Source organism: Zingiber officinale, unplaced genomic scaffold (genome assembly GCF_018446385.1).
Source record: "Zingiber officinale cultivar Zhangliang unplaced genomic scaffold, Zo_v1.1 ctg108, whole genome shotgun sequence".
Classification (NCBI taxonomy): domain Eukaryota; kingdom Viridiplantae; phylum Streptophyta; class Magnoliopsida; order Zingiberales; family Zingiberaceae; genus Zingiber; species Zingiber officinale.
Window position 1 is genome coordinate 72,090 of NW_024589810.1, and position 51,736 is coordinate 123,825.

The 51,736-nt window shown below is 34.8% G+C and overlaps 1 pseudogene; it reads left to right on the top strand.

Moving 5' to 3' along the window:
• Positions 1–12,419: 12,419 nt before the first annotated feature.
• On the top strand, positions 12,420–33,723 carry LOC122035787 (annotated as a pseudogene).
• Positions 33,724–51,736: the final 18,013 nt, after the last annotated feature.

Below are 51,736 nucleotides of genomic sequence, written 5' to 3' on the forward strand. Positions count from 1 at the left end.
ATTTATTGTTTGTGATTCTTGCATTTATATGGATGCATATGATTGACATGCATACTGGATTATGACTTCGGTCTGACGACCTGCTACCTTTGTACTTTGATCCGGTTAGTACAGTTATCTCCATTTCGTTTCAATTGCATTTATCCTTCTCGTATTCAGAAGCATGATTAGTGTTGTCTATTATTTGTTTTATTATGCATATCGGTTGTACTGAGTGTTGGACTCACCCGCCTCCATTGTTGATATATTTTCGGTTGAGGGAGCGATTCGATCATTGGTTCCCACAAAGACGTAGTGCTAGTCCTCTGCTAGTTTTTGGGTTGTTATTTTATTTTAGCTTTTCTCTATCAGACTTTGTTTTAGTCTTGTTTTGGATTTTACATATGGATATTGTATGGAATCCTTCCGTTTGATGGACTTTTGGTATGATTTGGATTTTATTCTACTACATGCCTGCCTGGACGGCAGAAGAGGTGAGTTCGTCGGATTTGAGCTTTACGAGTGTAGTTGAGTAGGGTGGATTTCGAGTCAGAGTACTATTGTTTGTGATTACTATTATTAACTGCGTGGTTGTGACAGCCAGAGGCTGAATATCTATATAAACCGCGTGGTGATTGTTTTTATTTATTGTTATAATTCCAGCCGCCTGTGACTGAGGTATATGTGTTATGTAGAAGTTTCAGATTGTCCGCTGTACAGGGGAGATGCTGTCGAAATTTCTTCGGACATGGACTCCTCTGGGGCGTGACATATGCAAGAAAAAAACAAGTAACAACATGCATTTATATGGTTATTAAGTTAGTTTATAAATTTGACATTTTGTTTCTCTAACTTAACCACCTATCCCTCCCCCTTTGGCATTCATCAAATAATGACATAAGCTAACTTGGGGGAGTTTTAAATTTTAACACATAGTAATTTTAACTTTTGTAACCGAACTAAGTTTTAAAAATTAGCAACATAACTTAGTATATTTTGAGTAACTTTTTTAAAGATAATTTTTGCAAGATTAAATGAATTTGCAAATTCAAAGAGAGAGTTTTTAAAAGTTAATTTTCAAGTATAAGTTTCAGGAAGTTAAGTTTAGATAGTCTAGTTTTCAAACATAAGTGTTTAAGTTCCAAGTTTCAAGAAATTAAATTCTCAAAATAAGTTTCAACTTGGAACGCTTTTCAAACCTAAGTTTTTAAAACCAAAATTTCAAAATCAAGGTTTAAATTTTCAGAATGAGTTTCAATTTTGAAATACTTTTCAAACATGAGTTTTCAAACTCAAAATTTCAAAACTAAGTTTGTAAAATTTACTTTTCAAAACTAATTAAAATTTGTTTTTCAAATCTAAGTTTACAAAAGATTCTATTTTCAAAACCTTAGTTTATAAAATCCAATTTACAAGCTTAGTTTTATAAAAGCTAGTTTTAAAAAAGATTTTATCAAATTAGATTTCCAAATATCAGATTTTTTAAAAGGAATTTTAAGAGAAGACATTATTTTTAAAACTGAGAGAATAATTTTGGTGCTAAATGTAAAAAAAATGATTTAATCCTCCCCCTAAATCTAATATTTAAAATAAAGCTTTTGAAAATATTTGCTAAGAATTTTTAATATAAGATTTTCAAAGTATTTTTTTTAAAATTAAATTGAGGTAGAATTTTTTAAAGAGACTTTAAAGAAAAAAAAAATACTTAAGGAGATTAAAAAAATAAACCTCCCCCTGAATTTGATACTCCTTTAATTTATTACTTTCCCTTAATTTATTAATCTTCCTTATTTTATTATCCCCTTAACATAATACTAAGGTTTGGGTGTGTTAAATTTTAAAGCCCTAACACATTTTTCTACCTAAGTGTTCTAGAGGATTTAGTAACACATAATTATCTCTGTATCCTTGGTATAATTGTTTATTTGAGTTTGATTAATAATTAATTTTAGATTTAGGCGTTTAAGTTTTAGTTTAAGGTTAAATAAGATAAGATTTTATTAATTCAATAAGAGTTAATCATTATCAATAATTTATTTATTAGTTTTTTACTTGATTTAATAATTTAATACTTAGTGAAATAATTTAAATTTCGTATTAATTGATTGAGTTGGTCACTGAAAGTATTAGTTATAATTATTATTTTTTTATTTACTTCCTTTTAAGTAGGATAAATTTAGTTTGAGGTTAGCATGAAGTTAAAGTTATTAAACACAGTTAAGTAAGGTTTAATTCAAGTCAATTTTAGTTCTCAACTTAGGTAAGACTTAAACAATTAAGTTATATATAATTAGGTTTACAGTTTAAGTTAATGGAATTTAAGTTTTTAAGATAGGTGCATAAGTTTTAAATGAATTTAGAAGATTATTATTGTTATTATTATTATTGTTATTATTATTTATTTATTTATTTATTATTATTATTATTATTATTATTATTTTAAAGGGATTTCTAATGGGATTTCTAAAACGGTATTTAAAAGGGATTTAAAATGATTTTTATAATATGTTTCATGACAATTAACATACGTTTGATTCAGTTTTAATTTTAGATTTAAATTAATATTAGTGGTTAATTTAAGTTTAAGATTAATTTTAAGTTTAAGTTAAAATTTTTAATTGTAATTTCAATATTAAGTTTTAATTTTCAGTTAAGTTAAATTAAGTTTAAATATAATTTTAAGATTAAAATAATGTTTAAGAATAAAAATAAATTTAAAGTCTAAATAATAATTTTTAAAGAGAAAATAATCTATCAAAATAAATTTATTATTATTATTATTATTGTTTTTAAAAAGTTAACAAAATTTTATTAAAGTGAAAAATAATATTTAAAAGAATTTTTTAAAATGATTTTAAAAAGTTTTTAAAAGAATTTTTAAAATGATTTTTTAAAAGTTTTAAAAGAATTTTTAAAATGATTTTTTAAAGTTTTTAATAGAATTTTTAAAAGAATTTTTAAAATGATTTTTTTTAAGTTTATAAAATAATTTCTAAAATGATTTTTTAAAGTTTTTAAAATAATTTTTTTAAAAAAAATTTAAATGATTTTTTAAAAGTTTTTAAAATAATTTTTAAAAGATTTTTTTAAAAAATAAATTTTTAAAAGATTTTTTAAAATGCTTTTTTTTTAAGTTTTTAACATAATTTTTAAAATAATTTTTAAAATGCAAAATGATTTTTTTTAAAAGTTTTTAAAATAATTTTTAAAAGAATTTTTAAAAGTTTTTATAGAATTTTTTAAAAAAAATTTAAAGAATTTTTAAAATAGTTTTTTTTAAATAATTCTTAAAATAATTTATTAAAGAATTTTTAATGTAATTTTTAAAATAAATTTTTAAAGAATTTTTAAAATCGTTTTTAAAGAGTTTTTAAAGTATTTTCAAAATAGTTTTTTAAAGAATTTTTAAAATAGTTTTTAAAGAATTTTTAAAATAGTTTTTTAAATAATTTTCAAAATTGTTTTTAAAGAATTTTTAAAATAGTTTTTTAAAGAATTTTTAAAATAGTTTTTTTAAAGAGTTTTTAAAATAGTTTTTAAAGAATTTTCAAAATTTTTTTAAAAGAATTTTTAAATTAGTTTTTTTAAAGAATTTTCAAAGTAGTTTTTAAAGAATTTTTAAAATAGTTTTTTTTAAAGAATTTTCAAAATAGTTTTTTTTAAAGAATTTTCAAAATAGTTTTTAAAGAATTTTCAAAATAGTTTTTTTTAAATAATTTTCAAAATAGTTTTTAAAGAATTTTCAAAATAGTTTTTTAAAAGAATTTTTAAAAGAGTTTTTAAGTTAAAAAAGATTTAAGTTTAATTTTTAAAATAAATTTTTAAGTTAAAAAAATTAAAGTAAAATTTTTAAGTTAAATTAATTTTAATGTAAAATTTTTAAGTTAAAAAGAATTTTAATTTTAATTTTAAAGTGTTAATTTAATTTAATTGATTTAATTTAATTTACTTTAATTTAATCAATTTAATTAATTTCATTTAGGTGCTTAGTCATCTCACCCGATCTTAGAGTCGTAAAACGGGCCAACCCGTGGCGGGGCGGGCCGACCCACCAAAAATCCAACATTTGGCGGGGCGGGGCGGGCCGACCCACCATCCCGGCAGACTACAAAATCTTCAACCCAACCCAATTCAAGGCGGGCTGCGGGTTAGGCGGGCCAACCCACGGGCCTGTAAAAAATAAAAATAATAAAAAAATAAATTAATCAATATGAAAAATCATCACTGATAAGTGATAATTATTCTCATCCAGCACTGTTTACTTCATTACAAAACTGCAGTGGCTATTTGAAGACTCCAAAATCCAAATCCATCAGACTAAAATACAAAACTACAGTGGTTACTTATTTTATATTTTCATATTCCATGGTGTAGACTACAAATTCTAAATTCTAATGCAGACTCCAAATTTCAATCCAAAAGACCAGAATTCCAAAATCTAGATTCTAATTTCCAACTATGGTCTACAACTTACAAAACTACAAATCTACAACATAAAATAATTAACTAACTAAGAGATACCACTTAAAGAGATTACACAACAACATTACATTTACAACAACTAAGCACTACTACACCACAACCACAGTCCGCAGGTCCACAAACCACAACAATCAGCAAGTCAACAATACTGCAAAAACATAACAGCATTACATTTTCAGCAACTCAGCAAGTAAGCACTACTCCACCACAACCACAGTCCGCAGGTCCACTGTCCACAGTCCACAGACCACAGCAAATCAGCAATCAGCAAGTCAACATACTGCCAAAACATAACAGCATTACATTTACTGATTTACAGCAACTCAGCAAGTAAGCACTACTACACCACAGTCACAGTCCGCAGGTCCACAGACCACAGCAATAAGCAAGTCCACAATACTGCCAAAACATAAAATAAAACTGAAACGAAAAATTCAATAACTCTAACACAATATTTTTTAAATTTTATCAATAACATCATCCACATCAATTTCTTCTGATCCTCCTTCACCTCCTTTCTCTTCATTGATATCCTCTTCTAGAGTATTTGATTCTTGCTTAGAGAATGTTGTTTTGATACTTGCATTATCTTCATTATCTTTATCTGCATATAAAATATACAAGGATGAAGATAATTAAAAAATAAAATAATAATAAAATAGTATATCAACTAAGTTAAAAACATAACTAAAATAAATAAAATTACCAATAGCATAACCATGTAACCAATTGCGAGTGCAAATAAGTGCTTGCACTTTTTCATGAAGGGTGCAACTTCTATACTTGGTAAGTACACGAGCACCAATGGAAAAAGCTGATTCTGATGCAACAGTAGTTATAGGAATAGCTAAAACATCACATGCCATTAGTGCAAGGGTTGGATATCAATGCTTTTGATTCTTCCAATATTCCAAAATATCCAAATCTTGATAATAAGCAAATTCAAGTTTTGGCTCCTCCAAATAGATATCCAATTAAGATTTTCCATCACTTGTAATTGCTTGGCTCTCATATGCCATCATTTCCTACATTAATTGAAATAGTAGTGAAAAAAATTACAAATCAATCAGAGAATACAAGGAAAAAAAATATTAGAGTACTTCCATAAAAGATTCTTTTGTTCTTTCCCTTAACTCCTCCTACACTTTGTGAAAGTGTATGTGTGGTAGAAGATTGTGATTGTGAAGAACTTGTATTGTTTGTATTAGAATACTGGTCAAAAAGCTTATACAATTTTATCTTCACAAGATCATCTTCTTTTGGCATTTAAGAGCATCACTTTCAACCTTTGAATAAAAAAACTCCAACATCGAAAGCTTTATTCGTGGGTCAAGAATAGCTCCAAATGCAAGCACCATGCTATATTGAGTCCAATACTTGTCAAACTTCTCCATCATTTTTTTACACATACAACTTATCACCTCATCTTCATTCGATAAGTTTTCCTTTAACAAAACTTCAATTTTCCAGACTTGCATAAAAAATAAATTTGATGTAGGATAAGAAGAACCAGAGATTAAATTAGTAGTGTCATAAAATGGCTCAAGGAACTCACATATTTTCTCTCCTCTTTTCCACTCTTCACTTGAAGGACAATATTTATAATTCTTGTCATTGAATTGAAGAGAAGCAAAAGCTTTTTTATATTTGATGACACTATCCAACATTAAATATGTTGAGTTCCAACGAGTAGACACATCCAATCGCAAGCCAATACTAGTATCAATGTTACCAACTGCTTGTACACACTCTCCAAATTTCTTCATCCTAGTCTCTGAACCTTTAACATACTTGACCGACTCTCTAATTTTATTCAAAGCCACAGTAGCCACTTTCAAACCTTCTTGGACAATGAGATTCAATATATGAGCAGAACAACTAACATGAAAAAATTCACTGTCACATAATAAACTATCATGCAAAGAGAGTTCCTCTTTCAAATGAACTTGCATGTTATCGTTACTAGATGCATTATCTAATGTCAAAGAGAAAACCTTTTTCTCAATTCCCCATTCATTCAAATATTCAAACAATTTTGCAGCTAATTCAACTCCTGAGTGTGGAGGGGCATATGAGAAAAACTAAATATTTTACTATTCAATTTCCAGTCATTATCAACAAAATGGACAGTCAAACAAATATAACCCTCACTAGTGCACGCTGTCCACAAATATGAAGTTAAACAAACTCTATTCTGAATAGTAGTCAAAACATACTTGAGTTTTTCTTTCTCCTTCAAATATATTCGGTTAATATCAGAAACAAGAGTATTTCTAGAAATGCAAGCAACATCAGGATTTATGTACTTTATCCAAGTTCTAATACCATCATACTCAACAAATGAAAATGGTAAATCATGTCTGATGATTGCACAAGCCAGTAACTCACGTGAAAGCTTTTGATTTATTTTCTTAGATCTCATCTTCCCATCTTGATCAAGAACCATTTGTCCTACATCATTAAACTTTAATTTGTCACAAGTTTTAAGATGACGCCACAACATAGAAGTTCCATATTGTTTACCCCCACACTTGTACTGTTTTTTACATCCAATACATTCAGCTTTATCTATACTATTAACCCCTTTGATTTTCTTAAAATACACCTAAATATCAGAAGTTTCTTTGGACCTTTTAATTGACCCCTTGTCATGCTTAGCACTTTCCAATTCATAATCTAAAATAACAGTTTGCTTTTGAGAAGTAGAGTCCATTACAAAATCAATCTGAAATACAATAAATAAATTTAGTTTCTAATAAAACCAATCAAACAAAACTCTAAATGTCAATAGCAGAATAGCATAAATTCATTTTTGTGTTAGCCCTCTGGACTACAGTCTAAAGAACAAATCAATCAAAAGAAATGTTTAAACAATCAGCAAATGCAGAACAACAGAACAAAAGAAATGTTATCAATACACCAGATAATGTTAAAACAATCAACAAATGTAGAACATCAGAACAAAAGAAATGTTATCAACACACCAGATATGTTGTGTATCAAAAGAGAGAACTAGTATTGCTATTGCAGAAGAACAATCAACAAATGCTAAAACATTAGAGAATACCATAATAGGGACTGCAGATTACTGGCAAATAGAAAGAAATTAGGAAAGGAAGCTAAAAATCTTACCTCAAAGTCTCAAACAAGAGCTTGGAGAGTTGGAGATTGCCGAACTTGGATTCAAGCTTATCGTCTATTGAAAATTTGAAATCAGACTACCTTCTTTAAGCACTCTGCTCTCTGCACTCTCACGCGGCTACGGGGAGATGTTGACACAGACGCGCACGAGGCGAAATGTCACTCGTTCTACTCCACGGAGGCACGGACCACAGACACGGCCCACGGGGAGGCGCTGGGAGGCGGGCGCTGATGAGTGATGCTTGCGACTGTGCTAGCACGAGGTAGGCGGCGATTCAACGGCAGGTGCTTGCAGGTTGCAGCGTGTGCGCCTGCGGCTACGACTTTGCAAGTGAAGCTGTGGAGGTAGGCGGCGAGCCAGCGACAGACGTGAGACGACAGTGGAGCTGTGGAGGTAGGCGGCGAGCCGACGACAGACGTGAGACGACAGTGGAGCTGTGGAGGTAGGCGGTGGTGATAGAGCTGTGGAGGTAGGCGGCGGCGATTCGATGAAGTCTCTCTAACAGTCGAAGGCTCGAATCGATCTCAAAGCGGTGCCGGTGAGAAATAGGGTTTAGGATTTTAGTTCTTTAGCTTTATGTTCACTGTAGCTACAGTAATGGTTGAAATCTCAACCGCTGGATATCTAGTTTTAATTTTTAAATATTGCTTGCTTTTTTTTATCCAGCCTGCGGGCCAACCCGAGCCCACCACAGGTTGGCCCGCCCGGACCCGCGACCCGCGCGGGCTGACCTATTTAGGCCCGCCAGATGATGGGTTGATAAATTTTCAACCCAATCCACTTAAATTATTTGGCAGGGCGGACCAACCCGACGGGCCTAACCCAAATTGACGGCTCTACCCGATCTATGTTTTCAATCAGAGAATCCTATAATTTTGTGAGATGAATTAGGTTTAATTTTAGGGTATGTTTTTAACTTGTGTTAGATTGAGGTTTAGCTTTGAGTTCAACAAATAGGCGTTCTTTGGATAAACTTCTGGGCTATGGTGTGTCACTTGGACATCATTAAAGTAACCATGCCTTCGAGGTTTTCCAAATAGTCCTATCCACTAGACTTAGTACAAAACCTTGGTCTAACTGGTTAGGATCCATAAAGGGTAGCTTCGGTCAATTCCACTTAGCCAAATGTACCAGGTCAAAGCTATATCTTCCTAGACATGCATAGACTAAGCTTCCCTAATGTACTATCATCCAAAATTTCACCAGTACCATTTTTCAAGTTAAACTTGAACCCTTTTTAACTAGTCATAATTACCCTGTCGGGTAGGTTGGTTAGGGTTATCCTATCGGGTAGGTTAGTTTTGGAGGTGCCAACTATTCTGGAGCCTCCCTCTAAATTATTGATTTTATGATTTTTTTTAATGCAATTTAGTCTTAATGTTTAATTTATAATTTAGATTTAAGTTTTTAATTTTGAATTAATTAAATTAGTTAAATTATCCTTCTTTGAGAGAGTGCATTTAATATTTGAATTTTCTTTCAATTTTAATTTTATTAAGTTAATTGAATTGTCTTTATTTAATAGATTATCGTTAATAATTGAGTTTTTATTAATTTTTGAGTTTGAATTAATCAAATTGTTTAAATTATATTTCTTTAAAGGTTTATCATTGTTTAATATGTTATCTTTAACATTTAATTTGAAGTTTGTTAAATTTATTTTTGATTTTATCATAGTGTTTGATTTTATCCTTATATTTTCTTTATCTTTTAAGTTGATATAATTAGTGGAATTTATTAAATAAGTCTTATCTTTAAAATTTATATTTTTGTTAATTAAATTATCTTGGGTTTGGATAGGATTTTCCAGATTGATACTGTCTAGATTATTAAACAATTTATTAATTGTGTTTAGATTAATATTGACCTTATCATCATTATTATTTGAACTTTCAGATTTGTTTAGATTTAAATTTGAATTTTTAGGGTTATTAATTATTTTCAGATTTTTTGAATTTTCTAAATTAATTAGATTTATTTTATCAGAAAATATCCTAGGGATATTTTTGCAAGTATTGTCAGCTACACTATTTTTACAGATATTTTCAGAAATATCCAAATTAACATGTATATTCTTTAAACTACTATTAGCAGGGGTATTTTGGTAAATATTACTCACCTTAACCGCATCCCCTAATTCAGTAGGCTTTTCAATTGAATCTGACTCGAGTCCGAATTCAATTTTTTCTTGATCCTCTAACTCCAACGGCTCCTCGTGAAGTTTGATCAATTGGGTCCAAAGCTCATATGCATTCTTGTACTTTTCTAGTCTGCATAAAACATTGTTAGGTAAAACACCACAAATAATTTTACTTACATTTTTGTTCAGTTCCGAGTCCTGAGAAGGTTTTCTCAATATTAGCACATTATCGAAATCTAGGCTTCCTAAGAAGCATTCCATTAATCGCTTCCAGTAGTTGAAATCTTGATCGTATAGTGGTGGTTCGTGAGGGTTCCGTCCTTCAAGAAGAGTCATTGAATGCTAAAGATAGAAAACTAAAAAGTGGTGCCAAGACTTGGTCTTGGATTAGTAGTGCGGAAGGAAATAGAAATAATAGAAAACGAGCTAAATTGGTGTTGCACCAATTTAGATTAATTACAACGAAAAATATTTCCAAAAAGGTAAGAGTACCAGTTTGGAATTATAAAAAAAAATTGAAAGCCTAAAAAAAATAAGAAAAATCACCCCCTTGTCTGATTGGTGGTTGCACCAAATCAGAGCGGTACCGGCTCTGATACCACTTGTTGGATCGTGAAGCGTCGATAGAGGGGCGGTGAATATCGATTCGAAAAACAACGAGTATAAACGCAGCGGAATAAAAAAATTGAACACAGTGGATTTACTTCGTTCGGAGCCTGTGACGACTCCTACTCGAAGGCCCGTACTCCGTGAGTACTTTCATTGGGCAATTCACTAGCAATTCGAAATATAGATTACAAGTTAAGTACAATATTGCTAATAAGGAAAAATTATCGACAATAAAAAGACTTAGAACAGAAAGGAAAAGCTTGTCGGAGATCGCAGCGCAGCAGGAGCACAAGGAAGCAGATTCTTCGTTCTGAGAGATGTGTCTTTGAAGCATGCTCACCCCTTCCTTTTATAGCCCTTTGGAGGGGTCTCCAGAGCTTATTAGATCCCAAAAATTCGGATCAGATGAGGAGAGTTCAAGTCTGGCTGATCCGAGTCGTCTCCAACTACTTGTTTGACACAGTCATCTTCCGAAGGTCATAACTTTTGACTCCGAACTCGGAATCAAGCTCTGTCAATTGCTACGCGTGCAAAATTTGAAGCTCTACATTTGTATCTACAAAATAGAGTTAGAAAAAATATATGATAGACATTTTATATAGATTTATGAGTTAGGTCCTGTCTTCCCGAGACCAGAACCTAGTCAGGGTCTCAATTTAGGGATCCAAAATGGAACTAAACTGGACCGACGCCTACTGTCCCTTAACTGGGATGCGTCCTCACAGTCACTCTCCTCCAGTGACTTACCTTTACTTACCTGCCAGACGTTCGGTCAGCCCTTCGACCCGTCTGGACTTTGTGCCAGCTATCCGGTCAGCCCGTCGACTTAGCTGGACTTCGTGCCAAGCGTCCGGTCAGCCCGTCGACCCGCTCATACTTTGTGTCAACTATCTGGTCAGCCCGTCGACCTAGCTGGACTTCTCGCCAAGCGTCTGGTCAGCCCGTCGACCCGCTTGGACTTCGTGCCAGACATCCGGTCAGCCCGTCGACCTGTCTGGACTTAGCCTGCATACTCGATCAAAGCATTAGATAACGACAAACTTAACTTAACCTATTTGTCATTCATCAAAAACTGGGTTAAATCGTTAGTGCTAACCGCACCAACACTCTGTTGGTGGGTATGCAAGTTCTAGCATCTAAACGCTGTTTCACTTCAGTTCTTCTTCTTCTTCCACCTTTGGAGAGAAACTAACTTGAGCGTTGGAGGGCCTAACCAGGGATCCTCACTTCGGTCTTAGGCCATTAATGCTTTGTTGGTTTATCTTGCTGTGCGTAGGATCGAGGACTAGGAGTTTCTGTTGGATCTCTCGAAGGTCTTCTTCATCCTGGAGCGTCATTCATTGGAGCCAGCGGTTATCTTCACAGATTTCAGACAGGATCAAAACAGATGCTCATATATATCAATTATTTAATAAATTATTTATGCATTGAATGTTTTTATGTTTTTTGCATGATAAATATAGTGTATAAAGAGTCCTTTACTAGATATATTGTGAAAAATGTCTTCAGCTTAATTTGGTTGGTGGTAATTAAATTAAACCACTAAGAGCGGTATCAGTCATTTAATTTCCAATTAATTTAGTGCTTAACAAACCTTTAAATGAGCGCATTGTTGCTTGGCCTTTACATATCCTCCGTTAGATAATTTATTTGGATGAGGCGTCTATACCGTTTATATGTCACAATTTTTTTTTTGAAATTTCAAGGGGCATAGATGTCCTTTTAATGTTGCCAGCAGATGGTGAGGGTCCACAATGAGGATTAATTCGATCTTATCCTTACCGGCACTGCCCTCACCCCTCACAAACAAACAAAAAAAAAAAAAAAAAAAAAAAAGGACCCCACAGACATGCAGGTGGATCCCACCCACTTGCATGTGTGAGGTGAGGGCAGTAGTAGAGGAACCAACGTTTAAGCACAGCCATCAATAACCCAGCTGTAATCTCCACCCCCAAGGAGTCTCGGCAGTAACCGTTGTCTCAGCAGTAGCCGTTGTCTCAGCAACACTCACCGATAGCCTCGGCAACAGTGCAGGCTTCAGCAGTAGCCTCGGGAATAAAGGCAATATACTCCAATAAATATCAATTTATTTTAAGCTGGAGCAAACTAAGCTTTGTTTCCTCTCGTTCACTCTAGCAATGAGGATGCCAAGCGTGTGCCGGAATGGAGGTTACGACGAGCGCTTCTCCATTAAAAGGGTTAGCATTGTGAGAGATTTAAGCTCCTTCGTTACTTTTCCTTGTATTTTTTATACTGTCTCCAGAGATTGACGAATGAGTGATTATTAGGTTTCCTGCGACCAGGAAACCATCAATCGGAACCTTATTGAAAGGGGATTCTTTTTTCTTTTTCTTTTTTAAATAAAAAAATCATTTTGGTTTTGAAGTTTGCAGGATTTATCTTTGGGATTGTGGAATGCTGTTAAATGTGTCTTTTTGTCGCACTTCTTCATCGAGCTACAGCTGCAAATCCTTCTACACAATGGCAGACCTTGAGTGGTATGATTAAGAGTTTTGTTATCAGTATTATGCTCTGAGGATGCGTGATATTATGCTCGATGGACGTATTGTACAAGAATTAAGGGAAAAAACGAACTTTCTTCCATCAAAGGCATTAAATTTATGTTGTTTCCTCTTTGTACGAGTTTAGTTGATTTCTTTTACAAGTTGAACCCTAAGTTTTCATTTCAAAATTTTGGTTTTCTATTATACTGCTTGATATTATGCTTGATCAAAATCATTAAAAAAAATATATATATACTCTTGAATTTGAGTGGTTGGAAAGTAGAGATTTTGTTCCATATAGATGAGAAATAATCCCTAAGAAATTCCTCAAGGGGCACAGCAATTTGCCTGCATAATTAGATGATACCGCTATCAAAGATGATCGAATTTTTTTCCATTGCTTTTCTTTGCCTAATACATCTTTTTATTACCTTACATGTTGTAATTTGCTAATAGTATCATATGTTACTAATGGATATTCGTTACAAGGTTACTCAAGAGCAATTCTGTATTCTAAATGACGATCTAACTAATATGGAAATTGCTAAATTTCACTTTGCAAGCTGCCATTGTATAATTTATGTGACTTATCATAGTATCTATTTACCTTTGCATCCATTTTGCAGGTAATGCTCCCATAGTTATAGCACCTGGAGGTTTCTCTGCAGTTTTCCCAGAGTATGACCAATATGTTTACCAATTTGCACCGGCAAATAGTGTAAAAAATGTAGTTTCATATTGTGACCTTCAATTAACAAAAGATGGAGCTGGAATCTGTCAGTCAGATTATAGATTTGATAATTCAACAACTATTTCATCTGTCTTGCCGGAAGGGCAAAAAACTTATCCTGTCAATAGAAAACAATTCAAGGATGGTTTTCTGTAGATTCACTTCAGATCAATTATATAACAACGTCTCATGTGAGTGTAGCTTTTTTTATGTTTACTATTATGTTGCGTTAACTTTTTTTTGCAGTCCGTTTAAGATTTAACCAGGAGTGACAACCAAGATTTAATGAATTGCAAATTCCATAGATTATTTTGATTAGGTATCTTCTCATAACGTTTCTCTTTTATTTAGTAAATGATACTTTTCCATGTTGAAGTTTATTGATGAATATCTGTCATATATAACATTGATTATATACTAAAAAGATAGAAACTTTCCATTTTACTAATCATGTAGGTTATTAAAAGGTTCCTTAATTGATTACTTGTCGTTTGCATTGGTTTTGTAGTGAGTTTAAATTTTTTGCAAAGTATTTCTATCCATGAATGGCATAAGGTGTTCTTGACCGGTGAGGATTCTTGTTTGGAAACAATCAATGTATTGAGTTATGAGTGAAATCATCAACTATTGTTTAATGGTTTTAAGTCATCCTCGACCTACTATGCCTCCTTATTGAGCATCAGTATCTAGTCAAGCATACATAAATTAACCATGTATTGAGAATTATTCCTTTTATGGTTATTGCCACATGGTTTATTACTTGTATATTGATGTATGACTCTAATGCACATCTATTGAAAGAAAGGCCAAGTTTGGATGCACAGAGTGTACAATAGCACCATTTTTGGTTTGCACATCTACTCTTAGCTGTTGCATTTTTGTACATGCATAGATAGAAGCTTCTACTATTCTTTTTAATGATGAAAAAGATTCTTCATAGTTATAATCTTAAAAACAAGATGCATTGACATTGATAGTGATTTTTTTTTTTTTACCATACGAATTGTAAAAATTTCAGATAATGACTAATTCCTTGTTTCGTATCAATATAATAAGTCATCTAAACTTTTCCTTTTTATGTTTAAAGTGATTCAAAGTGTCTTTGCTCGACCAAGCATATTTGATGCATGTCTGCCAATATCCATGGTGCAAGATGTTGTTGGGCTTCACCCTTCTCAATTTTGGATAAATGTTCATGTAAGAGGTTCAAAATTTTAGTTATTTCATCTTTATGATGTTCTTTGCAAAAATATCTTTATTTCATCTCATGTTTCTACATCTATCTTTTATTCGGTGAAATACTTGAGCTTAAAAGTATGGTAAATGAATCTTTAGAAATTTATATTAAGGAGTTATCACTAAGATGCCCCATCTATTTCTATGAACTTGATATTCCACAACTATCTAGAAATTTGATACCTGAGATACTAATTAACTTTATGATGTCTTTCAACTTGTAGTCCAATACATTTTTCAAGGATCACAATCTAGATGTTGTGGACTACATTACATCAGTTTCGTAGCAAATAGTTATTGATTTTATATCATATCCAGAAGTAGGATTCCTAAAAAGTATGAACAGGATGGTCAGAAGGGGGCCAAGACAAAGCTCATTTTCCAATCCTTAAATGTGGATGATGTTGAACCTTCCACAAATGAACTTATAGTGCTCTTCTCACTGATCTTTCTACCATCAAGTCATTTGATTCTGGAATCCTTGTTCCTAAGAGTTACATATGGCCGGTTAATGAAGATCAATATCTGCAGGCCCATACTTCTTTTGTGACTGATGCACATGTTCTTGGCCTTGAAGTTTATGCATCTGATTTTTCCAATGACAGTCCTGGGAGTTACAACTATAGTTTTGATCCAACAGTTGAATATTTGCAGTTTATTGACAATTCAAACTTCTCAGTAGATGGAGTGCTTATAGATTTCTCTTCGACGACATCAGAAGCTATATGTAAGAATATATTACTCATCTTCCAATTTTTTTTTATCTTTAATGCCATTATCCAGAATATGTTTCCATGGAACTAAAAGAAAAGAGTCATCATTTATCTGGATTTCTTAGTGTGATAAGGCTTCTTGAAACTATAAATTATGGCGTCAAGCAAAGAATGCTTAGTGCTACAAAATTAAATGAAGAGTAGGATGCTACATTTGATAGAATACATGAAATCATTATCTTTAATTGATAACTTACTTTTCCTCAAGCATAATACTGTTTTAGCATAAATATTTTAACTAAATGCCCTAATAAACAAAGCCTTAACAATAATGTTGTCCTAAAGTTTGTTTTATTGATGTAAATTTCTTATTATTTATCCTTTTTGTCTGATGCAGCTTTCTTGGCACACAACAACAAGAGTACTCACCCTGGAAAAGGTTAATAAATTTTACTTCAATGAACACACTGCTTTTTGTGCTTAAAATTTTTTTGTTTGTCTCTAATGCCCATACACTTTTCACAATCCTGATGTAGATCGAGCATTGGTTATTACACACAATGGTGCGAGTGGAATCTATGCTGGATCCACTGATCTCGCTTATCAACAGGCAGTCGAAGATGGAGCAGATGTAATAGATTGCTCAGTCCAGATGTCAAAAGATGGAGTAGCCTTTTGTTTAGGATCAGCAGATATTATGGGTCACACAACAGCAGTAAAAACCTTTATGCCACAAGGAACATTGGTTCCTGAGATACAAAAGAGCAACGGAATCTTCTCATTTGATCTGTCATGGAGGGACATCCAATGCTTGAAACGTAAGAAACTTTCTTCATTTTTGTCATCTTTGGTTCCTGATGTTCTTTAGTCTTAAAGGGATAATCACATGATATTATAATGTTAGTCATCATCATGAAGCTGTGTTTTGTTTTGCATCTCCATTGAGCTCTATATAAGATATGATATCATAGTATCAGTAAAGTGCTATAATTAAATAGCTATTTCTCTGTGCTAAAGTTGAAATAACTGTTGATTTATCTCTTAAATTAAGTTTTTGATAAAAATTCCCATAATTCATTCTTGATAACTATCTAACTTTTTCTAGAACTCATCAAATCAGAAGGATTTTTTTTTGCTTTTGATGATGTAAATAGCCTAATGGAAATATTGTAGTTACACTAATCTCCCGTTTTTGTTATTTTTCTTTAGCGAAATTAACAAGCCCATTATATGAGTCTAGCATGACAAGAAATCCTACTGTGAAAAATGAGGGCAAGTTTATGAACCTGGACGAATTTCTTAACTCTGCGAAAAATAGCACAGTCTCTGGAATTCTGATTAACATAGAGGCACAAATGGAATTTCAAGCATTTGTCTTATTGACATATTTTTTTATTTTTTTATCTCTTTACTATTCCTCTTTCACAACTTAGGCATGTAATTTACGTGCTAGAAAACGATAGTGTTGTGTGCCTCAAACCTAGAAAAATTGAATATTAGAAAGGCACAACCAGACCAAACATTTACTTATATTTATGTTCACTTGGAAAGAGATCTCTTATATTGCTACCTAATAAATCACTGCATACCATTGCTGCTACCTCTCACACCATTAGATGATTTACTAATTTTTTTCACAGATCAAGTAGTCAATAGTATGCATAGTATCCGTTCAGGTACATACCATCCTGGATTAGTACAATCATTGGTTACTAAGATAATGAGATATATCAGATAAATTTCATGAAAATAGTTTTGAATCTTTGACACTCTGAATTACGTATAGTGCTTGTCTGAGATTACTTTAAATTAGTCTATGACATCTCATCGACAACCTGCTTAAACCAGATGGGCACAACTTACCCAATTAAAATCGTCTCGATAAGCCGAATTTCATGATCTAGTCTGATCAAGAATTCGTACTTGTTGAAAAAGACTTAGAAAACATTAATCCGATGGTTCTGTTGGGTTTACATCAGATTTTATCATAAAAATAGTGATTTCTTTTGTGAACCTCTTTCAATGGAACTTGTACCAACTCTGGATTCTATCGTATCAATAAAGGATTGATTTCCATTATACTCCTACCTACTTCTTGTAGGACTTTGTATCTACCCTTTAACGTGGATAAGTAAACTTCATGCTTTCTTGTTTTTTTTGAATACTCTAGGTGGGACAGTACTTTTGTCTTGTGATAGTCAATTACTCCATGAACTCTATATTTTTAGAATTTATTATTTTTTCTTTTATTTATTGTGTTATGCTGAGGAGTAACACACTATCGTCAATTAATTTTATAATGCCTCGTTTCTACTCCGAATGTTACGTGGGGTCTTGGCTACAAAAGGAACGAAAAGGTGCGGTATTTAATGTACGTTATCAAATACTTGGTTTAATGTGGTAAGACATTTAATAAGCTGTAGGCGCTCTCCGCTTTGGGCCGCGAGCACACCGAACCGTCTTAAATGCAGGGGCGTGTGCTGGCAATGTTTTTAACGTCAATTTTAATCTAACGGTGAGGGTAAGGTGACTCCCTTTTTTACTTCTAGATCCAATGGTTATCTTGGAATACCACGGAGAATGAAAAGTCACCTCGTAAGTCATCCTTGCCAAAGCTTTTAATGGTGATGATTTGATGGTGACTATTTTTGTATGACACACATCGGATGGTAGGGAGAAGATCCCTATAATTGACAGCTTAGAGAAACAGTGTGATTCCACCATCAGAGTCTTCTTCTCCTAACTATTTACACTGCCTTTCACTCTTGTGTTCTTACGCTCTTCTCCTTTCTCCATCTTTTGTGCCTTCTGTCCCTGCAAAGATTTGTAAGTTGTGACTCTTTCAATTGAATTTTTCCCTCTCCTTTTCTATGCTCTTCCGCTTCCTTCTTTTTTCCTCTGCAACTATGACTCCTGGTAGATCCTCCGTCAGGTGGTATGAGACTCAACGGTCGATTCTCCCTATGGCTGCAAGACCCAAATTACGGGTGCTTTACGCTATTCCGTTAGACCATGAGATTAGGAATCCACGACGAGATCATCGACCTAATAGTTCTCTCGGTTTTACTACTTTCTTCTATGGTTAGTTGATAGGCGGCTTAAGGTTTCCCCTCCCCTCCATACAAGATTTAGCTCATTATTTCCGTATCTCCTGATCTCAATTACAATCCAACTCCTACCCTATGATTTGCGGCGCATCCATCATCTGCCGTATGTATAACATTCTCCTTTTATTTTACTTTTAGGAATAAATGTAAATTTTTTTGTGACTGTTCAACCTCTACAAAGCATAGAAAGATCAATTATTTTTCAAAATTGCCTAAACCCTATACTTGGCCTACTCCCTAGCTCGACGAACTCCACGATCAACCTAATCTGAGAGACTACAAATCGAAGCCAGTGTACTTGGAGACGACTTTCATTCTGAAGGACTTGATGTTCAACGCTACTCTCTGGGTGGAGAATGAGGTGTTGCTTAATTTGGTCGGGTTGAGCCTAAAAAAATATGTCGCTGGTCGACCGCTTGGGTGAGATTTTCATGTATAGTAGTTTTCTTTTTTACTAACTAACCTTTCTTTGTTTTGTAAAGCAAACTTTGTATGACGCTTCCATCAATGAGAAATTGAACTGGGAGGTGACTTCCACTAGTAAATCTACTCCTGCCAATGGATAGAGCTGGGGTGTCTCATCAGGCGCTAGTTTCTCTTCCTTCTTTGGTGTTCGACATCGTTAATAGTGAAGGGTCTGAGTCGACCGCCGATACCACCACTCATGCGATGTTATATTCTCCGGCAATCGTAGCTTCTACCCATGTGACTGATCTGACGGAGTCACATGAGGGAAGGGCTCCATCAGAGTTTCGCTCTCGGGGAAAAAAGTTAGCCTTATGATAATCATCCCTTTTTAACCTTTCTGCCCCTAGTGGGAGTCAAGGACGGATTCATGAAGCCAAGGCCCAGGAGAAACGTCATTGAGAGTTTGAAGGCTAAATATCTCCTGTGGACGACCTTGCAGAGGTGGGTGCTGTAGGGGGAGCTATGAAGAAGAAGAGATCCGTTAGACCCCCTAAAGAGCTTGCTTCAGCGCCTTCTTTCAGAAAGAGTGACCCTCCTTTAGCGGGGAAAATTCACCTTGTCCTCATAGAGACAACTTAGGAGATGCGTTGTCAAATGCGGGAGCGAGAGCTAGGGAAAACCCCTCAAGCCACTAGTTAATTGTATGCTTGTCGTGCAACAGCAAGAACCCTGCACAAAGCATAATAATACCATAAAAGAAAAAGGAAACTTGAACAAAAATCAGTTGACATTAATAAAATATAGTCTAACTATTACAAAATAGGAAAATTAAGAATAAGATTGCTGACCAATTATATATATATTGAGATTGGTAGGTAACTGCTGATCAAATAAGATCATAAGAAGCGCTAACCAATTGATAGTATATTTGGGAACAATAAGATTGTTTTTTTTAACTATTTAACAAGAAAGCTATACAGAAAATCATATATTATATCGCTTTGACCAAATAATAACTATGTTTAAGAATAAACTTTTTCTGCAATTCCCAGCATCATCTTTTCTCAAGCACATGCTGAAGTGCATGCTTTGTAAGTAGAAATATGCCAACAACTGTGAATCCAGTAGAAGCAATTTGATACCATCTATTGCACAGGTTCGCTATTAGTGATTCCTACTCAACACACAAATATTTTGTTTTTTTAAAAAAGGTGAATGGAACAAAACTCACCTAGCCCATTTCCCAAAAGTTGTAATTGACAGATCAATATTCTTAGGGAAGATGTAAAATAGACCTTTGTTCGGTCTCTGTATCCTTACTTTTCCAGCATCATCTTTAGCCGTCTATTTAGAGAGAGAAAAAATACCAAGAGTGAGAATATTACACAATTAAGAATCCATGTAAAACACCATATTATGATTATTTATAAGGCCGTGCAAATGCTTACTCTAGCAAAAATAATGCCCTCTTGATCAACAAAAAAATTCTTCTAAAAGCCAGCTAATCACAAATATCAAAGGAGTTATTTACCTCGCCAACAACAGTTAATGCAGTTCCAGTAAAAAGAATTTTTCCAATTTCCTTCAAGCATCTACAATAAAACCTACATGATTTCAACATAAAAAGAATCTGTGCAGCTGTGAGACTTTCAAAAAGAAATTATCACAAACCTTAAGACCCTGCGAATAGTTAAGTGTCCTCTGTGCTATTTTTGCCTCAAAGACTTCACTAGCGACAATTAACACTAATCCAGTAGCACCTTGAGCTCCAACAACAAACACGTCCAGTCCCATCATTCTTATAATTTTAATAAATATTAATCAGCATATTCACCCGAAATTATTGAAAACACTTAACAAAGAGAAGAATAGGAATATTGTTATCAAATATCAAAATTGAAACTTGTTGCATTTATAGAACGATTAGAATTTTCTAGTGATTATATTAGATAATGACGAAATTTTTTGACAGAGAATCCATTAGTTCATCTAGCAATAACATAACCACAAAAAGAAAAAGAAAAATAACAATCAATATTTGTAGTATTGATATATCAAGAATCGAGGAACCTCTTTACTCAACGTAAACATCATAGCATAATCTTGCACCCAGATTCTAATCTCATCGTATTTTAAGAAAAGGTGTTCTGCCTGAAAAACAATAAAAAAAGATGTTTTCAAACAATTTGTCGAAATGTCAATCCTGTAAAATTAAATAACCAAATATAGAAAGTAAACAGTATATACTATTTCCTCAACTGTGACACCTCTTAAACTGCTTTACTCATAGAGTATTGCGGTTTCTGAGTCGACTTTTCCACTTATAGTAACAATATGAGGAATTACCTTGCAAGCAGTATGTAGAAGAATGGATAAACAAGAAAGTACATTTAAATAACAAATAAAACTATCGCAATAACAGAGAATTACAAGTAATACATTATAATCATGTCACCAGAAATAAAAATGTTCTACTCTCTAAGAAAAATAAAAATACCAAAAGATTTCGAAACTATCACTCTCTATAAATTGCACAGGCTTGAAATTCACCAAGAACAACAATATGAAGCTACTTCAATAGGTATGCATACACTCTCGAAAAAATAAGCACATATATGGACCTATAAAGAAAATAGATTGTTCCGAAGATCTTACAAAACATAGGTTCCATCAAGGACAAGGATTACACGGACTGTCACCATAGTTGATAAATTATGAAAGAGTTCAAAATCTATTTTGCACCATTAATACCTTGTACTATTTATACAAAGGTGAACTTTGGTCTTGTAATAAGATTGCACCAATTTGACCTTTGTAATCAAGGTTTAGTTCATGGAAGTTGAGTATCTGCTAATTGGATAAAACTAGTGACCACATACTAAAGGCAAGCTCGTATCTTACATCACCCTATTCTTGAGTTGTGTATGAAATATTAGGTTAATGTTTCTAAAAAGTAACTTTGAACTACTCTGTTACATGGCTTCTACGAATGTGTGAACCATTACAGAATTCTTATATGTTGATTTATACTTAATGAACATTCGCGAACAAAGAAAAAAAAATAGAAGAATCAATTACTGCCAAGAATGCATATGCTGGTGTTCTCTCCCATACAAGTTGAGGCAAGTTTCACTTTAGGTGTAGGTTTGGCGGTAGGATTGCCTTGTGTAGGCAAAGATGAAAAGTCATTGAAACTCTAATAACCCATCTTCTCTCGGATTTTTCCTTTACTAAAACTACACCTTCTTATGTTGGAAATTTTAAACCCCGCCTTAGGGATTGCATTATCGTATAGAATTAGGAAAATCAAAAAGATTCAAACGATCCTAACACATGACCTTGTCATATATTTACAACGAATATGTAAGAAAACTAAAGTGGAAGGATAAATTACAAAACTGTAAATACTGCACCTGAATCCAGAGACATTTTCTTCATTGTCGTTGGGAGAACCTAAAGATGATCGACATCAATTAGCTGCAGAGCCAGATCTCCATGATAGTTGTTTGTCAAATTGCAAACATTTGCAAAATGTTTGTCATAAACATTGTAAAGGTCTCCTGCAAAGAGTAGACTATTTTTAAAATAATAAAAGGATATTGTGTAATAATATAGTAAAAAAGAAAAACAAAATATAACAGAACAGAGAATCATCCCACTATAGTATTATAATACCTAAAAACTTAGACCATCAGTTCTTTAGCAAAGGTTCATCTTATTACTTGTTTGTTCTTTCTAGCAAAGTTCATTAATCTGTATATCAATCGATATATATCTTAAAAAGTGTCAGAAACTATGTTAATACTTTACTTTTTGCATCCGCCATTGTTGTTTCTGAATATTCATTTTCAATTTTTAATACAAAATATTAATATAGTAAGTTAACAACAAATTATCATTATGTCCCAATTTAAGTGAATATGAAAAGGAGTCAATCAATGAACAATATCCCTCTTGACAAATGATTTCCGGCTTAAGTAGGTTGACCGCATGACTATTTGTGAGTCAACTTTCTCAACCCAGCTTTTCTCCTATCTTTCTTCAATGTTTACAACCAAGGATCTCCTATATAGAGGATTGAGCAATAAGAAAGTCAAGTGTCCTGATTGAGGCACTAATAAAGAAGACAAAAGAATATAGCTAGGTGTGAGTATGTCTAACATAAATAAAAAAAATTAATTTACTGGTTTATTAGTTTGATTTTGGTTTATCAATTAGACATTTTTATCGGCTTCAGTTTAATATCGATTTACATACAGATAAAATTGATAAAATCAAAATAATAACAGTTGTGCGCATACAATATGTCATACTTCAATAGTAACAAACTAACTCTAACGATTTAATGCTAATACCTAAGTAGCTAGCCCTAATATCAATCCCAAATAACCCTTGATCCATTCAACCCCTAATAACCTTAATAGCCTAAAGGCAATCCAATTAACTTTAAATCTCTAATACATTTGCAATCTAATTAGAAATTTATTTTTCTTTGATTTTTAGTTTAGATAGAACCAAATAAAAATCAAAAGGAATATTTTAGTTTAGTTTGAATCCAAACCCTTTTGGTTTCACTTTGGTTTTGGGTTGAACTTTTCAAAAAAAAAAAATGTTTGATTTGGTTTTTCCATCAAGTAAATAACCTGAACCATGCCCACCCTTAAATATGACTAAAATACGATTCAATGACAGTATCCACTAGTCTAGTTATGAATTAACCATGAAAGATAGAGAATAATACAAGGCATATTAGTTGCAACTTCAAAGAGAGTCTGTAATTTATGACAATGTATCCTCTTCTGTAGACATGTTTGATACAATAGATGGAAGTTCACTAGGCACATAATCTTAATACTTTGATTATAGAATCAAAATTTGCCATGAAATAAAGCACTTATTTATTGTACCTAACTCCTATATATTGATTACATATTAGGTCTTAACACATATTTTACATTGACAGTTACCACTCCAGAATTATGGCAACAGAAAATTAGAAGAAAATACATAATTGAAATTTTTTCAATACTTTTACAACCATAACTCAAATAAATTTGTGCTAGACTTTCACTATGAAACTGATGTAGAAACATCTATGTCAAAAACAAAAATTCAAAATATCAACCTACATAACCAAAAACCATGTAGTAAGCAGATTATCCATATTACAATATACAAAGATGAATATGGTTATAAAATTAGAATTTCTTACACTCCATCTAGATGTTCCTTGTATATTTGGTCAAAGATACGATAAATTTTCATAATCGAATAAAACTTGTTCTGCACAAATAAAAAAAAACTTAATGGTTTGGGCAATAAATGAATGGTAAAGTAATGCAGTTAATATATCTATCTATCATATCTCCAGTCTTAATTCTATGGAAGTGATAAGGTTGACATGTTAGTCTCAGACTAAATAGTAAATGTCTTTGATCCAAGGAACTATGACTAGATAAAATAAAAAAAATAGAAAAAGGACATGATTTAATCATTGTTGTTTAAAACATTAAAATTATTTTATCAAAAAAGATTTCTCATCATAAAATACACGATAATGAATGAATCGAATATCTAATATCAGCTTCTAGAAATACTGAAAAAAAATTAAATGACAACCAATATAACATACTTTTTAAGTAAATCAAATTTTAAATTGTGGTACATGCCCAACATATAGGCAACTGATGGAAAAAATGTCTACTCTCTATCGAATTTTGTAACAACAATTATTATAAGAAAAGGAGACAGTTTCATGAATTAGTCAGTAAATGGTGGTATAACAATGAACTTACTCTAACATTGGCAGCGATGGATTTTCCGAGACGATTTAATTCACTTTCAATTTAAGTAATACTCTTATTTATTGAATCTCGAATCCCTGACAAACAATCTCGTATAATTTTGATTGCCCGGTATTCGAGATTCAATAAATAAGAGTATTACTTAAATTGAAAGTGAATCCTCGGAAAACCCTTCGGTACAAATGTTGGAGTAAGTTCATTGGTATGCCATCATTTATTGACTGATTCATGAAACTGTCTCCTTTTCTTATAATAATTGTTGTTACAAAATTCGATAAAGAGTAGCTACTTTTTTCCATTAGTTGTCTATATGTGGGGCATGTACCGTAGTTAAAATTTGGTTTACTTAAAAGTATGTTACATTGGTTGTCATTTAATATTTTTTGAGTATTTCTAGAAGCTGATATTAGATATTTTATTTATCCATTACCGTGTATTTTGTGATGAGGGATCCTTTTTGATAAAATAGTTTTAATGTTTTTAAACAACAGTGATTAAATCATGTCTTTTTTTTCTATTTTTTTTTGTTTTGTCTAGTCATAGATTTTTGGATCAAAGATATTTATTATTTAGTCTGGGACTAACAAGTCAACTTTATCTCTTCCATAGAATTAAGACTGGAGATATGATAGATATATATTAGCTGCACTATTCATTTATTCCCCAAATCGTTAAGTTTTTTATTTGAGTAGGACAAGTTTTATTCGATTATGGAAATTTGTCGTACCTTTGACCAAATATACAAGGACAATCTTGATAGAGTGTAAGAAATTCCGATTTTACAACTATATTCATCTTTATATATTGTAATGTGAATAATCTGCTTAGTACATGGTTTATGGAGATATGTAGGTTGATATTTTTGAATTCTTATTTTTGACACTACATAGATATTTCTATATCAGTTCATAGTGAAAGTCACATAAATTTATTTGAGTTTTGGTTGTAAGAGTATTGAAAAATCTTCAGTTGTATATGTTCTAATTGTCGGTGTAAAATCTGTTGCCATAATTCTGAAGTGGTATCAGTCGGTGTAAAATGTGTGTTAAGACCTAGTATGTAATCAATATATAGGAGTTAGGTACAACAAATAAGTGCTTTATTTTATGGCAAATTTTGGTTTTGTAGTCAAGGTGCTGACTAAAAAGATGTTAATATTATGAGCCTAGTGACCTTCCATTTATTGTATCAAATATGTCTACATTGTCATAAATTCCTATTCCTTGATAATCTTACAGGCTCTCTTTGAAGTTGCAACTAATATGCCTTGAATGATACTATTCTCTAACTTTCATGGTTAATTCATAACTGAACTAGTAGATACTGTAATTGAATGATATTTTAGTCATATTTAAGGGTGAGCATGGTTCAGATTATTTATTTAATGGGAAAACTAAATCAAACTTTTTTTTTTGTTTGAAAAGTTCAACCCAAAATCAAAGTGAAATCAAAAGGTTTTGGATTCAAAATAAACTAAAATATTTCTTTTGATTTTTGTTTGGTTCTATCTAAACTAAAAATCAAAGAAAAATAAATATCTAATAGTAGACTGCAAAGGTATTAGAGATTTAAAATTACTTGGGTTACCTTTAAGGCTATTAAGGTTATTGGGGGTTGGATGGATCAAGGTTTAGTTAGGATTGATATTAGGACTAGCTACTTGGGTATTAGCATTAAATAGCTAGAGTTAGTTTGTTACTATTGATTATGACATATTTTATGCTCTTGCAACTGTTATTATTTTGATTTTATCAGTTTTATTTGCATGTAAATCGATATTGAACTGAATCCAATAAAATTGCCTACTTGATAAACCAAACTAATAAGCTAGTAAATTAATTTTTTTTGTTTTGGTTAGACATGCTCACCTGTAGCCATATTCTTTTGTCTTCTTTATCAGTGCCTCAATCAGGACCCTTGATTTTTTTATTGCTCGGTCCTCTATATAGGCGATCCCTGGTTGTAAACACAGAAGAAAGATAGGAGAAAAGTTGGGTTGGATATTGTTTATTGATTGACCCCTTTTTATTCACTTAAATTGGGACATAATGATGGTTTGTTAGTAACTTACTATATTAATATTTTGTATTGAAAATGAATATTCAGAAGCACCAATGTCGGATTCAAAAACTAGAGTATTAACATAGCTTGTGACGCCTTTTTTTAAGATGTATATCGATTGATATACAGATTAATGAAATTTACTAGAAGGAACAAACAAGTACCGAGATGAACCTTTGCCTAAAGAACTGATGGTTTAAGTTTTTAGGTTCTATAATACTATAGTGGGATGATTCTCTGTTCTCTTATATTTTATTTTTCTTTTTACTATATTATTACACGATGTCCTTTTATTTTTTCAAAAATAGTCTACTCTTTGTAGGAGACCTAATTCTGAGAAAGTTTACAATGTTTATGACAAACATTTGTGACAATTTGCAATTTGACAAACAACTATCAATGGAGATCTCGCTCTGTAGCTAATTGGTGTCGATTATCTTTTGGTTCTCCCAACGACAATGAGGAAAATGTCTCTGGATTCAGGTACGGTATTTACAGTTTTGTAATTTATGCTTTCACTTTAGTTTTCTTGCATATTCGTTGTAAATATGTGACAATCCTGTGTTAGGATTGTTTGAATCTTTTTGATTTTCCTAATTCCATACGATAATGCAATCCTTAAGGAGGGGTTTAAAATTCCCAACATAGGAAGGTGTAGTTTTAGTAAAGGAAAAATCTGAGAGAAGATGGGTTAGTAGAGTTTCAATGACTTTTCATCTCTGCCTACACGAGGCAATCTTGTCGCCAAACCTTCTCCTAAAGTGTAACTTGTCTCAACTTGTATAGGAGAGAACACCAGCATATGCATGCTTGGGAGTAATTGATTCTTCTATTTTTTTTCTTTGTTCGTGAATGCTCATTAAGTATAAATCAATATATAAGAATTCTGTAATGGTTCACACATTCGTAGAAGCCATGCAAGAGAGTAGTTCAAAGTTATTTTTTAGAAACATTAACCTAATATTTCATACACAACTCAAAAATAGGGTGATGTAAGATACGAGCTTGCCTTTAGTATGTGGTTACTAGTTTTTTCCAATTAGCAGATACTCAACTTCCATGAACTAAACCTTGATTACATTTTATAAAGGTCAAATTGGTGCAATCTTATTACAAGACCAAAGTTCACCTTGGCATAAATAGTACTAGGTATTGATGGTGCAAAATAGGTTTTGAGCTAGCTCTTTCATAATTTATCAACTATGGTGACAGTCCGTGCAATCCTTGTCCTTGATGGAACTTATGTTTTGTAAGATTTTCGGAATAATCTATTTTCTTTATAGGTCCATATATGTGCTTGTTTTTTTCGAGAGTTACGCATACCTATTGAAGTAGTTTCATATTGTTATTCTTGGTGAATTTCAAGCATGTGCAATTTGTAGAGTGCGATGGTTTCAAAATCTTTTGGAATTTTTATTTTTCTTAGGGATTAGAGTATTTCTGGTGACATGATTATAATGTATTACTTGTAGTTCTATGTTATTGCGATAGTTTTCTTTATTATTTATATGTACTTTCTTGTTTAGTCATTCTTCGAGATACTGCTTGCATTCGTCTTATTGTTACTGTAAGTGGAAAAGTCGACTCAAAAATCATAATACTCTGTGAGTAAAGCAGTTTAAGAGGTGTCATAGTTGAGGAAACATTGTATATTGTTTGCTTACTATATTTGGTTGTGAAATATTACAGGATTGACATTTCGACAAATTTTTTGAAAACATCTTTTTTGATTGTTTTTTAGAAAGAATAACATTTCTTAAAATACGATGAGATTGGATCATGGATGCAAGATTATGCTATGATGTTTATGTTGAGCAAAGAGGTTCCTTGATTCTTGGTATATCAATACTATAAATATTGATTGTTATTTTTCTTTTTATGGTTATTTTATTGCTAGATGAACTATTGGATGAAATTTTCTGTCAAAAAACTTCGTCATTATCTAATATAATCACTAGTAATCTTGTCGTTCTATAAATGCCACAAGTTTCGATTTTGATAGTTGATAACTATATTCCTATTCTTCTCTTTGTTAAGTGTTTTTAATAATTTTGGATGAAATATGCTGATAATATTTATTAAAATTACACAGGGACACTTGACTATTCTAAGGGTCTTAATGTTTGTGATAATTTCTTTTTAAATTCTTACAGTAGTAATGGTTCTTTTTATGTTGAAACCATGTTGATTTATTGTAGATGCTTGGAGTTATGAGAACTAAAAAAATTCTTCCTATTGGAACTGCATTAACTGTTGTTGGCGAGTAAATAACTCCTTTGATATTTGTGATTAGCTACCTTTTAGAAGAAAGTTTATTGTTGATCAAGAGGTATTCTTTTTGCTAGAGTAAACATTCGCACTGTCTTAAATAATCATAATATGATGTTTTACATGAATTCTTAATTGTGTAGTATTCTCATATCCTTGGTGTTTTTTTTTGTCTCTCTAAATAGGCAGCTAAAGATAATGTCGGAAAAGTAAGGATACAGAGATTGGACAAAGTTCCATTTTACATCTTCCCTAAGAATATTGATTTGTTAATTACAACCTTTAGGAAATGAGCTAGGTGAGTTTTCCTCCATTTACTACAATATTTTTTAAAAAATAAATTTTATGTGTGTTGAGTAGGAATCACAAATAGTGGACTTGTGCAATAGATGATATTAAATTAATTGTACTGGTTTCATAGTTGTTGGCATATTTCTACTTGCAAAGCATGCACTTCTGCATGTGCTTGAGAAAAGGCGATGCCGGGAATTGCAAAAAAAGTTTATTCTTAAACATAGTTATTATTTGGTCAAAGCAATATTATATATGATTTTCTGTATAGCTTTGCTGTTAAACAATCAAAGATACAACCTTATTGTTCCCAAATATACTATCAATTGATTAGTGCTTCTTATGATCTTATTTGATCAGTAGTTATCGGCCCGTCTCAATATATATATATAATTGGTTGACCATCTCATTCTTAATTTTTTCTATTTTGCAATAGTTAGACTATATTTTATTAATACCAATTGATTTTGGTTCAAGTTTCCTTTTTCTTTTATGATATTATTATGCTTTGTGCAGGGTTCTTGCTGTTGCACGGTAAGCACACGATTGACTAGTGGCTTGAGGGGTTTTCCCTAGCTCTCGCTCGCACATTTGACAACGCATCTCCCGATTTGCCTCTCTGTGGGCAAGGTGAATTTTCCCCGTTGAACGAGGGTCACTATTTATGAAGGCACTGAAGCAGGCTCTTGGGGGGGGGGGGGGGGTCTAATGAATCTCTTCTTCTTCGCAACCCCCCCTTCAGCAGCCACCTCTGCAAGGTCGTCTATTGGAGATATTTGCCCTTCAAACTCTCGATGACGTTTCTCCTGGCCTTGACTTCGTGAATCCGTCCTTAACTCCCACTAGGGGCAGAAAGGTTAGGAGGTGGGGATGATTGTCGTAGGGCTAACCTTTTTCCCCGAGAACGAAACTCTAATGGAGCCCTTCTCTGAGGTGACTCATTCAGATCAATCACATGGGTAGAAGCTGCGATTGCTGGAGAATGTAATATTGCATGAGTGGTGGTATCGATGGTCGACTCAGACCCTTCACTATTAACGATGTCGGACACCAGAGAAGGAAGGGAAACTAACGTCTGATGAGAGGAGCACGTCGCTAGTGGAAGTCAGCTCTCAGTTCAGTTTCTTACTTATGGAAGCGTCATATAAAGGGGATGACGTCGAGCATTAGATCTTTCAGAATGAAGGTCGTCTCCAAGTACACTGGTTTCGATTTATAGTCTCCCAGCTTAGGTTGTTCGTGGAGTTCGTCGAGCTAGGGAATAGGCTAAGTATAGGGTTTAGGCGGTTTAATGAAAAAGAATCGATCTTTCCATATTTTGTTGGATGTTGGACTGTCACCAAAAAATTTACATTTATTCATGACAGTAAAATAGAGGGTTTCATATTCGGCAGGCTGAATGTAAAAAAAGATAATGGAAAAAAAATTTCGTTAAGGGGAATGCCATTTATTCGAAAGATGATGGATGCGTCACAAATCATACGGTAGGAGTTGGGTTGCAGTTGAGATAAGGAGATACGAAAATAATGAGCTAAATCTTGTATGAAGGATGGGAGGGGAAACCTTAAGCCGCCTATCAACTGACCATAGAAGAAAGTAGTAAAATCGGGAGGAGAACTATTAGGTCTATGATCTCGTCAGGGAATCCTAATCTCATGGTCTAATAGAATTGCGTAAAACTCCCGTATTTTGGTCCTGCATCCTCAGGGAGAATTGACTGTTGAGTCTCATACCACATTTGAGGATTACCAGCAGTTATAGTTGCAGAGGAAAAAAGAATGAAGGGGAAGTGCATAGAAAATGAGAGAAAAATCTAGTTGAAGGAGTCGCAACTTACTAATCTTTGTAGGGACAGAAGACACAGAAGATGGAGAAAGAAGAAGAGCGTAAGAACACAATAGTGAAAGACAGCGAAAATAGTTAAGAAGAAGACTCTGACGGTGGTATCACACCATTTCTCTAAGCCGTCAATTGTAGGGATCTTCTCCCTACCATTCGATGAGTGTGCTAGACAAAAATAGTCACCATCAAATCGCCACCATTAAAAGCTTTGACAGGGATGACTTACGAGGTGACTTTTCATTCTCTGTGGTATTCCAAGATGTCCATTGGATCTAGAAGTAAAAAAAGGCGCCACTATACCCTCACCGTTAGATTAAAATTGACGTTAAAAACGTTGCCAGCATACACCCCTGCATTTAAAGCGGTTCGGTGTGCTCACAGCGCAAAGCGGAGAGCCCCTGTAGCTTATTAACCGCTTTACCATATTAAACCAAGCATTTGATCATGTATATTAAATACCGCACATTTTCGTTCCTTTTATAGCCAAGACCCCATGTAACATTCGGAGCATAAATGAGACACAAAATTAATTGACGACAGTGTGTTACTCCGTAGCATAACACAGTAAATGAAGGGAAAAAAACAAAATAAATTCTAAAAATATAGAGTTCCTGCAGTAATTAAAAGTACTGTCCCAGTTAGAGTATTAAAAAAAACAACAAAGCATGAAGCTTATCCACGTCACAGGGCAGATACAGAGTTCTATAAGAAGTAGGTATGAGTATAATGGAGATCAACCCTTTATTGAGACGATAGAATGCAGAGTTGGCACAAGTTCCATTGAAAGAGGTTTACAAAAGAAATCATTGATTTTATGATAAAATCCGATGTAAACCCAGTAGAACCTTTAGATTAAAGTTTTCTAAGCCTTTTTCAGCAAGTAAGAATTTTTGATCAGACTAGATCATGAAGTTTGGCTTATGGAGGTGATTTTAATTGGGTAAGTTGTGCCCATCTGGTTTAAGCAGGGCCACTCATGATATACCACATAATAATTTAAAGTAATCTCAGACAAGCACTATACACAATTCTGAGTGTTAAAGATTCAAAGCTATTTTCATGAAATTTACCTGATATATCTTATTATTTTAGTAACCAATGATTGTACTAATCAGGACGGTATGTACCTGAACGGGTACTATGCATGATCTGTGAAAAAAATTCGTAAATCATCTAATGGTGTGAGAGGTAGCAGCAATGATATGCAGTGATCATGAAGTTTGGCTTATAAAGGCGATTTTAATTGGGTAAGTTGTTCCCATCTGGTTTAAGCAGGGCCGCCGATGATATACCATATAACAATTTAAAGTAATCTCAAACAAGCATTATACGCAATTCTGAGTGTTAAAGATTCAAAGCTATTTTCATGACATTTACTTGATATATCTCATTATCTTAGTAACCAATGATTGTACTAATTCAGGACGGTATGTACCTGAACGGATACTATGCATGATCTATGAAAAAAATTAGTAAATCATTTAATGGTGTGAGAGGTAGCAGTAATTGTATGCAGTGATTCATTAGGTAGTAATATAAGAGATATCTTTCCAAGTGAGCATGAACATAAGTAAATGACTTGGTCTGGTCGTCTTGTTAGGGTTAATGTGTCCTGTGCCATTGGCAAAATAAAGCGTCGGTTCAAGTAACTCGTCAGATACGTCGGCGTCTGCTATGGTGACAATTGCCGACTTGATAGCGGCGACACCGCTAAGGTGAGGCGCTGCTGCCATGAACGAGCCGAATTCAATGTTGTACACCGGAGTGTCACTGGAAGGAATCCAGGCTGCGAAGATGATAAGGCCAGGGCTGGAGATGTCTAGTGATATGGTGATAAAGGTGGACCCTCTGAGAGCGGGTCAAAATAGGGAAGGCCGGCTGACGTGGAGGTCACAGTTAAGAGGCAGTCAACCTGCAGAGCCACCTACCGGAGTAGGAGAGTATCCGACTGGATCATGTGGTCCGATTGAATCATATGACCCGGTCGGGCCATAGTTGGCCGGTCGAATCTCTATTGGTCGACCGAATCTATATGTCTGAGCTTAGAGGTCCGCGCACAAATTAAAGATAAAGCTAAAAGTTTGGTTGGCCGGACATCTTGATCTGCTAAACATCAGTCAAAGCTAATGGCTAAGTATTAACTCGACCAGCTGCTCTAGCCAATCGGGCTTACGGACCGATCAGATGTACTCCGCCGTGAAGGCAAGCTAAGGGGCTGAGTGAAGACTAAGTCTCTAGCGATGTTTTGCAGGGCTGGTCTGCGATCCTCTTGAATGATGACCGTTCGGCCAATGTGGGCCCAAGGCCCAATTGTTCTGTACATTTTTTTTTGAAGCTTTCAACTTGTCAAATAACAAAGATTTGAGGGTCCATTTAAGGAAATGTATCAGTCACTTGTCAGTCTTTTCTTAGGAATGCTTTGGAAAATGTGCAAATGTTTTGAGATGCGTGTGTAAACACAATAGTGACACTATGAAAGACAACACGTTATCTATGTGGCTTAAAAAAAACGCTGTTAAAAGCACTGTTGTAAAAAGTCCGTTCAAAGACAACGCTTAAAAAACGTTGTCATTTTTTGTAAAGACAACGTTTTTGTAACGCTTAAAAAACGTTGTTATTTTTTACAAAAACAATACTTTTACTACGCTTAAAAAGCATTATCTTTTTTAGCAAAGTTAATATTTTTAATTGATAAAAAAGCTGTCTTTTTTAAAATACAACTTTTTAGCAAAAGATAAATCTATTTACAAAACTAAAATCTATTTACACAATGAATTGCTTAATTAAATCCTTATAAATAATATCAATTAAAATATCATGAAAGTACAACTGATCAATTTTCTTACTATTGAACCAGAAATATGTCATACAATTTAAACAGAAAATATGTACATATAATCTACAAACTTTGGATCCTTGTTAAGTCTATATAAAAATAAAAAAATCCTACATACTAGACATGCATATTAGTTCCAATATATCTTGCTTTTGAAAGATAACTCTGGTCCTTAAATCTTAGATTCTCTTGGCTTTTTTTTTTTTTTTAACATTCATAATACTTTCTGAAAGATGTCTCTGGCATTCTTCTCAGATTCTCCTATATACATGTTGATTAACTCTGGTCCCTTCACACTCAAAAAATTCAGTGAGCATTGTGTTGCAATAGTTTTTGCCCACAATGTCTGAAAATGAAATGGATAATTGCTAAGCAACAATCATCAATCAGGATCTATTGCATGACCTTATGTAGGACAAATAAAAATACTATACCAACCTTCCCTATTCCCGGAGGCCCATAAAGAACGCCCCGAACATTGGCGTAAACCAGATGAAAATAAATATTTATGCAACAGAGATAGCTGGGCATATTGACAAATCTTAGTTATAGCAATACCAAAAATGAAGTTTTTCTAGCTGAGAAGTCAAACAAGATTACTTTCACTACTGTCTTTGACCATTTTTCTCGAACAAGATTAACTACTGTCTTTTACATGGCTAAACATGATTATGTCTAAGGCTTGTTACCGTCAATAATTAATCATCATCATCATTTGACCGTGTTTGTTGTAGTTATTTGGATTCAACTGCATAGATCTTATTGTCCATTATTTACCAATGTTAACTCTAATAGAGATAATTCATCTCAACTATTAAATCAGCTAGTTGTTATTTGAACACGCATAATCCCACTTTTAATATTCAGATTATTATGATGATTACAACAATGAACAAACAACTATAAAAGGGGAAATGAAACAACTGCAAATTGATTTGGATGTGACAACTTCATTGACCAGTTTAGATCATATTTCATTTAATTATTCCAACTGGTAACATGTCAAGTTAGATCAATGTAGGAGAGAAATCCTCTCTAATATGCATGTCATCTAGGGTACATCATAGTAAGACTACAAATATTTTTGACTGTTAAGTTTCTTTCTGTCTCAAGATATTTTTACGCTTCACGTTCTTCATTGTGTACCTGATTCTTGAGTGTCAAGCAATTTGTAGTTGAGATGAAGATTCTAAACTTCAATTGAGGAAAATATGGAATATAAACACTGGAAAAATGTTTACATCTATAGGAAGAAAGTGCGGGAGGCTTTATTGTAGAAATCATACAAAAATATAAAATAAAAGGTTTGCACAAAAAGAATGTAGGAAACTGTTACCAAGTAAACATTGCCAAAGATAGAGTTGCATGTGAAGAATGCATCATCTTTAGCAACATCAGCACAAAAATCATATAGCTGATCTGCCCAAGTCTCAAATGTTTAGAATGAACTCATAGTAACTACTCGTGGGTTTGGTTTATCACAATAACCATAACCAATTAAATCAATAGAGTAAACCATGTTGGATTTTGCAAGAACAGAAATGTTTTTTTCTCCAATGGTCACTGCAAAAGGAGACTCATCAACAATTCTAGTAGAAGATACTAAACCTTCCATTATATCAGGAACTCAATCTACTAGAAATTCTTTTATTGTTCCAATTTCAGTTTTAACATAGACAGGCCATGTCCAACATAATAAGAAAAAAGAATTACTAAAACACTAGAAGAATGAAATTTTAAAGTAATCTAATATATAAGTATGGTTCAGTAAAAATTTCTGTTAAACTTGGAACTTACACAGTACTCATCAACAATTCCAGTACTCCTCTGAATTTAAACTTGGATCATAGATGATTTGGATTTTCAGATTAAACTCAAGAACCAAGCCAAATACATAAAGCTATCGTCCATAGGAACTTACACAAATAAGATAACCATTTGAGTTGCTACATAAAGATTGCAACCCACATGCATAGTATTTTACCATGAAGAATAGTACTTAGTCATGGATCCAAGATACAAAGAAGCAATGTGCACACTAATTTTATCAACATAATGTTGTCCTTAAACACAAACAAGTTTGTGTCGCGACATATACCTGTTTGCCCCAAAACCGTGTATTTCTAGATGACTAGAAACGAATAGGGAAACCTCACCGATTTAGATATCTATAAAGTGCAATCAAAACTGGCAATTTCACAAAATCTAAAAGAAAAATTAGCTTGAATATAATGCTAGAGCTAACAGGGAAATAAATGAACTTGAATGCAATTTCTTGGGCAAATTAGGAAAGAAAAGCTATGGATCAGCATTGAGATCTTTTGTCTGTGTAAAATAAATCAGACACAATAATCGGCCTACTTCACTAGATCTAGCCTTAGAGCGCCACAACAAACTGAATGTAAAAGAATTCACTTCAGATCAATCATCTATGCAGATGATCATTGCCAATTTAGCCTGGAAACAAATAAGAAAAGGGGGGAGAGGAGACGGTACGTCTTGGTAGAACATGAGATGGTGGATGGCCTAGTTGAGGGCATTTTTGAGCCCTCGATGGTAGAGCAGTCTCACCCGCTCCTTCTGCGGAGATTGCCGCCCCAAGTAGCTTGCCACCGAGCCTGCGCTGCTCATCTGTGCCCTTTCGACGCCGCTCAACACTGCCTTCTTTGGCACGCGAGAGCTTTCCTTGGAGTAGCGGAGGAAGCTAGGTCGCTGGCAGCATGGAGGAGGCTAGGTCGCGGTTGATGCGGAGGGTTTTGGCAGCAGAGGTTTTTCGTGGAGTTTTGGCTGAGATGGGTATGTTTTCGCAAACGGGAGTCTTGCTGACAATGCTTTTAGGAAAGTTGCTAGGCTGGTTGAAGGACTCTTCAGGGATCACCTTCCTGCTAGGAAGCTTCACGAAGGCCCTGATGCTTTGGTCGACGCTACTAGCTGCCATGGTGAGCGAGCATCCATGGCGTTTCGTTGGAGACAGTGAAGTTGTCAGGTCCATAGTTTCCTGCAGATCGAGTAGCTGATGAACATCCCCTTACTGGCCGCTGCGAATGAACTGATAGCGATGGGATCCTGGTTGAGAGAAATGGAAGGGGTGTTGAGCGAGATAGAGAGGATGTCAACGTCGTTCCTTACCGCTGTGTCCAACCCGGCGAGGACGTCGGCGAAACTGTAGCGTTCATCTCCAAGGACGCCAGTGCAGACCTGGTAGATGGCGAGGTGAGCCCGAGGGGCCATTCCGCCGGTCGCTCCTTTGGCGAAATCGAAGTAGCTTGTGTTTCGGACGAAGTTACCAGCAGCGATGGCGTAAGTGTGGGTCCCATGGCCGCTCTCGTCGACTGGAGGACTCCCATCCCCACCGGCAATCATCGACCTAGTGCCAATAAGCTTGTTGTTCCAACCGGTCTCGAGCTTGCACGAGCCGTTCCACATCAAGGGCGGAGGCGGGACCCCCTCGTTGTCGTAGGAAGGGTGGCCAGGCATCACACCGCTATCGAGAACTCCGACGATGACTCTGCTCTCGAGCTTTGAGTCGTTCCATAGCCCCTTACATTAGACCTTGAGCCCGAGGAAGTTCGGCGTGTGGGTGGTCATCATGCACAACACTCGGTCGGGGAATGCATGCACGAAGGCATTCTTCTTCCCTATCATCTGCAACTCTTCCTCTGTCAGTGTGGCGGTGAACTCGCTGAAGACGTCATTGTAGGAGTGCAGCTCCTGCCGTTTGACGCTAGATGCCTCGACGGCCAGCGCAGGAAGGTTTTGTTCCATCTCTTCAGGCTCCCTTTTGTCAGCGATTCAATCGACTCTTCCACTTGAATAATGTAATGCTTGTCGAAGAAGAAGAGGCGACAGAGGAATTTAAGAAGGCAAGGAGAAGAAAGAGCAACCATGGCGCAAGAACCATGTCGAGAATCTAAATTGCTTTACCTTCTGACAAAGATCCTCGTACTATATATAAAGAGAGTCGTACATGTGATGTATGGTTACGTTCTTTCCTAGGAATCAGAATAAGAATGAGAATGATAGTATTGTGGAATGAGAATGAGTATGAGCATGAATGTCACTCTTATAAAAATAATTTGATTAGTTGAATATTTTCTATCGAAATGAATCAAAAATTTTCTTTTTTACCCCTAGAGGAAAAAAAAGGAAAAAATTAGATGTGAGAGAAAATTGGATGTGATAGAAAAATATGAAAGAGAAAAAGATAGAGAATGTGTGATGAGAGGAAATGAGGAGAGAGGAAGTGTGATGTGAGAGATTAAGGAGAGAAAGTATGATGAGAGAAAATGAAGAGAGAGAAAATATGATGAGAGAGAATGAAGAGAGAGAAAGTGTGATGAGAGAGAATGAAGAGAGAGAATTGATGGGAGAGATTGAGGAGAAAGAAAATATGATGAGAGAGAAACTACAATCAGATAATGATGAGAGAGACAGTGCAATGAGAGAAAGTATGATGAGAGGATAAGGAGAGAGAAAGTGTGATGAGAGAAAATGAAGAGAGAGAATGCGTGATGAGAGAAAAAGGGTAGAGAAAGTGTGATGAGAGAGAATGAGGAGAAAAAGTATGATGAGAGAATAAGAAGAGAGAAAATGATGTGAAAGAAAAATTGAACAAATATATTAAAGTTATTTTCATCCAAAATAATTTAGATGATATCCAGGTTTTTAGATATAATAAAACCAAGGGAGGTGGGTTTCAGCTATACTCAAGTTTTTGGATTTTATTCTAAAATCTTAATTCTCATTCACATCAACCAAACATAAGGTTTAAGAATTAATCCAATTCCTCATTCTTCTATCGGTGTACTAAACGCCACTTAAATAGAAAAAACATAAGCTGTTAAAATATTATAATTTGTCCGTTGTAAAATCTACTAAATATAACATATTCAGATGATAATTCATATAAATTTTAAATTTTGTGCTTGTTAAATAGTAATTATTACATTCACATTTGATGAGAGCTTACTTCATTTGGAGAAATTTAACTGGTATGACATTTAAAATTCCAGGCATATTCTCTAATAAAAGTAAAACCACGGGCAAGTAAATGTTTATCTCAGGATGATTATGTTTTTAAAGGAGTGAAAGTCATTAAAAATAATAATTAAATAAAATGAATTGAAGGTAGGTTTAAGGAAGGTTTAAGATCAGCATATTTGTAATAAATTAAAGTTTTGATTTTTTATTATTATTGTTGTTTAGTAAATAATAATTTGTATTTGTTATTGCCTAGGTAATAAGTACAACAATAAAAGAGAGGGCATTCTTAATTATTAAAATTGTCAAAATGATATTATATGTTTTTTTTTAAAAAAGTCAAAAGTACTTCAAAATATTTCTCATATAAAAAATATTCTATTTTGGGCATTGTTGGAGTAGATACTACGTTAGCTATCTGCATCTATTAAAAATAAAAATGGCCATCACCTTGTTGGAGATTTGCCTCTACCATATTATTTACTATTGCTATCTCTTTAGAACATTCCCGCCGTGGACTATCAACCGTGAACGATCATGGCTCTCATGTTCACCCAAGCCATTTAAAAGCATGAGTAACCTTATTTGGAACTTTGCATTTACTTTTTTTTTTCATCATAAAAAACATTGTTGCCCTAGCAAAAGTAATAAAAAAGATAATTAGGGAAGAAACATCTTTTTTCTATGTAGGATAGTTGGATTGCTAGATTTTAAGGACGACACATAAGTTGATGGCCACTCTGCTGCATTTAAGTATATCGTCTTTATTTATGCTGTTATTTTATTTTTTGTCGTATATTTGGATGTTACTAGATCTGGTATGTTTTTATGTTTGAGTTTATAAGTTTTTTTAATTCATGTGGTTAGTAAAACAACTTCCCTTCAAGTGGGATCAAAGCCAATACCATTTCATCGATTTTATAGCATTAAGGTTTAGTGTTTCCGTTGATGGTTTAATTTTTTTGCTAGATTTTAACCACTGGAGTAAAACAATCCTTCTTCGTCAAAAATTTAAAGAAGAAAACCGATGATAGGCGTCATTATTGAGTTTTTCACGAAGAACACCATAATTGTCACTGGATTTTTTATAATGATGGTCACATTTGATCCAAAAAGGTCAAACCACGTCTAGATCAATCGATTGGTGTGCTTCAGCAGTTGATGGATACATCTAAAATTGTGAACAGAAGGTCGGCAATCGATTGTCGATTGAAGCTCTCCGTTCTTGATCACTGCACGATAAATCCCAAGCGCTCTACGACCCCCTCAGGTTTGGTAGCAGGTTGTTTTTTTTTTATGATAACCATCACATTTGATCCAAAAAGGTCAAACAATGTCTAGATCAATCGATTGATGCGCTTCCGCAATCAATGGATACATATAAAATTGCTAATATAAGGTCAACAATTGATTGTCGATTGAAGCACTCTAATCCTCAGTGTTGAAAATTAAACTTAATTTATGGATAGAGATAGAATATTATAGAGTTAGTGGATAGAAATAGAATATGATGAGGTGATAATTGTTGAAAAGAATGAAAGTTAGTGGTTAGAGATAGAATTCATGATGCGGCAAATAATGGATAGATGAGGTGGATAAGAATGAGTGTCTATGGTAAAAGGAAAAATGGTTTAGATTAAATGTATGTGAGATAAATATGGAGATATATAGTGCTTATCTTATAAGCCTATAAATATGTTAACTTTTTAAATAAATTAATCAAGTTGAGTTTATGTTTTTTTGTATTCCCCTCTTCCACGTAAAGTGCATTTTGCCTTCTATAAATTATTTCTTTGAACAAAATGGTATCAGAGCTATAACTAATAGAGGTATGACTTTCTTTCAAATTCGGGTGCTCAAGGCGAGTAACTATGATAATTGGAGTATCAAGATTAAGACGTTTCTTGGAGCTCATGATGTTTAGAAGGTTATGGAGAAAGACTACGTTAAGCCGCGTGATGACTTGACGCTATCTTCGACTGAAAAAGACAGTCTTAGAGATTTAAGAAAGAGAGACAAGAAGACTGTCTTTCTCATTTATAAAGTTTTAGATGAGGATGATTTTGAGAAAATCTCAAGTGCTGCTTCGGCCAAGCAAGCATGGGAAAAACTCCAAGTCTCATATTAAGGAGAAGGAAAGGTGAAAAAGGTACGCCTTCAACCCTCCAAGTCTCATATCAAGGAGAAGAAAAGGTGAAAAAGGTACGCCTTCAAATGTTAAGAAGTCAATTTGATGCTTTTCGTATGAAGGAAGGCGAGTTGATTTGATTATTTTTCTAGAGTCTCTACCATTTCCAATCAACTAAAGGGAAATGGCGAGAAGCTAGAAGTAAATATCATTGAGAAAATTTTTCGATCAATATATTTAAGATTTGATAACATTACAACTATCATCGAAGAGACCAAGGATCTACAAGCCATGACGATAGAGCGACTCTTGGGTTCATTACAAGTCTATGAAAAAAAGAAGAAAATTAATGCAGAGATTACTCAACAACTTCTTAAGACTTCTCTTCAGTCAACTAAGAAGAGGTCGTGCTAATGAGCAAGGATGAACTTCCAACAACAATAATGAAAGAGGAGAAAATTCAACAAGAGGACGTGGAAAATGCACACAAACTCGAGGTACGATAAATCTCAAGTTAAGTGCTATAATTGTAATTTGGACATTATGCTAAAGAACGCAGATTGCCCAAGAATAAAGTATATGAAAAAGCAAATTATATGGAAGAAAAGAAAGAAGATGATGACACTCTACTGCTAGTATATAAAGATAATGAAAGAGGCAAAGATACAATGTGGTTTCTCGACACTTACAAGCAATCATTGTTGGGAGATTGTTAGTGCAATTGTCCTTAGTTAAGGTTGACCAGTTTGACTAAGCTCGAGAGGATTCGAGTTTGAGTTTCGATATTTGGATAATATATGAAAAAAGAGGTCAAGTACGTCAAGATTGACCAGATACTTGACTGGCAAAGTTCTCACTGCGGTTAGGTCAAGGAAAGTCCAAGTGGGTTAAGGAGGACCTTACGTTGGCAAAGAAAAGTTCTAATTGTGGTTAAGTAAAGAAGAGTCCAAATGCGTCAAGGAGAACTACACGTTGGCAAAGAAAAATCATAACTGTGGTTAGGGAGAGGAAAGTTCAAGTGGTCAAGGAGGACCACACTTGGTGATTAGAAGTCTAACGGAAAGTTGACAACGAGAAAGTTCAAGTGGGTCAAAGGTTGACTGGACACTTAGCGGTCGTAAGTCCAACAGGGAGTTGACATGAAATGGGGAAGTTTCAACATAAGTGGGTCAAAGGTTGACCAGACACTTGGTGGTCGTAAGTCCAACAGAGAGTTGACATGAAACGAGAAAGTTTCAATGAAGCAAACTTTCGAAGGTTATAACTTTTGACTCGGATATCAAAATGAGGTCATCTTAGATGAGAAATGAAGCTCATTTAGAGCTCTACATATTTTACTGCTTACTAATCGATTAGGTAATCCATTGGGGGTCAATCGATCAGGTAATCGATTGGTTCACGAAGCACAGTATAAAAAGTGTCTTGATCGATTGAGTAATCAATCAAGATCTTCCCTAATTGGGACAATTAGTGAGTGAATAGTGAGCTTCTGAATCGATCAGGTGATCGATTAATGCTACGTAATCGATTGGGAGAGTTCGTGTATGAACAATGAGCTTCTGAATTGATTAGGTGATCGATTGAAGCTGCGTAATCGGTTGGGAGAGTTCTTGTATGAACAGTGAGCTTCTGAATTGATTAGGTGATCAATTGAAGCTACACAATCGATTAGGAGAAGAAGAAAAGAGCCATTGCGAGTTTTGAACGGACGAATCCGACGTGGAATCGATTGTGAGTAAGGCCAATCGATTGTAAACCCTATATCTTGGATAAAAGGCGTTTTGGCAAGGATTCAAAGACACTCTTCTTCTCCACTCTTCACCGCCGGTTCTTGAGCCTTTGGAAGACGAGTGTTGCTGTACTTTCCAATCGATCAAGAGGCATCTACAAGCAATAAGTGATCAAGCAAGGCGTTCTTTGTATTATGTATTTATGTAATTATTGCATTTCTTGTTGTGAGCTTGTACGAGGTTTCTCCATCTCCAAATTGTTTCCAAGAATGAGTGTTTTTCATAGTGGAGTGTGTAGAGCCTTGGATTAGTCACCTCAAGGAGGTGGATATCAAGTAAATCCGATTGTTAACATTTATTCTAGTTTTCCACTATAACAAATCAACAAGTCAAGGCGATTAGAGCTAATCATCCCCCCTCTAGCTCCTGGAGTATCCTAACATGTGGTATTAGAGCCAGTCGCTCTTCATCATATTAACCTCCATCAAAACACGAGCTAGAGGAAGAAGAAGTCGAAGTTTTGAGCCTAAATTTCAAAATGGAACCCCAAGATAGATTCAGATACGATATCCGGATACCTCCACCCTTCGGATTTGGAAGCTTCGATCTTTAAAAGTCAAGGATGAAAATACTTCCTCACATAAAGCAATGGTTTGCTTTCACAGAAGAATTTTAAATTCCAATTAATGGAAAAGGGAAGCTCCTCGGGAAGAAGAAATGAATTGAGGAGTAAGTCAAGAGATGCAAGATCAATGAGAAAGTAACAAAATTGTTGGTTAATTTATTTCCAATCACCATCTTGTGCAAAATTGGAGAATATCAAGATGCCAAGGAGATATGGAGTAAATCAGAAAAGCTTCATGAAGACCCATCCTCAACCGAATGCAACGACAAGGATAAAAAGGGAAACACTAGTTGGAAGCAATCTTGAGGGTCCGATGTGACCATGAGTTTTGATGTTTGGATAAAGAGTTTAAGTTAGGTTTACCCTTGTATTTGATATGTGTATTTGAGTTATGCTGGTTTGCAGGATGCACATATGACTTAGCTTGATAGCTTCGGGTCCGATGAAGGATGAAGCATCCGAGGGATCGTGGACAAGGCAGCAAGGACAAGCTGAGGGAAGCACACTTCAAGGTATATGTGAAGGATGACATTGGGATAGGCTGCGAGCTTAAATGCAATCGAGGTCAAGGCTATGAGGAAGAGTCAAGTGAGATGTGAGGGTCTGAGTGCAAGAGAAATATATTCGGGAACGGAAACCCTAGGTTTAGGGCATCACCAGTCGATTGGTGTTTGGACTAGTTGACTGGCATTTAGACCAGTCAACTGGGGCACGACACAGAATGTTTTCAGTCGACTGGTAAAGAGTCGTTGCAATGCCGTTGGCCGACACTAGTCGACTAGTCCATGTAGCAGTTGACTGGTAACGGTAAAATTAGTGTTGATGGTTTCCCCAAGCTCTATATAGTGAAGCTTGGGGTGGCTGACCTTGATGACGAAAGAGGAGTGGAAAACCCCTGTTAGTAATTTGCCTTGAGTTGTGATCGGTGTCCGGTGTATTGATCAAGTTGTGCGAGGTTGACTTCACCGAGGAGTTCGTACTAGCCGGAGGTTACCGAGGCTTGATCCACTAAAGGATCACAGAAATCGCTCACCTTACGAATAGCTGTGGAGTAGAAGCCCTAATCTCCGAACCAGGTAAATAACGTGTTAGGGTTTGTTGGTTTCTTTCTCGTCTTTAGATTTCGTATTTGTATTTGGTTAGTATTCTGCTACACTAACGAATACGTAGGAAGCAAAATTTGGGATGATCGACTATTCAACCCCTCTTCTAGCCGGGCCAAGATCCCCAACAACTCTTTGTTTTATATGCATGAAGATTTGGAGGTTAAGAGGTTCTCAACATCCAAGGATGAAGTTCAAGAGGGATCCACCTCAAGGATCGAGGGGGAGCGCCAATCATCGACACTGGAGCAAGAAGCTTTACCGGGTCAAACAAGAATCATGTGTCATCCCTACATGTGAAGGTATATCAATTTCAATTTGCAAAAATAAAAATCACATTATACGCTTTGAATGTAGGAGAAAAGGACATTATAAGAGTAAGTGTCCCAAATTGACTAAGAAGAAGGGTCAAGTGGCACCTAATGTGAAGGAGAAATCAAAGGAGGTTAACCCCGTGGTATGTAAAGGTAAGGAGTATGTGTTTTTCTTGCAATTAAAGTGGACATTATTTGAGTTGTCCAAGGGGAAGAGAACTGACCAAGAAGAAATGAGGAAGCTTAAGTCAAGAGGAAACTTCTAAAAGTAAAATTAAGGTACCATTAGGTAATTGTAATTTTTCATTTCAATATAACAAGTATTCTAGAAATAAATTTTATGATTTTGGAGTATGTTACCATAAAAATAGGAAGCATGATAACCCTAAGGAAAATTATAGAGCATATCATGCTAGGACTACGTCACCTAAGGATAAGAAGGTAGAAATAATTTAAACAAGAACTCTAATGTTTCTAGATATATGCCTAAAAGGAGAAAGCTCAAGGAAATAAAGAAAAAACCAAATGTAAGTGTTCAAAGCAAAACCTAAATTCTCGTATTTTGGGAATCACGAGTTAGGCCTTTATATAGAAAAGGAGATATACACCAAAAGACAAGAATACCCCTTTACTTATTCTAACACTCTCCCTCAAGCTTGAGAATATAGATCATATACACCAAGCTTGTTACATATATAGTCAATCCGAGGACCTCTAAGTGATTTAGTGAATATATCTGCTATTTGATCATTTGAGTTGACAAAACTAGTAGATATTTCTCCACATATGACTTTCTCTCTAACAAAGTGACAGTCAACTTCAATATGCTTTGTTCGCTCATGGAAGACTGGATTTGAGGCAATATGCATAGCGGCTTGGTTGTCACATATGAGTGACATTTGTGTAACCTCTCCAAACCTTAGTTCCTGAAGCAACTGTTTTAACCATATAAGTTCTTGACTAGCAATAGACATAGCTCGATATTCTGCCTCTACACTGGATCTTGCCACAACATTCTATTTTTTGCTTTTCCAAGAAATAAGGTTACCTCCGATAAATATATAAAATCCAGAAGTAGATCTTCTATCAGAGGGAGATCCTGCTCAATCTGCATCAGAATACCCGACGACTTGAGTATGTCCTTTGTCTTCATATAAAAGACCTTTTCCTGGTGCACCCCTGATATATCGAACAATGTGAGTCACTGCATTCAAATGTTCTTTGCATGGTGAGCTAAGAAACTGACTTACTACACTCACTGCAAATGAGATATCCGGACGAGTGACAGTAAGGTAGCTTAGTTTTCCTACCAATCGCATGTACCGTTCAGGATCTGAAAGAGACTCTCCTTGATTTGGTAGGAGCTTGACATTAGGATCCATGGGATTGTCGACTGTCTTTGAGTTTAACATTCTTGTTTCTTCCGTAACGTCCATCAGATACTTCCTTCGGATATAACGATCCCATCTTTAGATCGTGTCACTTCTATCCCTAGAAAATATTCGAGCTCACAGATCTTTCAGTCGAAAATGTTCGAAAAGACGTTGTTTTACTCAGGAAACCCAAGACGATCATTACCACTATGACAATATCATCAACATAAACCACTACATGACGCAACCAGAGACGAGTGGTGATAAAATAATGACCGCCCGCTCGAGTCATGCTAAACCCTGAATTACTGACTAAATCTATCAACCACGGCGGGTGATCGCTGAGACCATATAAAGATTTCCGCAAGCGGCATACAAGATCAAGACTCCCGAGCAACAAAATACGGAGGTCCCACGTTTCCCGAGCAGGTCACCATGTAAGAATGCATTTTTCAATCACGAGGGCCAACGAATCAAAGCATAAGAAAAAGACGCACAGAAGACATCTTGGCAACAGGAGAAAAGGTGTCTCCATAATCCAATCCAAATACTTGAGTATAGCCTTTAGTGACAAGACGAGCCTTAAGCCGATCAACCGTGCCGTCTACACCAACTTTCACTGTAAACACCCATCGACAACCAACCACTGACTTCCCAGGAGGTAGAGGAACGAGGTCCCAAGTCCACTGCTCTGTAAGACACTCATTTCATCAAGCATAGCCTGTTTCCATCCTGGATGGGCAAAGGCATCACCTGCAGTTTTTGGAAGAGAAACAGACGACAAGGAAGACAGATAATAACAATAGGATGTGGAAAGACGATGATAGCTTAATGAAACATAGTGAGGAGAAGGATTACGAGTGAAATGCATACCCTTTCGAAGTGCAATAGGAACATCAGAGTCAGGAGATGGGACCGGAGGAAACAGCGAAGGACTTGGCTCTAAAGATGTGCCCACAACAGTGTCAGTGTTAGTCGGCGGCAAAGCAGAACGAAGACGATGCTGATAAACCTGCAAAGGAGGAGACGAGGCTGGAGATGATAGAGGCGCCTCCGGAGGATAAAAGATAGTCACTGGTGCAGGTGGAGAGGGAGATACCTCGGCCTGTGAAGCGGAAGGACCAAAAAAAGAAACCGACTCAAAGAATGTGACATCAGCAGAGATGAAGTACCGACGAAGAGTAGGAGAATAACACTTGTACCCTTTACTTATTCTAACAGTAAGGATTCAGAATAGAAAATCAAGTCTTAAGGTCAACTGCTCAAGACTTGATAAATTGGAAAAGACCCTTAAAAGATCGAAAGCAGAACGAGGATGACGTTGATAAACCTACAAAGGAGGAGACGAGGCTGAAGATGATAGAGGCGCCTCCGGAGGATAAAAGATAGTCACTGGTGCAGGTGGAGGGAGAAACCTCGGCTTGTGAAGTGGAAGGACCAAAAAAAGAAACCGACTCAAAGAATGCGACATCATGAGATGAAGTACCGACGAAGAGTAGGAGAATAACACTTGTACCCTTTACTTATTCTAACAGTAAGGATTCAGAATAGAAAATCAAGTCTTAAGGTCAACTGCTCAAGACTTGATAAATTGGAAAAGACTCTTAAAAGAATGAAAAATATCTTTAAAGGGTCAAATAAACAAGATCGAAAGATAGATAGGCAAGATTCATTTAAGGCCAAAGAGAATGTGCCATCTTATCATAAAGTTCTATGTAGTTATGCAGCCAACTGTAGGTTTAAGAGTCAGATCAAGGAAACAAGGGAAGTTATCCCAAGAGGTAATCTTGAGAAGACTAATATGACTAAGGCTTATAAGAAACCTAAGAAAGTCATTAAGAAGATCACAAGGGAGGCTATTCCTAGAGTTGACTAAGACTTCTAAGAAGTCTAGAAAAGTCATTAGGAAGGTATCAAGAGAAGATATCCCTAGTGAATACCTAGAATACCCAATGAGCACCAATTAATTTTGGGTTCCTAAGAGTGTTCTCTACACTTTAAATGAGTTTAGCGTGTGTTAACTCAAATTAGAAGGGTACTTAACCCAATCATGATGAAGTTGATACTCTAGGATATTTTTCAAGGCATTGTTACACCTTGCAAAATAAAAAGTTGATTTTTACTCTTAAAAGAGTAAAATATGTCAAAATTTGAAGATTTGAGCTTAATTAAATTGGCACAAATAGAATAGAAGTCAAAGAAATGCCAAGTTATGATTTTGGTATTTTCTTTGGAGAAAAGGGCAATTTAGGTTTACTTTTGGCTTAGCAATTGGTTAAGGTTAGGACTTAGATGAAAATCTAAGTATTCCTCTTTGCTAGTATTGCCATGTTTTGTATGCTCATCATATGCCATGATATCATATTTTGCATTCATATTGTTATGAAAAATGTCGTATGTCTCATACATGCATCATTATCCATGATATTTTTCTTTTTGAAAATTACTCATTTGATGTATGTCATGCTCATTGTCATGCATTATTTTTAATTCCTTATAATTAAGAGCAATGACATCAATTGACATCCTAGGTTGGATGATCAAAGTTAAATGCCTAGTTAGATATGCATTATTTCTTAGTTTTAGTAAAAACTCATTTTACATCTTACAAGACCATAGGCTTGACTTGTATATGCCTTTGAGACACATTAGATACAAGTGATATGTTAGGAGGATGAAAAAACTCAAGATGTCGATTTATAGTATCCATTTGAGTTTATAATTTCATTAAAATATATGGATTATGTGAAGTACAATCATTGGGAAAACTAGTGTACAAGTCATGTGCATTTAGCCCAAATAACATGGTTAGAAATTTATTTTGAAAAATATTTCAAAATCATTTAGAAAACCTTAGTAAAATCTATCTTTTGATAGGAATCACTATTGATTAGCTAGATACAAAGTAGAGTGAAATATTGAAGTTTTCAATAGTTTCTAATTTTGTAACAATCTTTGAAAAATGAGTGTTATCTTCATAGAAAATTATTTTTCCCTGATAGTACATGACACAAATAATGTCTACATAAATTTTGTGACTTCTGGAAAATCATAGAATTATTTAGGGATTTCTGAATTTCGGGCTGAAATCGAAAATCAGGAAATCAGATGCAGCAATCGATTATTGTACACCAATCGATCAGGCAATCGATTGATGAAGGATTTCCACGAGTACAGAGGCTCACGGAATTTATCAGGTGATCGTTTAATACTCCTTAATCGATTGATCCAATCGATTAAGATGTTATAATCAATTGAATCCCATCTTCAATTGATTAAGAAGGCTTATTTCGACTGAAATGATCTGATTTTAGTTCATTATGCTATGTTTAGTCTAGTTAACCATCTCTAACTCTCTAAAGCGACTTGATGAGTATTTGAGGGTAATTTTCTTGATAAAGATAAGAAAGGAATGTTTAAACGAGACTAATTTTGAGTTTAGGAGGAGCTTTGAGAGGGAATTTCTTCTTAAAAGCATGATTTATATTTCTTTGTTTTTTTTTTTTAGAGATAATGAAAAGGTCGGAAGGGGAGCCATAGCAAAGGTAAAGCTGTTGCATGACCAAAAGGTCACGGCTATAACCTCGAAACAACCTTTCGTAAAAGCAGGGTAAGACAGCGTACAACGGATTCTTCCCCGGACCCCATAAAGCGAGCCAGTGCACCGGGCTGTCCTTTTTTAGATAATGAAAAGTTGGGAACCTTCATCGCAATGAACGCTCAAGGTTGAGAATTGGAAACAAAGATGGCAAATCTTCATTGTAACGAATGAATACTCTAGGGTGTGCATACGATATATGCTCAAAGGTGAGCATAAGATACGATGAAAAGTATGAGACTTTCATTGAGTTCCTTTAACAAAATTGATTCTTAAAGTAAAGAGTTTGTAATGTGTGTCAAAGGGGAGAAAAATGTGAGGTTTCTATTAGAAACTTACATTCATGTTTTGAAATGGGATGAAGAATGGAGTTGGACTAATATGGGTTAACCTAACTTAAACATATTGTCAAACATCAAAAAGGGAAATATTGTTGGGAGGTTGTTGGTTCAATTGTCGTTGGGTCAAAGTTGATTAGTTTGACTAAGCTCAAGTGGATTCGAGCTTGAGTTTCGATATTTGGATAATATGTGAAGAAGTCAAGTAGGTTAAGGTTGACCGGATACTTGACTGCAAAGTCCTAACTCGAGGGTTAGATAAGGGTAAAATCCTAACTGCGTTTAGGTAAAGGAAAGTCTAAGTGGGTCAAGGAGGACTACATGTTGGAAAAGGAAAATCCTAATTGCGGTTAAGCAAAGAAAGTTCAAATGAGTCAAGAAGGACCGTATGTTGGTAAAGGAAAGTCCTAATTGCTGTTAGGCAAAGGAAAGTCCAAGTGAGTCAAGGAGGAATGTACATTGCTAAGGAAAGACTTAACTACGGTTAGGCAAAGGAAAGTTTATGTGGGTCAAGGAGGACAATCCAAGTGGGTCAAGGAGGATCGCACATTGCCAAAGGAAAGACCTAACTGCGGTTAGGCAAAGAAAAGTCCAAGTTGGTCAAGGAGGACCGTACGTTGGCAAGGGAAAGTCCTAACTGAGGTTAGGCAAGAGAAAAACCGCACTTGGTGATCGGAAGTCCAATGGAAAGTTGGCAAATAGAAAGTCCAAGTGGATCAAAGGTTGACCGGATATTTGACGGTCATAAGTCCAACAGGAAGTTGACATGAAACAAGGAAGTTTCTATTGGAGCAATCTAGTGACCCTAGGTTTTAATGTTTGGGCAAAGATTTAAGTTAGGTTTATTATTATATTTGATATGCATTGTGAGTGTGCATGGTACAGGTACAACAAAGAAAGTCCAAGTGTGATCATGGCAAAGGAGGAAAGTCCAAGGATGAGTCTTGACGGTGTAAGTCCAAACATGTAGTCTTGGCAATGGATGAAGTCACGTAGGCGCGACCTCTTGGCAAAGGAAGACCTGATAACAATGACAAGGCTGATGGAATCTCCAAAAGGCAAGACGTGAAGGATGGGGAGGCATCCAAGGGACGTAAGGCTGATGGAAGAGGTTAGAAGGCCAGGTCTAAGTTGGTCGGGCGAGGACGAGTGTTGAGTGAATGTACTCTGGGGTCAAATCCTAGGATTAGGATTTTACTGTAGTGTTATTGTAGCAGTAATGTAGCGTTAATGTAGTAGTATTATAGCGTTACTGTAGCATTTAACTGGTGTTTTCATCAGTCGACTGGTAGCCGACCGTCGGCTTGTAACGGTCGAATTTCACTTAGGACCAGTCGATTGGTGACTGGAAATACAGCTAGGTGTTTCCTCGCGAGCTCTATTAAAGAGAGCTCG